Below are 72,089 nucleotides of genomic sequence, written 5' to 3' on the forward strand. Positions count from 1 at the left end.
CAAAATTGATTTTCAAATTTGTTTCAATTAACTAACAAACTTTTTGTTTGTTTTTTATCTTTTTCAAAACTACCTAACTAACTCTCTCTCTCTAATTTTCGAAAATATCTTCCCTCTTTTTCAAAATTTCTTTTTAATTAACTAATTATTTTAATTTTTTATTTTAATTCTCGAAAATTACTAACCTTTTTCAAAAACTATTTTCAAAAATCACTAACTCTTTTTCAAAAATTATTTTCAAAAATTCTCTCTCTCTCTTATCTCCTTCTATTTATTTATTCATCTATTAACACTTCATCTCACCCAAATTCGAACCCCCTCTTCCATCTGTGTTCGAATTTTTTCTTCTTCTTTTCTTCTACTCACACATGGACCTCTATACTGTGGTAAAAAGGACCCCTATTATTATTATTTTTCTGTCCCTCTTTTTCATATGAGCAGGAGCAAGGACAAGAACATTCTTGTTGAAGCAGATCCAGAACCTGAAAGGACTCTGAAGAGGAAACTAAGAGAAGCTAAATTACAACAATCCAGCAAGCACCTTTCAGAAATTTTTGAACAAGAAGAGGAGATGGCAGCCGAAAATAATAATAATGCAAGGAGGATGCTTGGTGACTTTACTGCACCTAATTCCAATTTACATGGAAGAAGCATCTCCATTCCTGCCATTGGAGCAAACAATTTTGAGCTGAAACCTCAATTAGTTTCTCTGATGCAGCAGAACTGCAAGTTTCATGGACTTCCATTTGAAAATCCTTTTCAGTTCTTAACTGAATTCTTGCAGATATGTGATACTGTTAAGACTAATGGAGTAGATCCTGAAGTCTACAGGCTCATGCTTTTCCCTTTTGCTGTGAGAGACAGAGCTAGAATATGGTTGGACTCTCAACCCAAAGATAGCCTAAACTCTTGGTTGGACTCTCAACCCAAAGATTGATGGCGGCATTCATGAGAGTCCGGAAAGTCTAAACCTTGTCTGTGGTGTTTCCGAGTAGGACTCTGGGATTGAATGACTGTGACGAACTTCAAACTCGCGAGTGCTGGGTGTAGTGACAGACGCAAAAGGAGGGTGAATCCTATTCCAGTATGTTTGAAAACCTCAGATGATTAGCCGTGCTGTGACAAAGCATTTGGACCATTTTCACAAGAGGATGGGATGCAGCCATTGACAAGGGTGATGCCTCCAGACGATTAGCCATGCATTGACAGCGCATCGGACCATTTTCTAGAGAGGATAAAAAGTAGCCATTGACAACGGTGATGTCCTTACATAGAGCCAACCATGGAAAGGAGTAAGACTGATTGGATGAAGACAGCAGGAAAGCAGAGGTTCAGAGGAATGAATGCATCTCTATACGCTTATCTGAAATTCTAACCAATGAATTACATAAGTATTTCTATCCTTATTTTCTATTTATTATTAATATTCGAAAACACCATAACTATTTGATATCCGCCTGACTGAGATTTACAAGGTGACCATAGCTTGCTTCATACCAACAATCTCCGTGGGATCGACCCTTACTCACGTAAGGTTTATTACTTGGATGACCCAGTGCACTTGCTGGTTAGTTGTATCGAAGTTGTGAATGAAAAACGATTTATTAAGACGTGCGTACAGAGTTTCTGGCGCCATTGCCTGAGATCACAATTTCGTGCACCACTATCCATTCCAGGATCCGTTTTAGTACTCTATTTGAGACTTCAGCCTGCCCATTTGTCTGTGGATGATATGGAGTTGCCACTTTATAGTTAATTCCATATCAGACCAGAGCAGAGTCAAGCTGTTTATTGCAGAAATGAATGCCTCCATCACTGATCAGTATCCTAGGGACACCGAACCTGCTGAAGATATGCTTCTGGAGGAACTTCATTACTGTCTTAGTATCATTAGTGGGTGTTGCAATTGCCTCTACCCATTTAGATACATAGTCTACTACTACCAGAATATAAGTGTTTGAGTATGATGGTGGAAAAGGCCCCATGAAGTCAATACCCATACGTCAAACAACTCAATCTCTAAGATTCCTTGCTGAGGCATGGCATAACCGTGAGGCAGATTACCAGCTCTCTGGCAACTGTCACAGTTACGTACAAACTCTCGGGAGTCTCTATAAAGGGTAGGTCAGTAGAAGCCGCATTGGAGAACCTTTGTGGCTGTTCGATCACCTCCGAAATGTCCTCCATATTGTGATCCATGGCAATGCCATAGGATCTTCTGTACCTCTTCTCTAGGCACACATCTATGAATTACTCCATCTGCACACCTCTTAAAGAGATATGGTTCATCCCACAAGTAGTACTTTGCATCAAAAATCAATTTTTTCATTTACTGCTTGTTGTACTCTTTGGGTATAAATCTCATAGCTTTATAGTTTGCTATGTCTACAAACCACGATACTTTCTGAATGGCAAAGAGTTGCTCATCCGAAAAGGTTTCAGAGATCTCAGTAGGAGGAAGGGATGCTCCTGCTACTGGTTCTATCTGGGACAGGTGATCAGCTACTTGGTTCTCTGTCCCTTTTTCTGTCTCTTATTTCTATATCAAACTCTTGCAGAAACAACACCCATCTTATAAGTCTGGGTTTTAGAACAAGTGCTAGATGGTCAAGATAGGAGCTGAATGAGTCTCCAAATACCGAGAAGTCATCCATGAAGACTTCCAGAAATTTCTCTACCATATCAGAGAAAATAGAGAGCATGCACCTCTGAAAGGTTGCAAGTGCATTGCACAGACCAAATGGCATCCTTCTGTAGGCAAATACTCCAGATGGACATGTGAATGCTGTTTTCTCTTGGTCCTGAGGATCTACTACAATTTGGTTGTAACCTAAATAGCCATCCAAAAAGCAGTAGTATTCATGGCCTGCTAGTCTTTCTAGCATCTAGTCTATGAATGGTAAAGGAAAATGATCCTTTTTGGTGGCTGTATTGAGCCTTCTGTAGTCAATACACATACGCCACCCTGTAATTGTTCTTGTAGGATCCAGTTCATTATTTTCATTATGAACCACTGTCATGCCTCCCTTCTTGGGGACAACTTGGACAAGGCTCACCCAGGGGCTGTCAAAAATAGGATAAATAATCCCAGCCTCTAGCAACTTAGTGACCTCTTTCTGCACCACCTCCTTCATGGCTGGATATAGCCGCCTCTGTGGTTGAACCACTGGCTTAGCATCATCCTCCAATAGGATCTTGTGTATGCATCTGGCTGGACTAATGCCCTTAAGATCACTTACAGACCACCCAAGAGCTATCATGTGTCTTCTTAGCACCTGAATTAGTGCTTCCTCTTCCTGTGGCTTTAAAGCAGAGCTTATGATCACGAGAAAAGTGTCATCTTCTCCCAGAAATGCATATTTCAGGGATGGTGGTAGTGGTTTGAGCTCGGGTTTAGGAGGCTTCTCCTCTTCCTGAGGAGTTTTTAGAGGTTCTTCTATTTTCTCTGGTTCCTCCAGATCAGGCTGAACATCTTTAAAAATGTCCTCTAGCTATGATTCGAGACTCTCAGTCATTGACGAACGAAATTCTCGCGTGATCTAGAATTTTTGCAAATAAATTCCCGTAAGTATAGCTTCTAGACCGACACGAAATCCTTTCGTACAAATACTTTGGTTGTCACAAGTAACAAAACCCAATAAAATTTATAACCGAAGTATTTAAACCTCAGGTCATCTTCTCAAGGAATTGAAGGGAGGTATGATTTATTATTGGTTATGGAAAAAGGTATTTTTGGGTTTTTAAAAGGGTAGAATAAGTAATTTAAATAACAAGAAAAATAAATTAATAATAATAAATCTATTGGCAAGGTATGAGAAGTTGAAGTCCTATCCTAGTTATCCTTATCAGGTGTGATGAGAATTGGATTTTACTCCCACTTTAATTAACCTTTGCTAAACAAAGGAAAGTCAAGTGGACTAATTAATTTGATCCTCAAGTCCTAGTCAATTCCTATGAAAGGACTAGAGTTATTGGAGTACAAATTAACCAGCAAGGAATTCCAATTTCAATCAACAGCTGAGTTTGACAACTCATGTGTTATTAATTACTTAGCCAAAGCCAAAAAGGGAAAATATCTTAAATTAAATTAAAAGCATTCATAAATAAAAATAAAGCAAAATTAAATCTGAAATACCTCAAATTGTATTAAATAGAAAATCAATATAAACATAAAGAGTTCATAAACTAAATTGAGAAAATAGATAAAAGGAACATTGAACCTAAAAATTGAGAAGAAGAAATCCTAAATCCTTTAAGAGGAATCCTAATCCTAAATCCTAAGAGAGAGGAGAGAGCCTCTCTCTCTTCAGAAAACTACATCTAAACCTAAAATTATGAATAATAAAAAATGTGTTGAGTCTCTGCATGTTCCCTGACTTTAATCTGTGTTTCTGGGCCGAAAACTGGGTCAAAATGCGGCCCGAAATTGCCCCCAGCGTTTTCTGAATTTTCTACAGATCGCGCATGTCACGCGTACGCGTCGGTCACGTGTATGCGTCACTGGCCGAATTCCCTTTCCACGCGTACGCGTCAAGCGCGCTCGCGTCGTTGTGCTGATCTGCTTCCAAGCGTACGCGTCACTATGATTTTCCCCGTTTTACGCGAACGCGTGAGCCATGCGTGCGCGTCACTTCTCGCTGGTTGTCTCCTTTATTTCTTGTGCTCCTTCCATTTTTGCAAGTTTCCTCTCCATTCTCTAAGCCATTCCTGCCTTATAAAGCCTGAAACACTTAACGCACAGATCACGGCATCGAATGGTATAAAGGAGAAATTAAAATACACAATTTAAAGCTTTGGGAAGCAAGTTTTCAATCATAGAATAAATCCAGGAAGGAATTGTAAAACCATGCAAATCATATGAATATGTGGATAAAAAGCTGATAAAAACCACTCAAATTAGCACAAGATAAACCATAAAATAGTGGTTTATCAACCTCCCCACACTTAAACATTAGCATGTCCTCATGCTAAGCTCAAGGAGACAAAGAGAATTATTAAGGGACAGTAAGACTCATGAAATGCAACCTAAATATAAATGCAACTATATGCTAAAGTGATTCTACCTACTTGGTTTAAAGCAAACAAGTTCTCCAAGACAAATGCAAACCAATTTCCACTAATTCAAATCGTAAAATAAAAAGCAAGTAAACTTGTAAGAAGAGAGCTCATGAAAGCCGGGAACATAGAATCAAGCATTGAACCCTCACTGGTAATGTATATCACTCTAGTTCTCAAATGTCTAGGGTCAATCACTCTACTCTTCCCTATTCATGCTTTCTAGACTTTGTTCTTCATCTAACCAATCAACAAATATCTAGTATATCAATGCAAACATCATGAGGTCTTTTCAAGGTTGTACTGGGGCTAAGGTAAGGGTGAGGATATATGTATGGCCAAGTGAGCTATAATATGAATCTTTGACTAACCTAAGCTTTCACCATACATACACACACTCTATGTAACTCTAAATTCATGCCTAGCTACCCATAATTCCCACTTTTGTATCACATACTCATGTATCAATCTTTTCTTTAATTTTATCACATGTGCATTGATCTTTTTATTAACTTAACCTTGCATTGGGGTAATTTTGTCCCCTTATTTATTTACTTATTTATTGAATATTTTTGGATTTTTTTTCTCTCTTTTTTTTAAATATAAAAGTAAACATAACATATCAATGCACATGGATTTTTAATTTTTCTAGTCTCACATGAGTAGGTACCTAAATTCCCAATATTTTATCAAAGTAAAAACATAGCACATTCCCTTATTAACCCATGTTTCTATAGTTTCCCCACACTTAGTTGATACACAATCTCTATCTTAAGCTAACCAAAGATTCAATTGGGGTATTTAATTATTTTTCTACTTAAGGCTAGTGATGTGATAAAATATAGAATAAATGGGATTAAAAAGGCTCAAAGTGGTTAACAAAGGTAAATGGAAGGGTAGGTTTATTTGGGATAAGTGAGCTAAACAAGTAATGGCCTCAATTATATGCAAGCATGTAAATACACTAAATAATGGACATATAGAATGGAACAAAATAAAGATTACAATCATAGAGAAGTGAACACACAAGAATAAAACTTTATGGTTAAATAATGTAACCATATAAATAAGCTTAAAATCTCACAGGTTGTGTGTTCTTTAACTCAAAAACCATGTTCCAATTACAACTTCAAACAAATTTAACACAAAAGTTTTGATTTAAATTAGTGAAAATTTTCAAAAATAGAGTCCAAAAAAGAAATTTATTACTTTAACCAAGTAGTAACTAAATGCATAAAATCAAACAAACATGTAATTAAACATGCAAATGCAACAATGAACTAACAAATAAAGTAATATATTGGTGTTGAGAAGAAAATAACTAACCCATGGAGATCGGTATCGACCTCCCCACACTTAAAGATTGCACCGTCCTCGGTGCATGCTGAGATGTACAGGTGGACGGGTTGCTCTAACTGACGCTTTTCTCTAGAGATTGTGCAGATGGACTTGTCTGTTGCCCCATGTAAAGGCTTTCTGTTTCCCTTCCTCGGTAGCCATCCTGAAAGAAGAGGAAAAAGAAGAAAAGTAACCCAAAAACAAAGATAGGAAACAATTTAAAATATGGTTGGGTTAATGCCAAATAATAAGGGTTTCAATTACATGGTAGCTACAACATACAAGTGAGAAAACAATAGAAGCATGTGGCATATCAATAGTGCAAAAATTGCAACAAAGGGAAAAAGAGTGTAGGTAATGCAAGATAGTATAAGCTCAAGTCAATGCAAAAGTAATACAAGTATCATAAAAGATGAGCATTGACTTAAATATTACCCAACAGTGGAAAATAAGTCACTAAGCACCAAAATAATACCAGAAAAGATATAACAGCTGAATATGAACAAGTAACACCAATGTAAAAAGAATAACTTTAGAAAAGAAAATAAAAATATGCACAAAATTAAAATATAATGAATGAAAGTATGCAATTAATTAAATAAAATAGAATGGAAGTTAAGAGGGATGAGAGGTTAAAAAAGATTTGCTTAAAAAGGAAGTAAGAAAGGAGGAAGAAAGAATAAGAAAAGATAGAAGAAAGAAGAAAGGATGATAATAGAAAGATAAATAGGATTGGAGAAGAAAAGATAGGAATTTTGGTGCTGATCTGGATAAACTGTGTGTCGCATGCGACGCGGACGCGTGGATCACGCGATCGCGTGGTGTGTGATTTATGTCAAGTGACGCAAACGCGTGGGTCACGCGGTCGCGTGACTTGATTTGTGCGAATGGCGCGAGGGCAGCTACGCGTTCGCGCAACTCTCTGTCACAAACCCATTTTGCCAAAAATTTGGGGTGACGCAATTGCGTGGGTGACGCGATCGCGTGGATGGCTATATTTTTAAGACAACGCGGCCACGTGGGGCACGCGGTCGCATGATGGGGCTGGTGCTTCCAGCATCATTCCAGCCCAGCTCCATCATAACTTACTACCATACACCCATTTACGTCGATTTCACAGGGCCACGCGTTCGCGTGGGTGATGCGGACGCGTGGGGAGGCTATTTCGCAAACGACGCGAACGCGTTAGCGACATGGTCGCGTGGTCATATTTGTGCCTAAGGCATGCCTCCAGCCACGCTTTCGCATGACTTTCTATGTACTTTTCTTTTCTTCACAACGCACCCATGACACGGACGCGTCGCGTGCATTTTTTTTATGTAATATACAGATGCAAATGCAGAATGTAGGTGAATATACAGAAATTATGAATGAACACTAGTAAAATTAAAATAAAATAAACTAGGAATAAAAGGAAGGATTATACCATGATGGGTTGTCTCCCACCTAGCACTTTTAGTTAAAGTCCTTAAGTTGGACATTTGGGGAGTCCTTTGTTATGGTGGCTTGTGTTTGAACTCATCCAGGAATCTCCACCAATATTTGTAATTCCAATGGCCTCCGGGATCCCAAACTAGGCGCAGAAAGCCTTCAAGCAAGTAGAAGCAAGTGACAAGGCCCCAAGAGTGTTGATTGGTAAAATGAATTCCGAGGTCCTAAACCTTGCTTTTGCAGCCGTCTTCTTGTTGACCATCTTTGTTCCAACCGGGTGGTAAGCAATCTGAATTCTCTATGGAGTAGCAAACTTTTCTTTTAGATCTAACCAAATTATCACCAGTTGAGCCCTTACATCTAGCCCTTGAAATATCAACTTTGATGAGCCTTGATTTGCAACTCCAACCACTAAATAGTCTCCTCTTACGCTTTATGCCACAAAGCTTCCTGAGTTGGCCGTCCGTTTCAAGAATACCGTACTCAAGTGAGATAGAAAGACGAACAGAGATATGTTTTATCCACTCAGGTGAAGGAGTAGACGACAACCTACGTAGAGAAGTCTCCAACGTTCTTGACAAAGCGTACTCAACTCCCGTCCGCCCTTTTCTAAGGATTTTCGCTTCCACATTATTCTCAGACTCAATTAAAGAAGAGTCTTCATATTCAAGGTGTAACGACCCAATTTCTGGTACGTCATGATCATACTAGAAACTGAGCGCTACCAACTTGTCTTCCTAATTATTATCTATTATTTATTATATGAGCCTGATTCGTTGTTAAAAGCGTAAGGTACCTTTTTTTTTAAACGTTTGGATTAATAAACAGAATCATTCATAAGCAATTCACAAATAATAATAGATAAAACGGTTATAAACAACCACACATAAATACATCTCAAGAAGTTGATAACATTCCGTGATCCAGCTTTATTAGAGTATAGACTGTTAGTTAGAACACCCCTAGATATAGCTAAATAATAGCTATGTACATATATATACATACAATATCCCAGGTCCTGACCTGTTCAAGAAGTTCCTAAGCTGGCATCCAGGCTAGCCTAGACTCTATACTCACCTAGTCCCTCTAAACTACTAAAGCGAGGGAAGGTATGTTCTAAGTCTTCAAAACTCAAGTCAGGTGGAACGTCATCAAAAGGTGGAACATCATCTTCTACTCCTCTGCACGATCAAACATTGCCATATGACATCACTCTAGTACCTCATCAAGTAGCCACATAACAAGAGTCTCGTACATAGGATTTAGGTTAAAGTTTGCGTACAAACGGGGTGCAGACGTTGGCTGGTCTCACCGTATATACATATGAACAGAGAACGGGAATCACCTTAGACTCAGAAGACTACCTAGAGCGGAATCCTCTTTATGAATGGTCATCAGTGAACTACGGAAGGGTACCCAAGCTTCCATCTGAAGGGGGAAGGGAGAGAGAAGGGGTAAGAACTTGGGAGTTCTTAGTAGGGTCAGGGTTATTAGTTAAGTTCATTAATTCCGTGTTGTTTAGTAGACAAATAGCAGAATACAAGAAGTAGTAAATAGAAGATACATATAAATAGAAAAAATAAAGAAAATAGAAAACAGAACACAAACAGAAATATACAAGAAAATACAACACAGACACAGAAAATAGAATACAAACAAGGAAAGCATACATTCATACAACAATCATAACAGGGGAAAATGCACAGCCAAGTATGATGCATGTCTAGCCCTAGCGCAGGTAATGAGCTCATTTGTCGGTTACATACCCGCTCCCGACGTTATCCAGCAACCTCTGTCTGGGTAAGGCTTTCCTGTTGGCAACACCCACTGCAAGCAACCTTTGTCTTGCAGGGTATCCACTGCAAGCAACCTTTGTCTTGCAGGGCAGAACTTATTAGCCGATAAATGCCCAACACACTCACTGTAAGCAACCTCTGTCTTACAAGAGCAACAACACACTTACTGTAAGCAACCTCTGTCTTACAGGAACAACAACACACTCACTGTAAGCAACCTCTATCTTACAGGAGCACAATGATCTCGATACCTCTGTAAGCAACCTCTGTCTTATAGCAAAGCATTATAGCAAGGTATCCCAGGAAAGCGTTCTCAGTGGCCGTACCCCCGTCTATCTGACTGCCTCTCTATAGCAGATTCTTACATAATCATTCTCATTATCATCATTCATTAACATTCTCATTATTCATCATCACTTTCATATTCTTATGCAGTACTTCTTTATTTCTCTGTTCAATCATGCTATACAAACTCTACAGCTTTTACTTTTACAACATCTTAATTTAAACCATTTCTCTTTATTACATTACTCATTTCTCTTTGTCTTTTTTACTTTGCTCTGATTACTCTTTTCTCTATATCCCTTTATTCTTCTCTGGTTACTCTATTCTCTGTGTTTCTTTACTCTGCTTTGATTTCTCTGTTTAACGCATGTATTTAAAGCTTATGTAAATTTCGGTATGAATAGTTAGTCTGTCCCAAGTATAGGTTCATTAAGTCTATACTGAAACAGTTTAACTTTTCGTATAATACCTACCCTAGTCGCAACTCAAGGACTAACTATGTTGCCCTAGTTCGTTCACTAATCTCTATCTGTTTCTGTCATTAAAACTTTACAGACTTTTCTTTGGTTTTTATCTTTTCTTTAGCATTTATCTTTCTTTTATCTTTACCTCACTAATATGTTCTTACCAGTCCTTAAATGTTTTATGAAGGTAATTATGAGATTCTGCGCTTAAAGTTGTCTTTCTAAAGCTTTTACAGAAAACTGCCTTTTCCGCATTATTTTATTATTTTTATTAAAATATTATTTTTAATTAAATATTATTATTTAATATTTTATTATTATTTATTATTTTATCATTAATTTTCGAAAATTACCCCACTTTAACTTTTAACCTTTAAAATTCACTTTTTACCACCCGTAACTTTTAATATTTCTACTTTAACCACCCTAAGTTTCAGAAATTACAAAATAACCCCCCAAACACCAAATTAATTACTTCCTTGCCCTTTTATGAATAAAAAAGGTGTTCTTCATTGTTCTTCACCACATTCAAAGTGTTCTTCGTGTTCTTCGTAAATTCTTCAGATTCTTTCTCTGTTTTTACCCGTTTTTCAGTCTTTTCAGCAACCGATTTTTACCATAATTCAAAATAAATTAGCAGCCAATAAAACCCCATCTTTTCTACATGATTTTAAAACAAATTGAACCCCAATTTAAGGATTAGGGTTCGTTTTTCCAGCTGCACTCAAGGACATGTTTCATAGCTTGAATATCATCAAATTTCATCAAAATTTCACCAAATTTTCACCAAGAATCAATCATATATGCAACCAATTTTTATCACAGCCAAATCATACAACATTCACACAACTCAAACACAAATAATCAAGATTAATTTCGTGACACCCTACCTGGTTTTGCTGCTCCTAATTCAGTTAGACTTTTAGGTGGTCCTTTAGCACTTTTTCCTCCTAAATCACATCAAGAACAACTTTAAATCCAAAAACCCTCAACTAACCAAATCTCCCTCATCACGTTAGAAAGTGATTTCTAACCTTAGACTTGCTAGAAAGTCACATTTCTTGGCCCTCAAGTCAAGTTAAGCATGATTCCTAAGGAAGAACATCAAGAAAATACATATTTAAGCATGTTTCCTTGAAACTAAATTAAAAGGGAGATGGTGCAGCCATCTCACCTTGATTCCAGCCTTGATAAGTCATATGATCATGTAGAGAAAGAAGAGAGGATCATTTTGGTCGGATTGGAATTTTGATTTGGGTTTTAGTTCAGTAGAAATCAAGCTTTGAAGATTTGGAACTAAGAACTTTTCTCTCTTTTTCTCTCTTGGAAATTTCGGCCACAAAATGAAAATGAACCAGCCTTGGGGGTTTTGGGAGTGTAGGCTGAGTTGTGATTGGTTGGCTTGAAGGTGGATTAAAATAATATTAAAATATCTTAGGTGTATAACTACTAAAACTAGGTGTATCGGAACACACGTAAAAACACCTCTAAAATTCTTTTCTGAGCAACTAGCATAAAAGACACTAGTAACATATTTAATATGAGAATAAAACATGTATAATGAGGCCTTAGCATTGCTAAAGTCATCAGAGAGTGCCAGTGCTAAGCTACACCAGTAAACCGTGAACCCGGTTAAACCGATTTCCTGTTTTTAACTAAAACATACCAGGTAACCTTATAATATCATTCAATAAGCTTATAATACTAATATAATGATAATATTATCCTATTATCTCTCTTCTCTCATGAATCGAGTCCGGTTCCTCAAACTGAGACTATTTACGAAAAATAGAATCAAAACTCTTAACCGATACGGTTCAAAAACTAGGTTCTTCGTGACTGCGTTATCGAACTTGCCTCAGAAAAGGTTCTAACTTAAAGATGATATAATGACAATAAGGATTGAGATACTTGATGTTATAGCAGAGGTTCTCGCCTTACTGATCTTCCAGAGAAATCTGTATTTTCAGAAAAGATCTCACGTACTCGAAAATCGGGGTTGTTACATTCTACCCTCCTTAAAGAAAATTTTGCCCTCAAAATTTCAGCCACGTGCAGAATCCATCTTCAAATGATCTACTTTCTTCAAGCCATCCTGACGAAGAGCTAGGTCCGTTCCTTACAGCATCCAAATCTAACATAGTCATTGCCATGTATATCATAACAGCTATTAGGATAGCTGGTCTCACATCGATTCGTCGATCGGATCTCGATTAAACCATGCCTATTCACAGTCATTGAGGTCTTATCTGCACCAAACAATCAACATTAAGGTGATCAGTCTTAATATCTCAAGTTTAGTACGAACATTCCCAAAATGAGCACTCATAGAAATTCATGCCAAATGTATCTTAAAGATACCCTAACAGCATGAGACACACAAGCAGAGTATGCAATGAAGCATAGTCAGTCCACTCCCCAGGCTCTACTGGGAAAGAACTACTCTGATACCAAATTGTAACGACCCAATTTCTGGTACGTCATGATCATACTAGAAACTGAGCGCTACCAACTTATCTTCCTAATTATTATCTATTATTTATTATATGAGCCTGATTCGTTGTTAAAAGTGTAATTAGTTTGCGAGGTACCTTTTTTTTAAACGTTTGGATTAATAAACAGAATCATTCATAAGCAATTCACAAATAATAATAGATAAAACGGTTATAAACAACCACACATAAATACATCTCAAGAAGTTGGTAACATTTCGTGATCCAGCTTTATTAGAGTATAGACTGTTAGTTAGAACACCCTTAGATATAGCTAAATAATAGCTATGTACAAATATATACATACAATATCCCAGGTCCTGACCTGTTCAAGAAGTCCCTAAGCTGGCACCCAGGCTAGCCTAGACTATATACTCACCTAGTCCCTCTAAACTACTAAAGCGAGGGAAGGTATGTTCTAAGTCTTCAAAACTCAAGTCAGGTGGAACGTCATCAAAAGGTGGAATATCATCTTCTACTCCTCTGTACGATCAGACATTGCCATATGACATCACTCCAGTACCTCATCAAGTAGCCACATAACAAGAGTCTCGTACATAGGATTTAGGTTAAAGTTCGCGTACAAACGGGGTGCAGACGTTGGCTGGTCTCACCGTATATACATATGAACAGAGAACGGGATTCATCTAGACTCAGAAGACTACCTAGAGCGAAATCCTCTTTATGAACGGTCATCAGCGAACTACGGAAGGCTACCCAAGCTTCCATCTGAAGGGGGAAGGGAGAGAGAAGGGGTAAGAACTTGGGAGTTCTTAGTAGGGTCGGGGTTATTAGTTAAGTTCATTAATTCCGTGTTGTTTAGTAGACAAATAGCAGAATACAAGAAGCAGTAAATAGAAGATACATATAAATAGAGGAAATAAAGAAAATAGAAAACAGAACATAAACAGAAAAATACAAGAAAATACAACACAGACACAGAGAATAGAATACAAACAAGGAAAGCATACATTCATACAACAATCATAACAGGGGAAAATGCACAGCCAAGTATGATGCATGTCTAGCCCTAGCACAGGTAATGAGATTATTTGTCGGTTACATACCCGCTCCCGATGTTACCCAGCAACCTCTGTCTGGGTAAGGCTTTCCTGTTGGCAACACCCACTGCAAGCAACCTTTGTCTTGCAGGGTATCCACTGCAAGCAACCTTTGTCTTGCAGGGCGGAACTTATTAGCCGATAAACGCCCAACATACTCACTGTGAGCAACCTCTGTCTTACAAGAACAACAACACACTTACTGTAAGCAACCTCTGTCTTACAGGAACAACAACACACTCACTGTAAGCAACCTCTATCTTACAGGAGCACACTGATCTCGATACCTCTGTAAGCAACCTCTGTCTTATAGCAAAGCATTATAGCAAGGTATCACAGGAAAGCGTTCTCAGTGGTCGTACCACCGTCTATCTGACTGCCTCTCTACAGCAGATTCTTACATAATCATTCTCATTATCATCATTCATTAACATTCTCATTATTCATCATCACTTTCATATTCGTATGCAGTACTTCTTTCTTTCTCTGTTCAATCATGCTATACAAACTCTACAGCTTTTACTTTTACAACATCTTAATTTAAACCATTTCTCTTTATTAGATTACTCTTTTCTCTTTGTCTTTTTTACTTTGCTCTGATTACTCTTTTCTCTGTATCCCTTTATTCTTCTCTGGTTACTCTGTTCTCTGTGTTTCTTTACTCAGCTTTGATTTCTCTGTTTAATGCATGTATTTAAAGCCTATGTAAATTTCGGCATGAATAGTTAGTCTGTCCCAAGTATAGGTTCATTAAGTCTATACTGAAACAGTTTAACTTTTCATATAATACCTAACCCTAGTCGCAACTCAAGGACTAACTATGTTGCCCTAGTTCGTTCACTAATCTTTGTCTGTTTCTGTCATTAAAACTTTACAAACTTTTCTTTGGTTTTTATCTTTTCTTTAGCTTTTATCTTTCTTTTATCTTTCCCTCACTAATATGTTCTTACCACTTCCTAAATGTTTTATGAAGGTAATTATGAGATTCTGCGCTTAAAGTTGTCTTTCTAAAGCTTTTACAGAAAACTGCCTTTTTCTTATTATTTTATTATTTTTATTAAAATATTATTTTTAATCAAATATTATTTTTTTATATTTTATTATTATTTATTATTTTATCATTAATTTTCGAAAATTACCCCACTTTAACTTTTAACCTTTAAAATTCACTTTTTACCACCCGTAACTTTTAATATTTCTACTTTAACCACCCTAACTTTCAGAAATTATAAAATAACCCCCCAAACACCAAATTAATTACTTCCTTGCCCTTTTATGAATCAAAATGGTGTTCTTCATTTTTCTTCACCACATTCAAAGTGTTCTTCGTGTTCTTCGTAAATTCTTCAGATTCTTTCTCTGTTTTTACCCGTTTTTCAGTCTTTTCAGCAACCAATTTTTACCATAATTCAAAATAAATTAGCAGCCATTAAAACCCCATCTTTTCTACATGATTTTAAAACAAATTGAACCCCAATTTAAGGATTAGGGTTCGTTTTTCTAGCTGCACTCAAGGACATGTTTCATAGCTTGAATATCATCAAATTTCATCAAAATTTCACCAAATTTTCACCAAGAATCAGTCATATATGCAACCAATTTTTATCACAGCCAAATCATACAACATTCACAGAACTCGAACACAAATAATCAAGATTAATTTCGTGACACCCTACCTGGTTTTGCTGCTCCTAATTCAGTTAGACTTTCAGGTGGTCCTATAGCACTTTTTCCTCCTAAATCACATCAAGAACAACTTTAAATTCAAATCCCTCAACTAACCAAATCTCCCTCAGCACGTTAGGAAGTGATTTCTAACCTTAGACTTGCTGGAAAGTCTCGTTTCTTGGCCCTCAAGTCAAGTTAAGCATGATTCTTAAGGAAGAACATCAAGAAAACACATATTTAAGCATGTTTCCTTGAAACTGAATTAAAAGGGAGATGGTGCAGCCAACTCGCCTTGATTCCAGCCTTGATAAGTCATATGATCATATAGAGAAAGAAGAGAGGATCATTTTGGTCAGATTGGAATTTTGATTTGGGTTTTAGTTCAGCAGAAGTCAAGCTTTGAAGATTTGTAACTAAGAACTTTTCTCTCTTTTTCTCTCTTGGAAATTTCGGCCTCAAAATGAAAATGAACTAGCCTTGGGGGTTTTGGGGGTGTAGGCTGAGTTGTGATTGGTTGGCTTGAAGGTGGATTAAAATAATATTAAAATATCTCAGGTGTATAACTACTAAAACTAGGTGTATCGGAACACACGTAAAAACACCTCTAAAAATTATTTTCTGAGCAACTAGCATAAAAGACACTAGTAAAATTTTTAATATGAGAATAAAACATGTATAATGAGGCCTTAGCATTGCTAAAGTCATCAGAGAGTGCCGGTGCTAAGCTGCACCAGTAAACTGTGAACTCGGTTAAACCGATTTCCTGTTTTTAACTAAAACAGACCAGGTAACCTTATAATATCATTCAAGAAGCTTCTAATACTAATATAATGATAATATTATCCTATTATCTCTCTCCTCTCATGAATCGAGTCCGGTTCGTCAAACTGAGACTATTTACAAAAAACAGAATCAAAACTCTTAACCGATACGGTTCAAAAACTAGGTTCTTCGTGACTGCATTATCGAGCTTGCCTCAGAAAAGGTTCTAACTTAAAGATGACATAATGACAATAAGGATTGAGATACTTTATGTTATAGCAGAGGTTCTCGCCTTACTGATCTTCCGGAGAAATCTGTATTTTTAGAAAAGATCTCACATACTCGAAAATCGGGGTTGTTACACAAGGAGTTCATTTGCGGATGTAGATTTATCACTAGGAGGACTTGATGCATGATCCTTATCACCAAGGGAACTTACTTCTTGATCTATCCCATACAAGTTTTCATAAGGAATATGCCTTGGAGGTTGTGCACTGGCCTTCTTGACATCAATTTCAATCTTATTGGAAGAGTACTCTACAATTCTAGATTCCCATGGCGGTTCAGCATCTCCTAAATCTTCAACCACTTCTTCCTCTGCAACTGTTATGGCTTCCTCCGCATGTTCCAATTCAAAGCCATGTTCCTCGTTGTCCACCAGAGTTTCTAGTGTCTCTTTCATGCTACGCTTTTCTTTTGATTCTCCACATGTAGCCATGGGAGTACTTTGAGTGCTCAGATGTTGGGAAGCTAATCGATTTATTACCTCTGTAAAGGCAGTCATAAATTCTAGTACACCCTGTTTCATCTCTCTTTGCCCTTGAAGAAGAACACCAAGAGTGTCATGCATTGAAGGTTGAGGTGGATATGAGGGCTCATTACTTGGGAGGAAAGGTTCATGATAAGAGGGTGGTTCATTACTCTCCATCTTTTCCACTTGTTGCACAGCACACTTTAATTCCTTGTTCTCAAGTTGAGATTCTTTAGCCATGAAAGCTTCGGGTGCCATTCGGTTTACCGCTCGGTCCAATTGACGCAGGGTTGCTTGAAATTGATCCATTGTTTCCTTGAGACGATCCCTTTACTCTTGTTCTGCTCGGATATCATAAGTAGGATCATAAGGCTCTTGGATTGATGGATATGGATGTGGTGTATATGGAGGTGGTGGTCCTTGGGAGTAACTGGGTTGGAATTGGGGTGGATCTATGTATGGCTCATATGGCTCATAGGGTGGTTGATATGGTGAATAAGGGTTAGAATCATGTGATGGTGTTTGGTAGTAGGGGGCTTGTGAGTATGGTGGTTTAGAGTTGTGTTGAGGAGGTGGTTCATAAGCATATGGTGGGACTTGTTGGTAAGGGGGTCCACCATATTCATCTTCTTGGTACGCTCCATGGAATGGCTCTTGACCATAGTAATTTGGTGGAGGTTGGTTGTCACGAAGAGGTCCACCATAACTATTGTCTCGACATGCATTATTGAATTGTCGTCGTCCATGGTATCTTGGAAAGTGTTGTTGCCGAAAGGGTTGATCAGATCCTCGTGGCTCCTTCCATCTGTGATTATTTCGACCTTGATGCATGTTCCTGTTATAGCTTCCATTCCTTTCAATAACATTAGAACCAAACTCAAAGTGACGGGGGTGAGAACTCATAGTAGCTAATAAAAATTAAAAACAAAAAAATAACAGCAAATAAACAAGCAAAATAAAATATTTACAATAACCAATAATAAGGTACACGTTTGCAATTTCCCGACAACGGCGCCATTTTGACGAACGAAATTCTCGCGCGATCTAGAATTTTCGCAAACAAATTCCCGTTGTAAGTATAACTTCTAGACCGACAAGAAATCCTTTTGTACAAAAACTTTAGTTGTCACAAGTAACAAAACCCAATAAAATTTATAACCGAAGTATTTAAACCTCGGGTCGTCTTCTCAAGGAATTGCAGGGAGGTATGATTTATTATTGATTATGGAAAAAGGTATTTTTGGGTTTTTGAAAGGGTTGAATAAGTAATTTAAATAACAAGAATAATAAATTAATAATAAAATCTCTTGGCAAGGTATGAGAAATTGAAGTCCTATCCTTGTTATCTTTATCAGGTGTGATGAGAATTGGATTCTGCTTGATAAACCACTATTTTATGGTTTATCTTGTACTCAATTGAGTGGTTTTTATTAACTCTTTACCCACTTATTCATACTATTTGCATGGTTTTATATTTCCTTCCTAATTATGTGTTTTGATTGAAAACATGCTTCTTTGATCTTATATTTGCTTATTATTTATCCTCTCTTATTACCATTAGATGCCTTGATATGTGTGTTAAGTGTTTTTAGAGATTACAGGGCAGGAATGGTTTGGAGGATGGAAAGGAAGCATGCAAAAGTGGAAGGAATACAAGAAGTTGGAGAAATTGCTAAGCTGTCCAGCCTGACCTCTTTGCACTCAAACGGCTATAACTTTAGCTATAGAGGTCCAAACAATGCGGTTCCAGTTGCGTTGGAAAGCTAACGTCCGGAGCTTCGATTTGATATATAATATGCTATAGTTCCCCTAAAGCTAGATGATGCGACCGCGTGATCCATGCGGCCGCGTCGCAGTGACGGAAATCAGCGTGTTTGAATTCTTCTCCAGCGATTTCTGGGCTGTTTTCGACCCAGTTCACGGCCCAGAAAACACAGATTAGAGGCTATAAAGTGGGGGAATGCATCCATTCAAGGGAGGCTCTCATAATTCATAATTTTAGGAGTAGATGTAGTTTTTAGAGAGAGAGGTTCTCTCCTCTCTCTTAGGATTAGGATTTAGGATTTCTCTTAGTTTTAGGAGTGACTCTCAATCCCAGGTTTAATATTCCTTTTACTTTATATTCCTCTTTTTACTTTCAGATGCTTCAATGCTTGTATTAGATATGTTGCCCAATTGGCTTATGAACTTTTCATGTTAAGATCTGCATATTTTATTTAATATTATTTGAGGTATTTCAGATTTAAGATTGCTTTGCTTTATTTATATTAATGCTTTTAATTTAATTTAGATATTTTTCTCCCTTTTGGCTTTGGTCAAGTGATTAGTAGTACTTGAGTTATCAAACTCAGCAAGTGGTTGAAATTGACAGTTTTTGCTTTAGCTAGGATTGCTCTAACACTAGTCTCTCCACAGTAGTTGACTAGGACTTGAGAATCAAGCTAATCAGTCCACTTAACCTTCCTTTGTTTAATAAAGGCTGACCAAGTGGGATTAAAACCCAATTCTCTTCACACTGATAAGGATAACTAGGATAGGAATTCTAATTCTTATACCTTGCAAAGAGATTTTATTATTATTATTTTATTTTACTTGTCATATAACATATTCCCTCCTTACTTCCAAAACCCCAATTTACAAACTCATAACCAATAATAAGAACATACCTCCCTGCAATTCTTTGAGAAGACGACCCGAGGTTTGAATACTCGGTTATCAATTTCAAAGGGGTTTGTTACTTGTGACAACCACAACTTTTGTAAGAAAGGTTGATTGCTTGGTTTAGTAACTATACTTACGACGAGAGTTTCTATAACCTCTAAACCATCAATCTTAAGTTCTTCAAAATGGCGCCATTGCCGGAGAGTTACAATAGAGTGCTAATTTTATTGATTAGAATTTATTTATTTGCATTTTATTTTATTTTGTTACTATGAGCTGCATGTTTCTTCCGTCAAATGATGCATTCACTTCCTGATCCACGCTTGCTAATATTCGATCCTGAAATTGAAAGGACAATTTCACGAATAAGGCGAGAACAGTGTCGGTTAGTCCGCTCTGAGGGCGGATCTGAAAGTGAATCTGAGGAAGAAACCAGCCCCCGTTCTACTGATTCGGTTGTTTTACGTGCAGAAAATATGGCAGCTAGGAGAGTTACCATCCAGGAGGAAGGAGCCCCTGATTTTACAATGAAACCGTTTCAAGCGCATCATCCAGCGATAGCTACTGATTTTGAAATAAAGACCGCGCTGCTAAATTTGATGCCCAAGTTTCATGGCCTACCTGCTCAAGAGCCTATCAAGCACTTGAGAGATTTCCAGGCAGCCTGTTCTACTGTCAGGCGTGATGGCACTGATGAAACTTCAATTCTGCTGAAAGCTTTTCCATTTTCTCTTGAGGGAAAAGCAAGAGAGTGGTACTACACTCAACCTCTAGCAAATGTATCCAACTGGGATACACTCAGAAAGGAGTTTCTGGAGAAATTCTTTCCATCTGAAGTTACTGATAAACGGAGGAAGGATATCTCCACAATTGTTCAGGATGACAATGAGACTCTCTTTGAATACTGGGAGCGCTTCAATAATCTTCTGGAAGCATGCCCCCATCACATGATTGACAAAATCGTGCTACTCAGCTATATTACACAGGGTATGAGGCCCCAAGATAAGAACACACTGGAAAGTGCCAGCAATGGGTCTATGAAGAAGTACAAGACCACTGATGAAGCTTGGCAATTGATCAGTGGTTTAGCAGAATCCACTAGGAACCACAGACAGAAGCAAGGCCGTTCAAAAGCTGTTGCAGAAGTATCTTCTAGAAGAGAGACTGCTGCTCTGACTCAAAGCATCTGTGAAATGACTAACTTGCTGAAGCAAATGCAGTTGAATCAACAAGCTCAGCAAGCTCAACCTCCTCCACCACAGCAAAACCAACAACTAGTCCCACAAAGAATTTGCGGAATCTGTGCTGATGATAGCCATTACACTGATGAATGCCTGCAGCTCCAACAAGAAGACAACATGGTGGCATCCACTCACAACTTCTATGACCGCCCCAACCAAGGGTACAATCAAAGTGGAAATAATAACCAAGGATGGCAGGACAATTCAAACCAGAATTGGAGGGACAACAATAACAGAGGAGACAGAGATAATCAGGGAAATCAGAAGTGGAACAATAACAACAACAGGCAGCAAAATCAACCTTACAGAGCACCTCACCTGAGGCAGAACCAAGGACCACAGAACAATCAGCAGCAGACCTCTCAATTTACTCATTCTTCGTTATCTTCTAATGAAGATCTACTACAATCTTTTGAGAAAAGACAACAGACCATGGAAAACAACATCATGAATAGTATTAATGCCAGTCTGAATGGTCTCACCTCTACTCTGCAAGCTTTTATGACACAGTTTGGATCAGCACAAAATTCCAGTAACCAACCTTCAAGCACCACTGGAATCCCCTCTCAACCATTACCCAATCCAAAGGGAGGCATTAATGCCATCACCCTGAGGTCCGGAACCACACTGCAGGAGAGGAATCAGGAGGAACCAAGCTCACCAGAATACGCCTCAGCTAAAGAGGTGGTAGAAATCGAAGATGTTGAAGAGGAAGAGGATATACAGAACACAGCTGAAGAAGAAACAGCTCAACCACAGGAGGAAGCACCAAAAGGCGCAGGCACCATAGAAAACACTACTCCTATTCTATTTCCACAACTTGCAAGAAAGCCCAGGAAGCAGCTGGAACCCGATCCTAAAATGGTAGAGATATTCAAAAAGGTTGAGGTAACTGTTCCCCTTTTTGATGTTATTCAGCAGGTACCTAAATATGCAAAGTTTCTAAAAGACTTATGTATCCATAAAGACAAAATTAATGAATTAGAAACTATTCCTTTAGGTAGTTCTATATCTGCTTTAATGGGAGGATTACCTGAAAAATGTAGTGATCCAGGTCCTTGCATGGTTAGTTGTACTATTGGTGGTGTAGTAATTTATGATTGCATGTGTGATTTAGGAGCATGTGTCAGTATAATGCCTTTGTCTATATATGATGTTTTGAGGCTCCCTCCCTTAAAAAGGTCGGCAGCTCGTTTTGTGTTAGCAGATAAAAGCATTATTACAGTGGCTGGAGTTGCTGAAGATGTTTTGGTGAACATTAAAGGGTTCACATTTCCCACTGATTTTTATATTTTGGAGATGCCCCACAATGATTCAGATAAGCCATCATCAATCCTACTTGGAAGACCATTCCTGAAGACATCAAAATTCAAATTGGATGCTTTTTCAGGAACATACTCCTTTGAAATAGATGGCCGCATAGTAATCTTCAATCTGAATGGAGTCATTGACAACCCCCCAGAAGATCGTTCTATCTTCCAGTGTGATGTCATAGACGAAAGTGTGGCTGAAGTTCAAAAGGAAGAGTTTGAAGAGAGGCACACTGGACAAGGTCCAAGTGTAGGGACCCTCTTAACTGACAATGGGGGCACTTCGCCATTTTCACAAGTCCCAGATAATCCAGAGCCCGCCCATGATCAAAAGTTAGAATTGAAACCTCTCCCTCCACATCTCAAATATGCTTATCTTGAGGATGAGCAAAAGCTTCCGGTTATTATTGCAAGGGAACTGACTTCACAACAAGAAGAACAATTACTTGATGTATTGAGGAAGCATAAGAAGGCAATTGGGTGGAGTTTAGCAGACATAGTGGGAATCAACCCTCAAGTATGCGAGCACAGAATATTTTTAGAAGAGGGAGCAAGACCTGTCTATCAACCACAAAGAAGATTGAATCCCACCATCTTGGAAGTTGTCAAAAAGGAAGTGACCAGACTATTGGAAGCAGGTATCATATATCCCATTTCAGACAGTGAATGGGTAAGCCCAGTACAAGTGGTGCCCAAGAAATCTGGAGTCACTACAGTGAAGAGTGAGCATGGAGAGCTCATAGCAACTAAAGTTTAGAATGCTTGGAGAGTCTGCATTGATTACAGGCGTCTCAACCAAGCTACCCGTAAGGATCACAACCCACTTCCATTCATTGATCAAATGCTGGATCGCCTATCAGGTAAATCACATTATTGCTTTTTAGATGGTTATACAGGTTATCTCTATATTCATATAGCTCCTGAGGATCAGTAAAAGACTACTTTTACATGTCCTTTTGGGACTTATGCTTATAAGAGAATGCCCTTTGGCTTGTGCAATGCACCAGCTACCTTCCAAAGGTGCATGATGAGTCTTTTCTCTGATCTTATTGAGGATTGTATGGAAGTTTTTATGGAGGATTTTAGCGTTTATGGTGATTCTTTTAACATTTGCTTAGAGGGATTATCTAGAGTATTAGATAGATGTGTTAATACAAACCTTGTATTGAATTTCGAAAAATGCCACTTTATGGTAAAACAAGGGATTGTATTAGGACATGTGGTATCTAATAATGGCATTTCTGTAGACCCAGCAAAGGTGAATGTTATTTCTAGTTTACCTTACCCTCTTCTGTGAGGGAAGTCCGTTCGTTCCTTGGCCACGCAGGTTTCTACATGAGATTTATTAAGGACTTTAGCAAGGTGGCACTTCCCTTATCCAGATTACTACAGAAGGATATTGTGTTCGAGTTCAGTGAGGATTGCAAACAAGCGTTTGATAAGCTGAAGACTGCTCTAACTCAAGCCCCAATTGTAAGAGGACCAGACTCGAGCCAGCCGTTTGAAATCATGTGCGATGCTTCCAACCATGCAGTAGGAGCAGCGCTGGCTCAGCGTGAAGGTAAGGATCCTTTTGTTATTGCCTATGCGTCTAAGACTTTAGACACTGCCCAGTCCAATTATACTACTACTGAGAAAGAGCTTCTTGCTATTGTTTTTGCTCTGGATAAATTCCGAGCTTATTTACTTGGTACTAGAGTAGTAGTGTATTCGGACCATGCAGCTCTAAAGTATCTATTAGCTAAAAAGGAATCCAAACCAAGACTTATACGTTGGATACTGCTATTACAAGAATTTGATTTACAAATAAAGGATAGGAGTGGTAATAAGAATTTAGTAGCAGACCACTTAAGTCGCCTTGAACATATTAAGGATGATTCTACTCCTATAGATGATAATTTTCCTTTTGACAACCTGCAAGCAGTATCCGAGGTAGTCCCTTGGTATGCACCTGTCGCTAATTATTTAGTTAGCCGCACATTTCCTCCACATTTTTCTAAACATCAAAGATACAAGCTGAAAAGCGAGTCTAAATATTATATATGGGATGACCCATATTTATGGAGATGTGGCGCTGACCAGATAATTAGACGTTGTGTGTCTCAATCAGAATTCCAGTCCATTTTAGAGGCCTGTCACTCATCTGAGAGTGGAGGATATTTTGGCCCTTAAAGAACAGCTAGAAAGATCTTAGACTGAGGATTCTGGTGGCCTACTCTTTTTAGAGACGCTGCTGAGTTTTGTAAATCTTGCCCCCCATGCCAGAAATTTGGTAATATATCCAGGAGGGATGAGATGCCTCAACAATATATGCTCTTCTGTGAAATTTTTTATGTTTGGGGCATTGACTTCATGGGTCCATTTCCAAATTCTAATGGATATTTTTATATATTGTTAGCTGTGGATTATGTTTCCAAATGGGTGGAAGCAATTCCTACCCGCACTGATGATGCTAACACTGTTGTTTCCTTTGTGAGAAACCATATTATATGTCGCTTTAGATCACCACGAGCGATCGTGAGCGATCAAGGCACCCATTTTTGTAACAGGAGACTAACAGGATTGATGAAGAAGCATGGGATAATCCATAAAGTTGCAACAGCTTACCATCCTTAAACTAATGGGCAAGCCGAGGTGTCAAACAGAGAAATTAAGCGCATCTTGCAAAAGATAGTCAAGCCTCATAGAAAAGACTGGAGCACCAGGCTACAAGATGCACTGTGGGCATACAGAACAGCATACAAGACACCCATTGGGATGAGCCCCTTCCGCTTAGTTTATGGAAAAGCTTGTCATCTCCCAGTTGAAATAGAACACAGAGCCTTCTGGGCAGTTAAGGAGTGCAACATGGGAATTGAGAATGCTGGAGTTGAAAGAAAGTTGCAACTGCAGGAACTGGAGAACCTTCGCCTAGAAGCTTATGAGAATTCCAGAATTTACAAGGAAAAGATGAAAGCTGTGCATGATTAAAACATCAAGAAGAAAGGGTTCCAACCTGGAGATTTTGTCTTCCTTTACAAATCTCGACTAAGGCTAATGCCCGGTAAGTTGAGATCAAAATGGGAAGGTCCATACAGAGTATAGAAGGCTGAACCGTACGGAGTTTATCACCTAAGCCATCATTCAAGCTCTGAACTTATTAAGGTTAATGGACAACGCCTGAAGCTATACCATGGTGAGAAGGTGCAGAAAAATAAGGAGCTTGAGATCTTCCGCTTGGAAGATTCCCACATCGCAGCAGATTGAGCTAGTGGAGCGTCCAACTTACGGACGTTAAAGCAAAGTGCTTGGTGGGAGACAACCCACCGCGGTATGATCGTTCTTTTCTTCACTTTTAGTTTTTCTTCTGTAATAACTCTTCTCTTTATTAGTGCTTTTGTGCTCTTTCATTTACATGTCTTTATATTTCCAAAAAAAAAAAATTTCAGATTTTTATTTTTAAAATTTTTATCTTATCTTATCTTATTTCAAAAATCAAATTTCAAAATTCAAATTTAAAAATTTTCAAAATTTAAATAACCTTTTAATTTAAATTTATTTTTATTTTTATTTTTAATTTTTATTTACTACTATGAACTCTCACCCCTTTGGCTATGAGTCTGGTTACAATAATGTTGCAGGAAGAAGAAATTACAATGAGAACAGGCATCAAGGTTGGAACAATCAAAGATGGGAGGAGCCACAAGGATTTGATCAACCCTCATGGCAACAACCACCTCCAGTGGACTATCAACAACCAGCATCAGATGCCTATGAACCCTTTCCTCAACATGACTTTAGACCACCATACTCACAAGCCCCTTTCCACCATTCACCTCCATATGACCCTAACCCACATCCACCATACCAACCACCTTATGAACCAAATGAACCATACATAGATCCACCCCAAACCTCCATGGAGAAAGTACTTGCCGATCTAAACTCTACTATACAAGCTCTCTTAACCCAAATCAGACCACCAAATACCTTCAACAATCAACCCTTAAGCTCTAGTGCACTTTCTTGTCAACCACAGAATAATCTCTCCATCCCATCACCACCATCCATGGAAGAGCACCCACATCCATCAATCCAAGAGCAAGATGATCCCAATTATGCTATTGATATGGAACAGGAAAGAAGGAATCATCTTCGCGAATCCATACTTCATAAAGAGCTAGAGGAGGCCCTACGGGTAAGGGTAGGAGAGACCCTTGAAGATGAAAGAATAGTTGAAAGGAGTTGTCATAGAAAGAAAAACATCGAGGATGAGTACGATTTTATACTTAAACAACTGGACAAAGCAGCAATTATTAAAAAGGAAGAAGTGGTTGCAGACTTAAGAGATGCTGTACTTCCATTGGAAAGTCCAGTCACAGAGCCTCCTTCCACGGTGTTTGATGTTGATGTTGAGAAGAGCATACAACCTCCAAGGTAGATCATGGTTGAAGATTTTGTAGAGGTTGATCAAGAGGTAGAAGATGTCAAAGAAGAGCACAAGGGAGTGGAGCTTGAAATTACCTTGCCAAAGTTGTTGGAAACCCCTCCCCCTAGGTTGCCATCATCCTTCACAACATTCAAGTGGGTAAAATTCATAGCCCATAGCTTTCTAATCCCACTTGAATATGGGCTACTGGAGACGGATGGTCGACTTAGAGCTCTTTGTGACATTAAGAGTAAGAGCAAGATGGCCAGTAATAAGAATTGTCAAGCAAGGTTCCACATGGTTGTGTGCTCAAAGTTTAAATGCAAAGGTTGGTGTAAAGCTCAACTGAATGGGTCTAGGAAGTTGTTTGGCCGCTTACGTGAGAATTCAGACAGCTTGCCACCCGGAGGGAACAATATTGCTCAACCAAAAGACGGGTGCAAAGGCAAGGTCTGGGACCCCGGAATTCATCCCTGAAATCAACACTCTTGGGGCCTTGTCACTTGCTTTAACTTGCTTGAAGGCTTTCTGTGCCTAGTTTGGGATCCCGGAGGCCATTGGAATCACAAACATTGGTGGAGATTCCTGGATCAGTACAAGCACAAGCCACCATAACACAGGAAGCTCATCCAATGTCCAACTTAAGGACTTTAACTAAAAGTGCTAGGTGGGAGACAACCCACCATGGTATGATTGTTCCTTTTTTCATTTTTTATTTAGTTTTATTTTTTTTTCTAGTTTTAATTTATTTTATTATATTGAACCTGGAGTTTTGCATCACCTTCATATTGACACTACATTCTTCATTTTTTAGATTAAAAAAAAATGCCACGCGACGCGACCGCATCAGCGACGCGTCCGCGTCGCAATGAGAGGGGAGAAAATAAAAAACGAACAGAGAGTCACGCTGGAGCGTGGCTGGAGGCGTGCCAATGGCATAATTCTACCCACGCGGACGCATGCCCCACGCGTCCGCGTCACCTGGGAATAATGGCCTCCCACGCAACCGCGTCACCCACGCGGCCGCGTGACCTGAAAATCGACGTCAACCGGGTGCATGGCCGAAAGTTGTGCTGGAGTTGGGCTGGACTCGTGCTGGAAGCCCAAGCCCTCCCACGCAAATGCGTGCCCAACGCGTTCGCGTCATTTTCAAAAGATGGCCACCCCCGCGACCGCGTCAACCACGCGAACGCGTCACCCAGAATTTTGGCAAAAAGAGTTTCGAATAGAGTGTTGCGCGACCGCGAGGCTGCACTCGCGCCACCAGCACAAATCGAGTTACGCGATCGCGTGCCCCACGCGTCCGCGTCGCCTAACCTTATTTGCGCACCACGCGACCGCGTCACCCACGCGACCGCGTCGCCAGCATCGCACAACCTATCCAGATTAGTGCCAATTTTCTTATCTTTTCTTCTCCGAATCCTTATTCTCTTATCTTTTCTTATTTCTTTCTTCTTCCTTTCTTATTTTCTCTCACTCCCATTCTAGTTTATTTAATTTATTTGCATACTTTCATTCATTGCATATTTTTATTTTTCTAAAATTATTATTGGTGTTCAAATATTCTTATTCAACTGTTACATCTTTTCTGGTATTTTCTTGATGCTTAGTGACTTGTTTAATTCTGATTGAGTAATATTATTTAAATCAATGCCAATATTTTATATTTGTATTACTTTTGCATTGACATGAATTTATATTATCTCTCATCCCCCACTCTTTTCCCCATTGTTGCAAATTTTGCACCATTGGTATGCCATGGCTTCTATTGTTTTCTCACTTACATGTTGAAGCTTCCATGTAAATAAGACCCTTATCATTTGGCATTAACCCACCCATACTTCTTTTATTTTCTTATCTCTATTTCTGGGTTACTCTTCTTCCCTTTTTCTTTTAGGATGGCCACCCAGAAGGGAACCGAAAGACGTTTACATGGGGAGACAGACAAGTCCATCTACACAATCCTTAGAGAAAAGTAACAGTTGAAATAACCTGTCCACCTGCAAATCTCAGTATGCACCGAGGACGGTGCAATCTTTAAGTGTGGGGAGGTCGATACCAATCTCCATGGGTTAGTACTTTCCTATCTCAAACACCAATATTTTATTTTCTTTGTTAATTGTTACATTTGCATATTTAATTACATGTTTATTTGATTTTATGCATTTAGTTACTACTTGGTTGAAGTAATATTTTCTTTTTCAAGAAATTTTTATAATATTTCACTAATTTAAATTGAAAAATTTTTTTGTGTTAAACTTGTTTGGAAGTTGTATTTGGAACATGTTTTTTTGAGCTAAAGAACACACAACCTGTGAGATTTGAGCTTATTTATATGGTTACATTATTTATCCATAAATATTTTATTCCTGTGTGTTCCCTTCTCTATGATTGTAATATTTACTTTGTTCCATTCTATATGTCCAATATTTAGTGTATTTACATGCTTGCATATGATTGAGGCCATTGTTTGATTTTAGCTCACTTATCCCAAAATTAGCCTACCTTTTACATCACCCTTGTTAGCCCCCTTGAAGTTTTAAATCCCTTCTGTTTTATAACCACATTACTAGCCTTAAGTAGAAAAACAAAATAAGAATCCCAAGTTGAATCCTTGGTTAGCTTAAGATAGATATTGTGTAAAATTTAAGTGTGGGAAATTTTATGGGAACATGGGATGATATGAAAAAGTAGGGAATTAAATTGAATAAGTTATTTGAAAATTTGGGAAGTATGCTCATGTGAAATCAAAATAATTAAATTACCATGTGTATTGAAGAAAAATATATTAAGGAATTAAATAAGGGGATACAAAAAAAAAAGAAGAAAAGAAAAATGAAAAAAAAATACCCCAAATGCAAAATAAAAAAAATCAATGCACATGGGACAAAATTCAAAAATAAGTTTGATACATGAGCATGTAATACAAAAGTGGGAAAATTTTGGGTAGCTAGGTAAAGTATTTTTAAATTATATAAAGTATGTATATGTTAGGTGAGATCTTAGACTAATCAAGGATTCACTTTGTTAGCTCACTTAGCCTTATATATATACCCTCACCCTTACCTTAGCCCCATTACAACATTGAAAAGACCTCATGATGTTTGCATTGGTACATTAAATTTTTGTTGATTGGTTAGATGAAGAACAAGATTTAGAAAGCATGACTAGAGAAGAGTAGAGTGAATAACCCTATACACTTGAGAGATTAGAGTGATATACACTTTCAGTGAGGGTTCAACGCTTAAATTCCATGTTCCTTGCTTTCATGAGCTGTCTTCTTACAAGTTCACTTGCTTTTTATTGTCTGATTTGAATTAGTGGAAATTGGTTTGTATTTGTCTTGGAGAACTTATTTACTCTTAACCAAGTAAGTAAAAGTATTTAGCATGTAGTTGCATTTATAGGTTGCATTTCATACCATTCCTCTTCACCTTTATAGCTTCTCTTGAGCTTAGCATGAGGACATGCTAGTGTTTAAGTGTGGGGAGGTTGATAAACCACTATTTTATAGTTTATCTTGTACTTAATTGAGTGGTTTTTATTAACTCTTTACCCACTTATTCATACTATTTGCATGGTTTTATATTTTCTTCCTAATTATGTGTTTTGATTGAAAACATGATTCTTTGATCTTATATTTGCTTATTATTTATCCTCTCTTATTACCATTAGATGCCTTGATATGTGTGTTAAGTGTTTTTAGAGATTACAGGGCAGGAATGGTTTGGAGGATGGAAAGGAAGCATGCAAAAGTGGAAGGAATACAAGAAGTTGGAGAAATTGCTAAGCTGTCCAGCCTGACCTCTTTGCACTCAAACGGCTATAACTTTAGCTACAGAGGTCCAAACAATGCGGTTCCAAATGCGTTGGAAAGCTAACATCCGGGGCTTCGATTTGATATATAATATGTTATAGTTCCCCTAAAGCTAGATGATGCGACCGTGTGATCCATGCGGCCGCGTCGCAGTGACGGAAATCAGTGTGTTTGAATTCTTCTCCAGCGATTTCTGGGTTGTTTTCGACCCAGTTCACGGCCCAGAAAACACAGATTAGAGGCTATAAAGTGGGGGAATGCATCCATTCAAGGGAGGCTCTCATAATTCATAATTTTAGGAGTAGATGTAGTTTTTAGAGAGAGAGGTTCTCTCCTCTCTCTTAGGATTAGGATTTAGGATTTCTCTTAGTTTTAGGAGTGACTCTCAATCCCAGGTTTAATATTCCTTTTACTTTATATTCCTCTTTTTACTTTCAGATGCTTCAATGCTTGTATTAGATATGTTGCCCAATTGGCTTATGAACTTTTCATGTTAAGATCTGCATATTTTATTTAATATTATTTGAGGTATTTCAGATTTAAGATTGCTTTGCTTTATTTATATTAATGCTTTTAATTTAATTTAGATATTTTTCTCCCTTTTGGCTTTGGTCAAGTGATTAGTAGTACTTGAGTTATCAAACTCAGCAAGTGGTTGAAATTGACAGTTTTTGCTTTAGCTAGGATTGCTCTAACACTAGTCTCTCCACAGGAGTTGACTAGGACTTGAGAATCAAGCTAATCAGTCCACTTAACCTTCCTTTGTTCAATAAAGGCTGACCAAGTGGGATTAAAACCCAATTCTCTTCACACTTGATAAGGATAACTAGGATAGGAATTCCAATTCTTATACCTTGCCAAGAGATTTTATTATTATTATTTTATTTTACTTGTCATATAACATATTCCCTCCTTACTTCCAAAACCCCAATTTACAAACTCATAACCAATAATAAGAACATACCTCCCTGCAATTCTTTGAGAAGATGACCCGAGGTTTGAATACTCGGTTATCAATTTCAAAGGGGTTTGTTACTTGTGACAACCACAACTTTTGTAAGAAAGGTTGATTGCTTGGTTTAGTAACTATACTTACGACGAGAGTTTCTATAACCTCTAAACCATCAATCTTCAGTTCTTCACTGCTCCCACTTTAATTAACCCTTGCTAAACAAAGGAAAGTCAAGTGGACTAATTAATTTGATCCTCAAGTCCTAATCAATTCCTATGGAAGGACTAGAGTTATTGGAGTACAAATTAACCAGCAAAGAATTCCAATTTCAATCAACAGCTGAGTTTGACAACTCAAGTGTTATTAATTACTTATCCAAAGTCAAAAGGGGAAAATATCTTAAATTAATCTGTTTCTGGGCCGAAAGCTGGGTCAAAACGCGGCTCGAAATCGCCCCCAACGTTTTTTGAATTTTCTGCAGATCGCACGTGTCACGCGTACGCGTCGGTCACGCGTACGTGTCACTGGCTGAATTCCCTTTCCACGCGTGCGCATCAGGCGTGCGCTCGCGTTGTTGTGCTGATCTGCTTCCACGCGTACGCGTCAAGCATGCGTACGCGTCGCTGTGATTTCCCCGTTTTACGCGAACGCGTGAGCCATGCGTGTGCGTCACTTCTCGCTGGTTGTCTCCTTTATTTCTTGTGCTCCTTCCATTTTTGCAAGTTTCCTCTCCATTCTCTAAGTCATTCCTGCCTTATAAAGCCTGAAACACTTAACGCACAGATCACGGCATCGAATGGTATAAAAGAGAAATTAAAATACACAATTTAAAGCTTTGGGAAGCAAGTTTTCAATCATAGAATAAATCCAAGAAAGAATTGTAAAACCATGCAAATCATATGAATAAGTGGGTGAAAAGCTGATAAAAACCACTCAAATTAGCACAAGATAAACCATAAAATAGTGGTTTATCAACCTCCCCACACTTAAACATTAGCATGTCCTCATGCTAAGCTCAAGGAAACAAAGAGAATTATTAAGGGACAGTAAGACTCATGAAATGCAACCTAAATATAAATGCAACTATATGCTAAAGTGATTCTACCTACTTGGTTTAAAGCAAACAAGTTCTCGAAGACAAATGCAAACCAATTTCCACTAATTCAAATCGTACAATAAAAAGCAAGTAAACTTGTAAGAAGAGAGCTCATGAAAGTCGGGAACATAGAATCAAGCATTGAACCTTCACTGGTAATGTATATCACTCTAGTTCTCAAGTGTCTAGGGTCAATCACTCTACTCTTCCCTATTCATGCTTTCTAGACTTTGTTCTTCATCTAACCAATCAACAAATATCTAGTATATCAATGCAAACATCATGAGGTCTTTTCAAGGTTGTAACGGGGCTAAGGTAAGGGTGAGGATATATGTATGGCCAAGTGAGCTATAATATGAATCTTTGACTAACCTAAGCTTTCACCATACATACACACACTCTATGTAACTCTAAATTCATGCCTAGCTACCCATTATTCCCACTTTTGTATCACATACTCATGTATCAATCTTTTCTTTAATTTTATCACATGTGCATTGATCTTTTTATTAATTTAACCTTGCATTGGGGTAATTTTGTCCCCTTATTTATTTACTTATTTATTGAATAACTCCGCACAACTATATTTACTTATTTACTTATTTATTGAATAACTCTGCACAACTATAATTTTGTCCCCTTATTTACTTATTTATTCACAACTCCGCACAACTAACCAACAAGTGCACTGGGTCGTCTAAGTAATACCTTACGTGAGTAAGGGTCGATCCAACGGAGATTGTCGGCTTGAAGCAAGCTATGGTTATCTTGTAAATCTTAGTCAGGAGATTAATGATAAAAATTATTTTGTTTATGAAAGGTAAATAACATGAAATAAATGATACTTGTGATTCAGTGATGAGGAACAGGTTGAGGTTCCAGAGATGCTCTGTCGTTTGAATCTCTGCTTTCCTACTATCTTCTTCTCCAAACACGAATGGCTTCCTTCAATGGCAAACTGTATGATCCTCTTGGATGAAAAATACCAGGTACGATCTCTGAACGGCTAATCAACTGTCAGATTTCTCGTCTTGGATGAAAAATACCAGGTACAGCTATCGCACGACTAATCATCTGTCAGTTCTCACTAGTGGCGGAATAGGATCTCTCTATCCTTTTGCACACTGTCACTGCGCCCAACATTCGTGAGTTTGAAGCTCGTCATAGTCATTTTTTTTGAGATCCTACTCGGAATGCCACAGACAAGGTTTAGACTTTCTGGATCCCAGGAATGCTGCCAATTGGTTCTAGTCTCTACCACGAAGGTTCTGATCTCACGGACTCGGTCCGTGGATCAGAAACCCAAGAGATACGCACTCAAGCTGTCGCCCAATGACTATGTTGAGCTTAGGTAGAATGGGAGTGGTTATCAGGCACGCGTTCATAAATGTGAGAATGATGATGAGTGTCACGGATCATCATCTTCTCCAAGTTGAAGTACGAGTGAGTATCTTAGAACAGAATCAAGCGTGATTGAATAAAAAATAATAGTAATTGCATTAATCCATTGAGACACAACAGAGCTCCTCACCCCCACCTATGGGGTTTAGAGGCTCATGCTGTAGAAGATACAATATCAAATGTAAAATGTCATGAGTTGAAAAATGAATCTCTAAAAGTAGTTTTTATACTATACTAGTAACTTAGGTTTACAGAAAATGAGTAACTAAGTGCAGATAGTGCAGAAATCCACTTCCAAGGCCCACTTGGTGTGTGCTTAGGCTGAGCATTAAAGTTTTCACGTGCTTAGGCCATTCCTGGAGTTAAACACCAGCTTGGGTGCCAGTTTGGGTGTTTAACTCCAGTTTTGGTACCAGTTCTAGCGTTTTACACCAGAAAAGGGTCTCTGGCTGGCGTTTAACGCCAGTTTGGGCCATCAAATATCGAGTAAAGTATGGACTATTATATATTGCTGGAAAGCCCAAGATGTCAATTTTCCAACGCAATTGAGAGCGTGCCAATTGGGCTTCCCTAGCTCCAGAAAATCCACTTCGAGTGAAGGAGGTTCAGAATCCAACAGCATCTGCAATCCTTTCTCAGCCTCTGAATCAAATTTTTGCTCAGGTCCCTCAGTTTCAGCCAGAAAATACCCGAAATTACAGAAAAATACACAAACTCATAGTAAAGTCCAGAAATTTGATTTTTGCATAAAAACAAGTAAAAATATAATGAAAAGTAACTAAATCATACTAAAAACTATGTAAAATCAATGCCAAAAAGGGTATAAATTATCCGCTTATCAAGGTGCCCAGAGTTCTTAAGCTTACTCTTTTTGCTTTGGACCACGATTTTAACCGCTCAGTCTCAAGCTTTTCACTTGACACCTTCACGCCACAAGCACATGGTTAGGGATAGCTTGATTTAGCCGCTTAGGTCAGGATTTTATTCCTTTGGTCCCTCCTATCCATTAATGCTCAAAGCTTTGCATCCTTTTTACCCTTGCCTTTTAGTTTAAAGGGTTACTGGCTTTTTCTGCTTGCTTTTTCTTTTTCTTTATTTTTAGCTATTTTTTTCGCAAGCTTTGTTTTTCACTGCTTTTTCTTGCTTCAAGAATCAATTTTATAATTTTTTAGATTATCAATAACATTTCTCTTTTTTCATTATTCTTTCAAGAGGCAACAATTTTAACATTCATAAACTTCATTATAAAAAATATGCACTGTTCAAGCATTCATTTAGAAAACAAAAAGTATTGCCACCACATCAAAATAATTAAACTATTTTCAAGATAGAATTCAAAATTCATTTACTTCTTTTTCTTTTTTAGAAAACATTTTTCATTTCAGAAAGGTGAAAGATTCATGGAACATTCATAGCTTTAAGACATAGACACTAAACACTAATGATCATATAATGAAGATACAAACATAGTCAAAACATAAAGTATAAAAACGAAAAACAGAAAAGAAAATTAAAGAACAGGTCTACCTTAGTGACGGCGGCTAGTTCTTCCTCTTGAAGATCCTATTGAGTGCTTGAGCTCCTCAATATCTCTTCCTTGCCTTTGTTGCTCTTCCTTCATGGCTCTTTTTGAAGTCCATGAGTGGGATCTCTTGTTTGCTCCATCTTCTTTCTAGTGATGAGCTTTTGAGATGAATCTCTTCATCTCCATGACTCGGAGTTGGAAGCAACTGCCTTCCCTTTTCTCTTCCTAGAGGTTTCTCTGGCCTTAGGTGTCATTAGTGGTTATGGAAAGCAAAAAGCTGAGCTTTTCCACACCAAACTTAAAAGCTTTGCTCGTCCTTGAGCAAAATAAGATAGAAGGGAGTAGAAGAAGAATGATGCAATTAATTATGAAAACTTATTACTGTATACAAGAAAAATTAAAAAAAGTTGAAAAAGAATTTGAAAAGATATGTAAGTTTTGAAAATGTTTTGGAAGAAATTGAAAACAATTGAAAAAGAATTAAAAAGAATTGGAAAGATTATTAATTTTAGAAAATAGAAATTGAAAGATGAATGTTTAACATATGTTTGATGCAAAAAATTATGAATTAAAACTTGAAAAATTGAAAAAAATCGAATTGGAAACAATTACCTCCCTTGTGTTATCCTGGCGTTAAATGCCCAGAATGCTATCCATTCTGGCGTTTAACGCTCACTTGACTGCCTCTTTGGGCGTTTAACGCCCAGCCAGATACCCTGGCTGGCGTTAAACGCCAGAAATCCTTCTTTACTGGGCATTTTTCCGAACGCCTAGAATGCTGCCTGCATGGATGTTAAACGCCAATAAGCCTGTCCTCTAGGGTGTGCTATTTTTGCTGCTGTTTTTGATTCCGCTTTAATTCTGCAGCTATTTTTGTGACTCCCCATGATCATCAACCTAAAAAAAACATAAATTAACAATGAAAAATGAAATGAAAAAGTAATTAACATAGATAAATAAGATTGTGTTACCTCCCAGTAAGCGCTTCTTTACAGTCTTTAGCTGGACTTTCAATGAGCTTTTAATTTAGTCTCAGTTTTGAGCACACTTGCTCAACATTGCATTCAAGAAAATGTTTGACGCTCTGTCCATTAACAATGAATTTTGAAATTTGAAATTTGAAATTTGAAATTTGAATTTTAAATTTTGAATTTTGGATTTTGAAAAAATCAACAATATAAGATATAGATTTGAAAAAAAGTTTTAAATTTTGAAAAGGTTTGATTTTTGAAATTTTAAATTTAAATTTTGAATTTTGGAATTTAATTGAAATTTGAAATTTGAATTTGAAATAAGATAAGATAAGATTTTGAAAAATATATGATTTTTGAAAAAGATATGAATTTTGAAATTTAAAACTAAGATAAGATAAGATGAAAATTTTAAAATAAAAATCTGAATTTTTTTATGTAAATTTTGAAAATTCAATTAAAATAAAGAGAAAAGATATTTTTTTGAATTTAATGAGGAAAGAGAAAAAAAATAAAATGACACCAAACTTAGAATTTTTAGATCAAAACAAAGAAAACAAACAAGAAAACTTTGAATGTAAAGATGAACACCAAGAACACTTTGGAAATCTTTAAGAAAATAAAAACACAAAGGACACCAAACTTAAAATTTTTATACTTTGGACACTAATAATTCGAAAATGCACAAGAAAAATAAGGAAAGACACAAAAAGAGAAAAACTAAAGATCAAACAAGGAAAATTATCAAGAACAATTTGAAGAACAAGAAAGAACTAAGAACATGTAATTCGAAAAATTGAAAAAAAAACATGCAATTGACACCAAACTTAAAACATGAAACTAAACTCAAACAGAAGACTCAATTATTAGTTTATTGCTTTTTATCTATTTATTAAAATATTTTTTTCGACAGAAATCTAAAAAAAAAAGAAAACAAGAAATTTAAAATTTTAACAAAAACAATAATAAAAGACTCAAAATTAGTGACTCTAAACCAAAAAGATAAATTTTCCAAATATAAGCAACAAGATGAACCATCAGTTGTCCAAACTCAAACAATCCCTGGCAACGGCGCCAAAAACTTGGTGCACGAAATTGCAATCACACCTTTGCAACTCCACCCAACTAACCAGCAAGTGCATTGGGTCATCCAAGTAATACCTTACGTGAGTAAGGGTCGATCCCACTGAGATTGTCGGCTTGAAGCAAGCTATGGTTATCTTGTAAATCTTAGTCAGGAGATTAGTGATCAAAATGATTTTTGTTTATGAAAAGTAAATAACATGAATTAAGTGTTACTTGTGATTCAGTAATGAGAAACAGGTTGAGCTTCCGGAGATGCTGTGTCGTCTGAATTTCTGCTTTCCTACTGTCTTCTTCTCCAAACACGCATGTCTTCCTTCAATGGCAAGCTGTATGTTGGTGGATCACCATTGTGAATGGCTACCATCCGTCCTCTCAGATGAAAAATACCAGGCACGGTTTCTGTACGGCTAATCAAATGTCGGATCTCTCGTCTCGGATGAAAAATACAAGGTACAGCTACCGTACGGCTAATCATCTGTCGATTCTCACTTGTGTCGAAATAGGATCTCTCTATCCTTTTGCACACTGTCACTGCACCCAACATTCGTGAGTTTGAAGCTCGTCACAGTCATCCCGTTCCAGATCCTGCTCAGAATACCACAGACAAGGTTTAGACTTTTCGGATCTCAAGAATGCTGCCAATTGGTTCTAGCCTCTACCACGAAGGTTCTCACGGACTCGGTCCGTGGATTAGAGACCCAAGAGATACGCACCAAGCTGTCGCCTAATGACTACGTTGAGCGCAAGTAGAACGGGAGTGGTTGTCAAGCACGTGTTCATAAATTTGAGAATGATAATGAGTGTTACAGATCATTATATTCTCTATATTGAAGTACGAGTGAGTATCTTAGAATAGAATTAAGCGTGATTGAATAAAAAACAATAGTAATTGCATTAATCCATTGAGACACAGCAGAGCTCCTCACCCCCACCTATGGGGTTTAGAGGCTCATGCTGTAGATGATACAATATGAGATGTAAAATGTCATGAGTTTCAAAATGAATCTCTAAAAGTAGTTTTTATACTAAACTAGTAACTTAGGTTTAGAGAAAATGAGTAACTAGGTGTAGATAGTGCAAAATTCCACTTCCGGGGCTCACTTGGTGAGTGTTTGGACTGAGCTTTGAAGCTTTCACGTGCATAGGCCATTTTTGGAGTTAAACGCCAGCTTGGGTGCCAGTTTGGGCATTTAACTCCAGTTTTGGTGCCAGTTCTGGTGTTTTACGCCAGAAAAGGGTCTCTGGCTGGCATTTAACGCCAGTTTGGGCCATCAAATCTCAGGAAAAGTATAGACTCTTTTATATTGCTGGAAAGCCCTGGATGTCTACTTTCCAACGCAATTGAGAGCGCGCTAATTGGGTATCTGTAGCTCCAGAAAATTCACCTCGAGTGCAAGAGGGTCAGAATCCAACAGCATATGCAGTTCTTTCTCAGCCTCTGAATCAAATTTTTGCTCAGGTCACTCAATTTCAGCCAGAAAATACCTGAAATTACAGAAAAACATAAAAACTCATAGTAAAGTCCAGAAATATGATTTTTGTATAAAAACTAATAAAAATATAATGAAAAGTAACTAAATCATACTAAAAACTATGTAAAATTAATGCCAAAAAGGGTATAAATTATCCGCTCATCAAGGTGCCCAGAGTTCTTAAGCATACTCTTTTTGCTATGGACCACGACTTTAACTGCTCAGTCTCAAGCTTTTCACTTGACACCTTCACGCCACAAGCACATGGTTAGGGACAACTTGATGTAGCCGCTTAGGCTAGGATTTTATTCCTTTGGGCCCTCCTATCCATTAATGCTCAAAGCCTTGGATTCTTTTTACCCTTGCCTTTTAGTTTAAAGGGTTACTGGCTTTTTCTGTTTGCTTTTTCTTTTTCTTTCTTTTTCTTTATTTTTCGCTATTTTTTTTCGCAAGCTTTGTTTTTCACTGCTTTTTCTTGCTTCAAGAATCAATTTTATGATTTTTTTTAGATTATCAATAGCATTTCTCTTTTTTCATTATTCTTTCAAGAGCCAACAATTTTAACATTCATAAACTTCACTATCAAAAATATGCACTGTTCAAGTATTCATTCAGAAAACAAAAAGTATTGCCACCACATCAAAATAATTAAACTATTTTCAAGATAGAATTCGAAATTCATGTACTTCTTTTTCTTTTTCAGAAAACATTTTTCATTTAAGAAACGTGAAAGATTCATGGAACATTCATAGCTTTAAGACATAGACACTAAACACTAATGATCATGTAATGAAGACACAAACATAGTCAAAACATAAAGCATAAAAACGAAAATAAAAAAAATAAGAACAAGGAAATTAAAGAACGGGTCCACCTTAGTGACAGTGGCTAGTTCTTCCTCTTGAAGATCCTATTGAGTGCTTGAGCTCCTCAATATCTCTTCCTTGCCCTTGTTGCTCTTCCTTCATGGCTCTTTTTGAAGTCCATGAGTGGGCTCTCTTGTTTGCTCCATCTTCTTTCTAGTGATGGGCTTTTGAGATGAATCTCTCCATCTTTATGACTCAGAGTTGGAAGCAACTGCCTTCCCTTTCCTCTTCCTAGAGCTTTCTCCAGCCTTAGGTGTCATTAGTTGTTATGGAAAGCAAAAAGATGAGCTTTTCCACACCAAACTTAAAAGCTTTGCTCGTCCTCGAGCAAAATAAGATAGAAGGAAGTAGAAGAAGAATGATGCAATTAATTATGAAGACTTATTACTGTATACAAGAAAAATTAAAAAGAGTTGAAAAAGAATTTGAAAAGATATGTAAGTTTTGAAAATGTTTTGGAAGAAATTGAAAAGAATTGAAAAAGAATTAAAAAGAATTGGAAAGATTATTAATTTTTGAAAATAGAAATTGAAAGGTGAATGTTTAAAATATGTTTGATGCAAAAAATTATGAATTAAAACATGAAAAATTGAAAAAAATCAAATTGGAAACAAAATTACCTCCCTTGTGTTATCCTGGCATTAAACGCCCAGAATGCTATCCATTCTAGCATTTAATGCCCACTTGACTGCCTCTTTGGGGGTTTAACGCCCAGCCAGATACCCTGGTAGGCATTAAACGCCAGAAATCTTTCTTTACTGGGCATTTTTCTGAACGTCCAGAATGCTGCCTGCATGGGCGTTAAACGCCCATTCTGCTATCCTTACTGCGTTTAAACGCCAGTAAGCCTGTCCTCCAGGGTGTGCTATTTTTGCTGCTGTTTTTGATTCTGCTTTAATTCTGCAGCTATTTTTGTGACTCCCCATGATCATCAACTTAAAGAAAATATAAACTAACAATGAAAAATGAAATGAAAAAGTAATTAACATAGATAAATAAGATTGGGTTGCCTCCCAATAAGCGCTTCTTTACTGTCTTTAGCTGGACTTTCACTGAGCTTTTAATTTAGTCTCAGTTTTGAGCACAGTTGCTCAACATTGCCTTCAAGATAATGTTTGACTCTCTGTCCATTAACAATGAATTTTGAAATTTGAAATTTGAAATTCGAAATTTGAATTTTAAATTTTGAATTTTGAATTTTGAAAAAGTCAATAATATAAGATAAAGATTTGAAAAAAAGTTTTAAATTTTGAAAAGGTTTGATTTTTGAAATTTTAAATTTAAATTTTGAAATTTGAATTTTGAATTTTGGAATTTAATTGAAATTTGAAATTTGAATTTGAAATAAGATAAGATAAGATTTTGAAAAAGATATGATTTTTGAAAAAGATTTGAATTTTGAAATTTAAAACTAAGATAAGATAAGGTAAAAATTTTAAAATAAAAATCTGAATTTTTTTATGTAAATTTCGAAAATTCAATTAAAATAAAGAGAAAAGATATTTTTTTGAATTTAATGAGGAAAGAGAAAAAAAAATAAAATGACACCAAACTTAGAATTTTTAGATCAAAACATAGAAACCAAACAAGAAAACTTTGAATGTCAAGATGAACACCAAGAACACTTTGGAAATCTTTAAGAAAATAAAAACACAAAGGACACCAAACTTAAAAATTTTTATACTTTGGACACTAATAATTCGAAAATGCACAAGAAAAATAAGGAAAGACACAAAACGAGAAAAACTAAAGATCAAACAAGGAAAATTATCAAGAACAATTTGAAGATCAAGAAAGAACTAAGAACATGTAATTTGAAAAATTGAAAGAAAAATAAAAACATGCAATTGACACCAAACTTAAAACATAAAACTAAACTCAAACAGAAGACTCAATTATTAGTTTATTGGTTTTTATCTATTTATTAAAATATTTTTTTCGAAAGAAATCTAAAAAAAGAAAACAAGAAATTTAAAATTTTAACAAAAACAATAATAAAAGACTCAAAATTAGTGACTCTAAACCAAAAAGATAAATTTTCCTAATCTAAGCAACAAGATGAACCGTCAGTTGTCCAAACTCGAACAATCCCCAGCAACGGCGCCAAAAACTTGGTGCACGGAATTGCAGTCACACCTTTGCAACTCCGCACAACTAACCAGCAAGTGCACTAGGTCGTCCAAGTAAAACCTTACGTGAGTAAGGGTCGATCCCACAGAGATTGTCGGCTTGAAGCAAGCTATGGTTATCTTGTAAATCTTAGTCAGGAGATTAGTGATCAAAATGATTTTTGTTTATGAAATGTAAATAACATGAATTGAGTGTTACTTGTGATTCAGTAATGAGGAACAAGTTGAGCTTCTGGAGATGCTCTGTCGTCTAAATTTCTGCTTTCCTGCTGTCTTCTTCTCCAAACACGCATGGCTTCCTTCAATGGCAAGCTGTATGTTGCTGGATTACCGTTGTCAATGGCTACCATCCGTCCTCTCAGATGAAAAATACCAGGCACGGTTTCTGTACGGCTAATCAAATATCGGATCTCTCGTCTCGGATGAAAAATACTAGGTACAGCTACCGCATGGCTAATCATCTGTCGGTTCTCACTTGTGTCGAAATAGGATCTCTCTATCCTTTTGCACACTGTCACTGCGCCCAACATTCATGAGTTTGAAGCCCGTCACAGTCATCCCATTCCAGATCCTACTTGAAATACCACAGACAAGGTTTAGACTTTCCGGATCTCAGGAATGCTGCCAACTGGTTCTAGCCTCTACCACGAAGGTTCTAATCTCACGGACTCAGTCCGTGGATTAGAGACCCAAGAGATACGCACTCAAGCTGTCGCCCAATGACTACGTTGAGCTCAGGTAGAACGGGAGTGGTTGTCAAGCACGTGTTTATAAATTTGAGAATGATGATGAGTGTCACGGATCATCATATTCTCTATATTGAAGTACGAGTGAGTATCTTAGAACAGAATCAAGCGTGATTGAATAAAAAACAATAGTAATTGCATTAATCCATTGAGACACAGCAGAGCTCCTCACCCCCCACCTACGGGGTTTAAAGGCTCATGCTGTAGAAGATACAATATGAGATGTAAAAAGTCATGAGTTTCAAAACGAATCTCTAAAAGTAGTTTTTATACTAAACTAGTAACTTAGGTTTAGAGAAAATGAGTAGCTAGGTGTAGATAGTGCAAAATTCCACTTCCGGAGCTCACTTGGTAAGTGTTTAGACTGAGCTTTGAAGCTTTCATGTGCATAGGCCATTCTTGGATTTAAACGCCAGCTTGGGTGCCAGTTTGGGCATTTAACTCCAGTTCTGGCATTTTACGCCAAAAAAGGGTCTCTAGCTGGCGTTTAACGCTAGTTTGGGCCCTCAAATCTCGGGCAAAGTATGAAATATTATATATTGCTGGAAATCCCAAGATGTCTACTTTCCAACGCAATTGAGAGAGTGCCAATTGGGCTTCTCTAGCTCCAGAAAATCCACTTCGAGTGCAAGAGGGTCAGAATCTAACAGCATCTGCAGTCCTTTTTCAGCCTCTGAATCAAATTTTTGCTCAGGTCCCTCAATTTCAGCCAGAAAATACCTGAAATTACAGAAAAACACCCAAACTCATAGTAAAATCTAGAAATGTGATTTTTGCATAAAAGCTGATAAAAATATAATAAAAAATAACTAAAACATACTAAAAACTACCTAAAAACAATGCCAAAAAGCGTATAAATTATCCGCTCATTACTCACACAAGCACCAAGATCACACATGCAGTCAACAAATTGTACCCCATCTATGGTACAAGTGACTAGGCAAGGACCGGGGTCACCAAACTTCTCCGGTATATCACCCATTAAAGCGAAAATTGAGCTTCCCAATGGAATAGTCTCTAAATCATGAATTTTCTCCTTGTTCATGCATAGGTCCTTTAGAAACTTGGCATATTTGGGTACTTGGTGGATAGCATCAAAGAGAGGGATGGTTATCTCAACTTTCTTGAATATTTCCACCATTTTAGGGTCTAGCTCCACTTGTTTCTTGGGCTTCCTTGCCAATGTGGGAAATAGAATTGGGGTATCTTCTTGCAAGACATTTCCATCCTTAGGAATTCCACCCCTTGGTTGTGCAATCACTTCTTCAACTTCCTCTTGTACCTCATCCTCCTCTTCGACTTCTTCTACTTCAACCACATCTTAATCTTGAATGACATCTATTCGGCTTGGCTTATTGGAACTCCTCTTTTGCAATTTGGTGCCGGACCTCAAGGTGATGGCATTAATGCCACCCTTGAGGTTGGATAAGGGTTGAGAAGGTAGTGCACTAGAGCTTGAGGGTTGGGTGGTAGAGGTGGAGGGCAGTTCCATACGGGAAAAAAGGGCTTGGATGGTAGAGGTAAGATCGGTAAAGCTTGAGACAAGTGTGGTTTGAAGCTCCTTTTGTCCTTAAAGAATGGAGCGGAGTGTCTAATCTTGGTTGGAGGAAGAAGAGGGATAAGTGATTTGGGGGGCTTGTAGTTGGTTGAGTTGAGGTGCTTGTCTTTGATGAGGTGCTTGGTAGATTTGGTATGGTTTACCTTGGTTTTGGTGTTGATATGGAGGGTTTTGTTGGTATCGGTTTTGTTGGTGGTTGTTATTCCACCTTTGGTTCCCGCCATTGTCCCTTCCTCCTTGATTATAGTTGTCCCTCCATCCTTGGTTGGAATTATCTTGCCAACCTTGATTATAATTACCCCGTTGATTATAGTTGCCTCCTTGTTGGTGATACCCTTGGTTTGGATGATTGTAGTAGGCATTAGTAGCCGCAAGGTATTATCCTCTTGGAGGTTTGGACATTCATCAGTGTAATGGGAGTAACAAGAGCAAATTCCGCACACTCTTTGGGAGATCAACTGTTGACTTTGTTGTTGTTGAGGAGGTGGAGGTTGTTGTTGATTGAGTTGGAGTTGCTTGAGAATATTTGTCATCTCTCCCAAGGTCTTGGTAAGGGCGGCGGTCTCACCACTAGAAGGAACTTCATTAATAGCTCTTGGATGATTGTTTCTTTGTCTAGCATTAATAAACCATTATTTTATGGTTTATATTGTGTTTAATTATGTGGATTTGTCAAACCTTTACCCACTTATTCATATGATTAGCATGTATTTATAATTCCTTCCTAAAAATTACTCCATGATTGTAAACTTGCTTTCTAGAGACTTTTAATTATGTATTTTAATTCTCCTTTATTCTATTCGATGTCGTGACCCGTTTGTTAAGTGTTTCAGGCTTTATAGGGTATGAATGACTTGGAGATTGGAAAGGAAGCTTGCAAAAATGGAAGGAACACAAGAAATTGAGGAGATGACCAGCGAGAAGTGACGCAGACGCATGGCTCACACGACCGCGTGAAATAGAGGAAATTACAGTGACGTGCTCACGTGCCTGACGTGAACGCATGAATTGAAAGCTGCACAAGTGACGCGAACGCGTGGACGACGTGCACGCGTGGCAACGCAAAACGCTGGATGACGCAAACGCCTGGATGACGCGATCGTGTGACGTGCGCGATCTGCAGAATATACAGAATTTGCTGGGGGTGATTTTGGGCCCTGTTTTGACCCAGTTTTCGGCCCAGAAAAGCATATTAGAGCCAGGGAACATGCAGAGACCAAGAACAACATTCATTCCGCATAATTTTAGTTTTTAGATCTGATTTTACTCCTCCTCTAGATTTTCTCTCTACACATTCATAGTTCTTAGGATTTTGATTTTATTGCTTTCTGGATTGGGATATTGAGAAGAGTTATTACCTCCGTCAAGACTTCATCATTCTAGTTTGTTTCCTTACCTGTCACTTACTCTTCCATGTCCTTAATTTATTAAGAGTTACTATTGGATTATTTTTAGAATTTATTAATACAAGAATTATTTTTATTTTTAATTGGTTTCTTTGATTATTATTATTCATCATGTCTCTCTTTATTTCTCTTCCTTATTTTGTGAAATTTACATTCATAATGAGCGAGTAGTTCCATAACTTGATTGGGAGATGATTGAAAGGAGAACCTTGAGTTGGAATACTCAAGAGAAAAATTGTAATTGGGTTTATTATTGGATCGCCCTCTAGTAACTGACACTAGTCCTTCCCAAGGGAAAGGATTAGGACTTGTGAATAGAAATTGCCTTCCAACTTGCTTGACTTTCTTCTACCTAGTAAAGGATAACTAAGCAGAACAACCTTCAATTATCATTTTGATCTTGGGAGAACTCCATCAAGGATAGAGCTTCCAACTAATCTACTCCCAATCAAGGTTTTTATTTAAATTGCATAAATTCTCTGAATTAATTTCCTGTTTACCAACTCAAACCATTTTAGAAAACATTTGATTAATAAAATAGCACACCTTTCTGCAACTCGTTGGGAGACGACCTGGGATTCATACTCCCAGTATTTTAATTCTAATTTTTGTGACAACCCCTTCTAAATTGATAAGCGGATTTTCGGTTGGTTAAGAACTGTACTTGCAACGTATCTCTTATAATAATTTCTTAACTCGCCAATTTCTACCACGTCAATTTTTGGCGCCGTTGCCGGGGAGTTGCAATAGAGTGCTAAGTTATTGATTGGAATTTATTTATTTGCATTTTATTTTATTTTGCTACTATGAGCTGCAAGTTTCTTTCGTTAAATGACGCGTTCACTTCCTGATCCAAGTTTGCCAGTATTTGATCTTGAGATCGAAAGAACTATTTCACGTATAAGGCAAACTCGGCGTCGGTTAGTCCTCCCCGAGGGCGAATCTGAAACGTCACGTAGGGAAGAAACAAGCCCCCATTCTTCTGATTCGGTTGATTTACATGCAGGTGACATGGCAGCACCCAGGAGAGTCACTATCCAGGAGGCTGGAGCCCCTGATTTCACACTGCAACCGTTTCAAGCGCATCACCCAGCAGTGGCTACAGATTTTGAAATAAAGACTGCACTATTCAACTTGATGCCTAAGTTTCATGGCTTACCTGCTCAAGAGCCTATCAAGCACCTTAGGGATTTCCAAGCAGCCTGTTCTACTATCAGGCGAGATGGTGCAGATGAAACTTCTATTCTGTTGAAAGCCTTTCCATTCTCTCTTGAGGGAAAGGCGAGAGAGTGGTACTACACTCAACCCGCAGCAACAGTTTCTGATTGGGACACGCTTAGAAGAGAATTTTTGGAAAAATTCTTTCTAGCTGAAGTTACTGATAAATTGAGGAAAGACATTTCCATGATTGTTCAGGACGAGTCCGAGATTCTCTACGAGTACTGGGAGCGCTTCAACAACCTTCTGGAAGTACGCCCCCACCATATGATTGACAAGATAGTGTTGCTCGGCTATGTCACACAGGGCATGAGGCCCCAAGATAAGACCACATTGGAAAGTGCTAGCAATGGGTCTATGAAAAAGTATAAGACCACTGATGAGGCATGGCAATTGATCAGCGACTTGGCTGAATCTACTAGGAATCATAGGCAAAAACAAGGCTAGTCAAAAGCTATTGCAGAGGTATCTTCTAGCAAGGAGACTACTGCTCTGACTCAGAGTATATGTGAAATGACCAACTTACTGAAGCAGATGTAGTTGAATCAACAATAAGTGCAACAAAGCCAACAGTTAGTCCCACAGAGAGTGTGCGGGATCTGTGATGATTATAGCCACTATACTGATGAATGTCTGCAGCTCCAGTAGGAAGACAACACTGTGGCAGCCACTCATAACTTTTATGACCGTCCCAATCAAGGATACAATCAAGGTGGCAGCTACAACCATAGATGGCAAGAAAATTCCAACCAAGGTTGGAGAGATAATTCTAACCAGGGCTAGAGGGACAACAATAACAGAGGAGGCAGAGACAATCAGGGAAATCAGAGGTGGAATAATAACAACAACAGGCAGCAGAACCAGAACCAGCCTTACAGAGCACCTCACCTGAGGCAATCTCAAGGACCACAGCACAACCAACAGCAGACCTCTCAGATCACTTATCCCTCTTCATCTTCTAATGATGAGTTACTACAATCTAGTGATCGGAGACAGCAGGCCATGGAAAACAACCTTACTTCTATTCTAAATGGTCTGAATTCTACCTTGTAAGCTCTTATCTCACAGATTGGATCACTAAATAACTCCAACAACCAGCCTTTGGGCTCCAGTGAAATCCCCTCTCAACCATTTCCCAATCCAAAGGGTGGCATCAATGCCATCACCCTAAGGTCCAGAACTACACTGCAAGAGAGGAATCAGGAGGAGCCAATCCTATCAGAACACGCCTCAGCTGAAGAGGTGGTGGAAGTAGAGGATGCTGAAGAAGAAGAGGACATACAAGACATGATTGAAGAAGAAGAAGCCCAACCACAGAAGGAAGCACCAAAGGATGCAGACGCTGCAGAAAACGTCCTTCCTATTCCATTTCCACAAATTGCAAGGAAGCCCAGAAAGCAGATGGAACTTGATCCCAAAATAGTAGAGATATTAAAAAAGGTTGAGGTAACTGTTCCCCTTTTTGATGTTATTCAACAAATACCTAAATATGCAAAGTTTCTAAAAGATTTATGCATACATAAAGACAAAATTAATGAATTAGAAACTATTCCTTTAGGTAGTTCTATATCTGCCTTAATGGGAGGTATACCTGAAAAGTGTAGTGATCCAGGTCCATGTATGGTTAATTTTACTATTGGTGGTGTGATATTTTCTGACTGCATGTGTGATTTAGGAGCGTGCGTCAGTATAATGCCTTTGTCTATATATGATACTTTGAGGCTCCCTCCCTTAAAAAGGTCGATAGCTCATTTTGTGTTAGTAGATAAAAGCATTATTACAGTGGTTGGAGTTCCTGAAGATGTATTAATGAGCATTAAGGGACTCACATTTCCCATTGACTTCTATATCCTGGAAATGCCCTCTAATGACTCAGGAAGGCCATCATCAATCCTGCTTGGAAGACCATTCCTGAAGACTTCAAAGTTCAAGCTGGATGCATTCTCAGGACCTTATTCCTTTGAGATAGATGGCAGAGTAGTAAAGTTCAGCTTAAATGAAGCAACGAGACATCCTCCGGAAGATCATTCTATCTTCCAGTGCGATATTATTGATGAAACTGTAGCTGAAGTTCACTAGGAGGAATTAGAAGAGAAGTACATAGGACAAGGTCCAAGTATGGGGACATTTTCAGAGGACAATGAGAGTACTTAACCATTATCACCAGCTCCAGACAATCCAGAGCCTGACCACGAGCAGAAATTAGAATTAAAGCCCCTCCCTCCACACCTCAAGTATGCTTACCTTGAGGAAAAGCAGAAGTTTCCAGTTATCATTGCAAGGGAACTTACTTCCTAACAAGAAGAACAGCTACTCGGTGTGCTGAAGAAACACAAGAAAGCAATTGGATGGAGTTTGGCAGATATAGTAGGCATCAACCCTCAAGTTTGTGAGCACAGAATATTTTTAAAACAGGGAGCAAGACCTGTTCGTCAATCCCAGAGAAGACTGAATCCCACTATCTTAGAGGTTGTCAAAAAGGAAGTGACCAGACTACTTGAGGTAGATATTATCTACCCCATCTCAGACAGTGAATGGGTTAGCCTAGTACAAGTGGTGCCCAAGAAGTCTGGAGTCACTACAGTGAAGAATGAGCATGGAGAGCTCATGACAACCAGAGTACAAAACGCCTGGAGGGTCTGCATTGATTACAGACGTCTCAACCAAGCCACTCGTAAGGATCACTACCCCTTCCATTCATTGATCAAATACTAGATCGCCTGTCAGGTAAATCACATTATTACTTTTTAGATGGTTATGCAGGCTATTTCCAGATCCATATAGCTCCTGAAGATCAGGAAAAGACTACTTTTACATGTCTTTTTGGGACTTATGCTTATAAGAGAATGCCCTTTGGCTTGTGTAATGCACCAGCTACTTTCCAAAGGTGCATGATAAGTCTTTTCTCTGACCTTATTGAGGACTATATGGAGGTTTTTATGGATAATTTTAGCGTTTATGGTGATTCCTTTAGCCTTTGCTTAGATAGTTTATCTAGAGTATTAGATAGATGTGTCAGTACAAACCTTGTATTGAACTTTGAAAAATGTCATTTTATGGTAAAACAAGGGATTGTATTAGGACATGTTGTGTCTAATACGGGCATTTCTGTAGATCCAGCAAAGGTGGATGTTATTTCTAGTTTACCTTACCCCTCCTTTGTGAGGGAAGTCCGTTCATTCCTTAGCCATGCAGGTTTTTACCGGAGATTCATTAAGGACTTTAGTAAGGTAGCACTACCCTTATCCAAACTACTGTAGAAAGATATTGAGTTCGAGTTCAGTGAGGATTGCAAACAAGCGTTTGATAAGCTGAAGACCGCCCTGATTCAAGCTCCAATTGTGAGAGGACCAGACTGGAGCCAGCCATTTGAAATCATGTGCGATGCTTCCAACCATGCAGTAGGAGCAGCGCTGGCTCAGCGTGAAGGTAAGGACCCTTTTGTAATTGCTTATGTGTCTAAGACTTTAGACGCTGCTCAGTCTAATTACACTACTATTGAGAAAGAGCTTCTTGCTATTATTTTTGCTCTGGATAAATTCTGAGCCTATTTACTTGGTACTAAAGTAGTAGTGTACTCAGACCACGCAGCTCTAAAGTATTTATTAGCTAAAAAGGAGTCCAAACCAAGGCTTATACGTTGGATACTGCTACTACAAGAATTTGATTTAGAAATTAAAGATAGGAGTGGTAACCAAAATCTAGTGGCAGACCACTTGAGTCGCCTTGAGCACATTAAGGATACCTCCACTCCTATAAATGATAATTTCCCATTTGATAACCTGCAAGCAGTATCTGAAGTAGTCCGTTGGTATGTACCTATAGCTAACTATCTAGTTAGCCGCACTTTTCCTCCAAACTTTACTAAGCATCAAAGAGACAAGCTGAAAAGCGAGTCTAAATATTATACATGGGATGACCCATATTTATGGAGATATGGCACTGACTAGGTAATTAGACGGTGTGTGCCTCAATCAGAATTTCAGTCCATTTTAGAGGCCTGCCACTCATCTGAGAGTGGAGGACATTTTGGCCCTCAAAGAACAGCTAGGAAAATTTTAGACTGTGGATTCTGGTGGCCTACTCTTTTTAAAGATGCTGTTGAATTTTGTAAATCTTGTTTCCCATGCCAAAGTTTTGGTAATATATCCAAGAGGGATGAGATGCCTCAACAGATTATGCTTTTTTGTGAAATTTTTGATGTTTGGGGCATTGACTTCATGGGTCCATTTCCAAATTCTAATGGTTATTTTTATATATTGTTAGTTGTAGATTACGTTTCTAAATGGGTGGAAGCAATTCCTACCCGCACTGATGATGCTAACACTGTTGTTTCCTTTGTTAGAAACCATATTATTTGTCGCTTTGGATCACCACGAGCAATCGTGAGCGATCAAGGCACCCATTTTTGTAACAGGAGTACTAAAAAAGCATGGGATAATTCATAAAGTAGCAATAGCCTACCACCCTCAGACTAATGGGCAAGCCGAGGTGTCAAACAGAGAGATAAAGCGTATATTGCAGAAGATAGTCAAACCTCATAGAAGAGACTGGAGCACCAGGCTACAAGATGCACTCTGGGCATACAGAATAGCATATAAGACACCCATTGGGATGAGTCCCTTCTGCTTAGTTTATGGAAAAGCCTGTCACCTTCCAGTTGAAGTAGATCACAAAGCCTTTTGGGCAGTAAAGGAGTACAACATGAGATTTGAGAAAGCCAGAGCTGAAAGAAAGTTGCAACTGCAAGAATTGGAAAGCCTTCGCCTGGAACCTTATGAGAACTCAAGGTTGTACAAGGAAAAGATGAAGGCTGTACATGATAAGCACATCAAGAGGAGAAAGTTCCAACCTGGGGACTTAGTCCTCCTTTACAACTCTAGACTGAGGCTCATGCCAGGCAAGTTGAGATAAAAATAGGAAGGTCCATATAGAGTAGAGAAGGCTGAGCCATACGGAGTTTTTCACCTGAGTCATCCTTCAAGATCTGAATTCATCAAAGTTAATGGACATCGCTTAAAGTTATATCATGGTGAGAAGGTGACGAAAAATAAGGAGCTAGAGATCTTCCTCTTGGGGGATCCACCCACAGCAGAAGACTGAGCTAGTGGAGTGATGAACGAAAATCATTGTTGGTCTTGATTTTCTTCCTAAAGAAAGGAATTACTTCGTTGTAAGCATAGCTCCAAACCAACAAACAACTCTCACATCAAATTAAAATATGGTTTTGTCACAAGTAACAAACCCCAATAAGAATTAACCGAAGTATTTAGACTCTGGGTCGTCTCACAAGGAATTGCAATAAAATGCTCAATTATTGGCTATGAAGGGGTAAGGGGGATTTTGATTGATAAGAGGCCGAGAAATTAAATGTGCAAGAAAAGTAAAGAGAGCAATTAAAGGAAGCAATTAATAAAGAGAGACATTCATGGCAAGGTTTGAGATCATAGGCTTCTTATCCTAGTCATACAATGATTAATTCATCTTATTTAGTCAACTCCAACAAATAGGGAGAAAGTCAAACAAGATTAATCAATCATACCACAATAATAAACAAGAATTTATCTTATTACATCATCTCCAACATTGAAAGAAGATATAGGTTATCTTCCATGAGAGAAAGTCTAACAAGACTAGCTAATCTCAATCCAAAAGTCCTAATCAACTTACTAATTAAATTAGCAAAAGATTAGCGTCAATGGAAACAATATTAGCTAACAACTCTAGATCACCAACATGAGTTGGGTTTTTATGACTCAAGATTGCCTAATTACTCTTCCCAAGCCAAGAATGCTCAAAATCTACTCTAAAGCCCAACCAAGCATTTTGTCAAACACTTGGTGGGTACAAATGGAAAGTATGGTAAAATTGCAAGAATAATAAATCTACCAACTACCAATTGCAAGAAATCAACAATGACAACTAAGATAAACATAAAAGAACATGGAAACATAAATTTGTATTGAAAGAAAATAAGAATCAACAAGGATTCATAAACATAAAAGAGGACAAAATAAAGGAAATGACAAGTAAAACTAGAAGAGTAGAGATGTATCAACAAGAAATTAAAAGGAGAAACTAAATCAAAACAAGAATTAAAAGTTAGATTTAAGAAAATTAAATCTAAACTACCCTAAATTCTAGAGAGAATAGAGAGCTTCTCTCTCTAGAATTCTACCCTAAAATATGATGAAAACCAAACTATGACTACTTGCTTCATTCCCCCCTCAATCCTTGGGTTTAATAGCATCAGAAATGAGTTGGATTGGGCCCAAAATGAGCTGCAAAATCGCTGGTGGCGATTTCATTAAAGTGGACCCATGGGCAGAATCGGCATGCACGTGTACATGGAAAATTTTATATCATTTTGAAGCTCCAGATGTTAGCTTTCCAACGCAACTGGAACCGCCTCATTTGGACCTCTGTAGCTTAAGTTATGGTCGATTGAGTGTCAGGAGGTCAGGCTTGACAGCTTTACAGTTCCTTCATTTGTTCATAAGTTCTCCCACTTTGCATGCTTTTCTCCTCACTTCTTCCATCCAATACTTGCCTTATGAACCTGAAATCACTCAACAAACACATCAAGGCATCGAATGGAATTAAAGTGAGTTAAATTTAGCTATTTTAAGGCCTAAAAAGCATGTTTTCACCTTTAAGCACAAATCAAGGGAGAATTACAAAACCATGCTATTTCATTGAATAAATGTGAGAAAAGTTGATAAAACCACCCAAAATAAGCACAAGATAAACCACAAAATTGGGGTTTATCAAATCTCCCCACACTTAAACCAAGCATGTCCTCATGCTAAGAATAAAGAAGGACAAGAAAAGGGTATGAACATTTATTCAATACAAATAAACTATATAAACCTATCTATATGCATGCAACTAGGTGCAAGATGATTCTACCTACTTGGTTAAAAGTATGTCAATCTCCAAGAACATATATAAGCAAGTAGGGCAAAGGTCCTATGACGACTCACAAACTCTACCGATTAAAATATCAAAATAAAGTACAAATAGACTTGCAAGAAGAAAAGCTCATGAAAGCCGGGAACAAGGAATTGAGCATCGAACCCTCATCGGAAGTGTATCCGCTCTAGTTGCTCAAGTGTATAGGGTCGATTCACTCAATTCTCCTCTAATCATGCTTTCTAAGATTTGTTTTTCTTCTAACAATCAACAATTATTCAATGCATGCATACATTCATCATGAGGACTTATTCATAGGTTGTAATGGGGCTAGGGTAAAGGTAAGGATGCGTATGGTCAAGTGAGCTTGAAATTTGTATCTTTGATTAGCCTAAGCTCTCGCCTAACACATGTAACAACCTATACAATTCTAATACACTACCTAGCTACCTATGATTCTCACTTTTTCACATACTCATGCATTCTCTTTAATTAACATTCCATATGCATTGATTTTTATTGAACTTTACTTTGGGGAATTTTTGTCCCCTTTTTATTTCTTATATATATATATTATTTTTTTTCTCTTTTTATACATTTTTTTCATATATATATATATATATATTTTTTTTTTCTCAAACTAAAATATATACAAAGATGTCAATGCATATGTGATGCCAGGGCATTTTGGCCAGTTTCACTGACCTTTTCTTTACTGTTTTAGGGTAGTTTCATGCATTTTCTTAGGAAATAAGCAAGTTTTGGGTAAAAATGCACTTACATCTTGATTCAAGCAAGCATGGTGCACTTTACATGATTTCATGAGAATTTTGCATAAATTAAATGACAAATTGGATGACGCATGTCTCATGATGAGGATTAGAACTTTGATGCACTTTATTGTTTGATTTTAGGACAAAGGAAGCAAGAAAGAACCACGTTAGCAGCCACGTTAGTCTAACTAATGTGGAATGGGAGCTAGCTTGCAACGTTAATGAGAAAAGCAATCGCCAATAACGTCCTCGAAGCCATCATAGCCCACGTTAAGAGTCATGTTAACTAAGTTAACGTGAACTCTAACATGGAAGAAGAAAGTGGAGCCAACGTTAGTGACACTCACCTTTGTCACTAACGTTGGACCAAGCTCATATTGGCCACGTTAAGGGCCACGTTAACTTAGTTAACGTGGACTCTAACGTTGGGAAGCAAAAGAATGGCCAACGTTAGTAACACTCACCTTTGTCACTAACGTTGGAATGAGCCACTTTGAGCCACATTAACTCCCACGTTAACTTAGTTAACGTGGAAGCTAACGTGGAGAAAGCAAATAATCGCCAACGTTAGTGACACTCACCTTTGTCACTAACGTTGGAATGAGCCACAATGAGCCACTATGAGCCACGTTAACTCCCACGTTAACTTAGTTAACGCGGAAGTTAACGTGGAGGAAAGGATGATGAGCCAACGTTAGTGACACTCACCTTTGTCACTAACGTTGGAGATGGCTATCATCACCACGTTAGAAGCCACGTTAACTTAGTTAACGTGGATTCTAACATGGGAAGTAGGGGCATCTTGGAACGTTAGTGACAAAGGTAAGTGTCACTAACGTTCTCGAAGGATTGGCAAGCCTACGTTAAGAGCCACGTTAACTAAGTTAACGTGGACTCTAACGTAGAGGAAGGGAGAACTCTCAACGTTATTGGAAAAGGTGAGTCCCAATAACGTGTGCGAAGGACCAAGAGGCAACGTTAGTAGTCACGTTGGTGCCACTAACGTTGAAGTTAACGTGGATCATCTCTGGGTTAGGAACGTTAGTGAAAAAGGTGATTGTCACTAACGTTCTCGAACCCACACTCTCACTTAACGTTAACGCTACTAACGTCCTGAGCTAAATACCCTGCCTACTTTACACTTTCTCTCTGCAAGTAAAGCTAAGCCCACTGAAGAGGATAACTGCTTCAAACTCAAGATCCAAAGGCCCATATCCAAGACTTGAAGAACCGACTAGAAGATCAGAAGAGTAGTATATATAGGGGTAGTTTTGAATTAGAGAAGGAGCTTTTTTTTGGGGAGTAGGAAATTTGAGAACTACTCTTTGTATTTTACTTTCTCTGCTTTTCTAGTTTATTTTTCAGAATGTATCTTCCATCTTTGTTTTCCCTTTCCAGAGCTATGAACAACTAAACCCCCTTCATTGGGTTAGGGAGCTCTGTTGTAATTTGATGGATCAATATTAGTTTTTATTATTCTTCTTCTATCTTTTCTCTTGATTTTACTAGAAAGCTTTCAATCTTCATCCAATTGGGTAGATATCTTGGAAATGAAGCTATTCATACTTGGATCTCTTCTGAACCTTGGAAGAGGAATGAAGAGATCATGCTAGAAATGCTTTCTCATGTTGGACCAAATTGGGGTTGGAAGGATATGGTGACTATAATTCTACCAACACTTGATTTGGGAATGCATGTGGTATAATCAGTGACCATACTTCATCTCTTCTCATGAGCAATTAACTAAGGAATTGGCTATTAATCAAGATTTGAGAGATTGAATTACAAGGAATTGTAATTTGATCACTTAAGATTGCCAAGGAGATCAATGAACGCATTGATTGAGGAAGAGATGAAAATGTACTTGATCCGGAGAATGCAACATCTCCTAAACCCAATAAATTCCCCATTCTGATCTTACCCATTCTTTTTAATTTTTGCAATTTACTTTTATGTGCATCTTCCCCATTCCCATTTAAGATTCTGCAATTTACTTTATGTCATTTATTTTCAGCTCTTTACTTTCAGCATTTACATTTTCTGCTATTTACTTTCTCGCCATTTAATTTCCTGCAACTCTCAAACCAAAATTCTGCTTCGCTCAACTAGAACATTCCTCTAATTAAAGTTGCTTGACCAATCAATCCCTCTGGGGTTCGACCTCACTCTATTGTGAGTTTTTACTTGACGACAATTCGGTATACTTGCCGAAGGAAAATTGTTGAGAGACAAATTTCCGTGCATCAAGTTTATGGCGCCGTTGCCGGGGATTGATTTTGTATCAACAATGATTAAATTGGAGGATAACTAGATTGAGCATTTTTCTTTTGTTTGATTTAAGTTCATTTGAGTATTTTACTTTCTGTTCAGTTATTTTCTTCCCCTTCCCCTACCCATTTTCTTAGTTGTTTACAATTCAGTCCACTAACCCACTAACTGTTTGATATTGCATCACTCACACTAACAGTATTTCTGTAGAAATTACTTTCTGCATCTATTTCCTTGCTTGTGCCTTGTTGGTTGTATGACAGGAAGAAGAAGCGGGACTTCAACTTCTTTTGATTCTGAACCTGAGAGGACCTTTCTTAGATTAAGGAGGGAAGCAAGAGGAAAGAGAGTAGTTGGTGCTGAGGAAGAGGAGGAGTACTTTGAACGAGATATGGATGAGAATATGGAGAACCATCATGAAGAAGAGGCTCACAACCATGGCCGAGAAGGTCCAGCACATCAGGCTGGGCAAGAGAGAAGGGTTCTGGGTTCGTACATCAATCCAAACTTAGGAAATTACGGGAGTAGCATCCAAAGGCCAACCAAACATGCCAACAACTTTGAACTAAAGGCACATCTCATCACCCTTGTTCAGAACAATTGTTCATTTGGAGGGAGTGTCCAAGAAGACCCTAATCAACATCTAACCACCTTCCTGAGGATATGTGATACTGTGAAGTCTAATGGTGTTCATCCTGACACCTATAGATTACTTCTGTTCCCTTTCTCACTCAAGGACAAGGCATCTAAATGGCTAGAATCCTTCCCAAAGGAGAGTTTAGCAACCTGGAAAGATGTGGTGAACAAATTCTTGGCAAGATTCTATCCTCCTCAATAGATCAACAGGCTGAGAGCCGAGGTACAAACCTTCAAGCAGCAAGACGGTGAGACTCTATATGAAGCATGGGAGAGGTTTAAGGACCTGACAAGAAGGTGTCCACCCGATATGTTCAATGAATGGGTGCAGCTACACATTTTCTATGAAGGCCTTTCTTATGAATCAAAGAAGACAGTAGACCACTCATCCGGGGGATCTCTGAATAAGAAGAAGACCATTGAAGAAGCCATAGATGTCATTGAGACTGTAGCTGAGAATGACTACTTCTATGCTTCTGAAAGAGGCAACACTAGAGGAGCGATGGAGCTAAACAATGTGGATGCACTGCTGGCCCAAAACAAGCTTATTACTAAGCAGCTGGCTGACCTCACCAAGAAAATGGAGAGGAACCAAGTAGCAGCCATCACCACCTCATCAGCAACCCAAGAGGGAGTGAATGTAGAGGCAAAGGATGAGCAAGAACAAGCCAACTACATTGGAAACTCACCCAGGCAGACCCATGATCCATGCTCCAAGACCTACAACCCTGGTTGGAGGAATCACCCAAACTTTGGGTGGGGAAATCAATAGGATCAAGGCCAAGATCAGAGACGTCACAACCCCAACAACCATGCGGCTCACCAACATTCCACACAAAGATCATATCAACATCACCCTAACAACACCTCTCCACATCCATACCAAAACCAAAACAACCCTTCTCATCACTCCAATCCCAACCCACCATCATCTGATGACAGACTCTCAAGGATTGAGAAACTACTTGAAGGCATATGCAAGGAGATTCAAGACAGTAAGGCATTCCGAGAAGAAGTGCGGTCCAATATGCAGAATCAAGATGCTGCCATCAAGAAACTTGAGACACAAATTGGCTACCTATTCAAGCAAATTCCCAGCCACAACCCTCGCAGCGATACTGACTCAAACCAAAGGGAGGAGTGTCAGGCTATCACCCTCAGAAGTGGAAAGGAATTGAAGGAGACTCCTAAGCAACCACAAGAGAAAGATTCAGTTGGAAAGAAGGAGGAACAAGATGAAGTTCAAGTCCCCACCTCCAACTCACATCAAAAGGAAGGAGAGCTGAAGCCATATGTTCCCAAAGTCCCATATCCTCAACAACTGAAGAAGAAGGGGGATGACAGCCAGTTCTCCAGATTTTTAGAAATCTTCAAGAAATTACAGATTAACATACCCTTTGCTGAAGCAATAGAGCAAATGCCGCTCTATGCCAAGTTCTTGAAGGAATTGATGACTAAGAAGAGAAGTTGGAAGAGCAACGAAACTGTGATACTAACCGAAGAATGTAGTGCTATCATTCAGCATAAACTACCCCAGAAATTGAAGGATCCTGGGAGCTTCCAGATCCCTTGTATTATAGGGGAGATCACAATGGAGAAAGCTCTATGTGACCTAGGAGCCAGCATAAATCTGATGTCAGTAGCTATGATGAGAAAAATGAAGATCGAGGAGGCTAAGCCAACAAAAATGGCCCTACAACTGGCAGACCGATCGTTCAAGTTCCCTCATGGTGTAGTAGAAGATTTGCTGGTGAAGGTGGGGGATTTCATCTTCCCAGCAGACTTTGTGGTGTTGGACATGCAGGAGGAAGCCAAGGCCTTCATCATCTTGGGAAGACTGTTCTTAGCTACTGCTGGAGCTGTCATTGATGTCCAAAAAGGTAACCTCACCCTGAGATTACACAATGAAAAGATGACATTCAATGTGTTCAAGGCCATGAGTTACCCACCAGAATAATTGGGAGAATGTATGAGGTTGGACTCACTGGAAGATGCAGAGCAGGAGAGCTTTGAAGAAGAAGAACCTGAAAGGTTGATAGAGGAGGAATCAACGTCTAGTGAAGAGGCCGCAATAGCAGAAATTCATATACAAGGTGCACCAAAGGAAGAGAATGAAAAGTTAGAAGCACCAAAACTTAAACTCAAGGCACTGCCACCCACTCTCAAATATGCATACTTAGGCGAGAATGAAAGCTACCCAGTAATCATAAACTCATCCCTCAGCCAAGATCAAGAGAATGAACTGCTCCAAGTGTTACGAAAGCATAAAGATGCCATTGGATGGACCCTCGCTGACCTGAAAGGGATTAGTTCGGCCATATGCATGCATAAAATACTGTTGGAAGATGATGCCAAACCATCCATTCAATCCCAAAGGAGGCTAAACCCAATTATAAAGTTGTGGCAGGGAGGGGTAATCTACCCAATCTCAGACAGCCCCTGGGTCAGCCCCATGCATGTTGTTCCGAAAAAAGGAGGAATCACTGTAGTTCCCAATGAGAGCAATGAACTAATCCCCACCAGGACCGTCACAAGATGGAGGATGTGCATAGACTACAGAAAACTAAATGAAGCTACACAAAAAGATCATTTCCCCCTTCCATTCGTAGATCAGATGTTGGAAAGACTCGCAGGACACTCATATTATTGTTTTCTCGACGGTTATTCAGGATATAACCAAATAGTGGTTGATCCCAGAGACCAAGAGAAAACCTCATTTACTTGCCCATATGGAGTGTTTGCTTACAGGCGCATGCCATTTGGGCTATGTAATGCGCCTGCAACTTTCCAACGCTGCATGCTATCTATATTCTCGAATATGATAGAGAAATTCATTGAAGTCTTTATGGATGATTTTTCGGTATTCAGAGATTCCTCTCTTAGTTGCTTAAATCACCTAGCCTTGGTATTGAAAAGGTGCCAAGAGACCAATCTAGTCCTGAACTTAGAGAAATGTCACTTTATGGTAACTAAAGGAATAGTCCTTGGCCATAAGGTTTCTAACCAAGGCATTGAGGTTGACAGAGCTAAGGTGGAACTTATTGAAAAACTTTCCCCACCCAGTGATGCCAAGGCAATTAGGAGTTTTTTAGGGCATGCTGGCTTTTACAGGAGGTTTATTAAAGATTTTTCAAAGATAGTCAAGCCCTTAAGCAATCTCCTTGTATCTGATACACCGTTTGTCTTCGATGAAAAATGCATGCTAGCATTCGAAAATTTGAAACAGAGGCTGTCCTCTGCCCCTATCATTTCCCCACCTGATTGGAACCTACCTTTTGAACTAATGTGTGATGCATCTGATTTTGCAGTTGGGGCCGTGCTAGGGCAGAGGAAAGATAACTTAGTCCATGTGATCTACTATGCTAGCAAAGTCCTTAATGACACTCAAAGAAACTATACCACTACTGAAAAGGAGTTGCTAGCAATAGTTTTTGCATTTGACAAGTTTAGATCATACCTCATTGGTGCTAAAGTGATTGTTTTCACAGATCACACAACACTTAAATATTTGTTTGCCAAGCAAGAATCATAACCAAGACTAATAAGATGGATCTTATTATTGTAGGAATTCAATATTGAAATTAGAGACAAGAAAGGAGTGGAGAACAAGGTAGCAGATTACCTATCCAGAATCCCTCATGATAAAGGTGGAGCACATGATACAAGTGTAAATGAGCTCTTTCCTGATGAGCAGTTGATGACAGTTCACAAAGCACCATGGTTTGCATACATCGCCAACTTCAGGGCAACTGGGGCTTTACCTCCAGAGATCAACAAACATCAAAAAAGAAAGCTCATAAATGATGCAAAATATTTTGTCTGGGATGATCCATATCTCTTCAAGAAGTGTTCAGATGGAATCCTGAGAAGATGTGTTTCAGAAGAAGAAAGACGAGAGGTCCTGTTGTATTGCCACGGCTCATGCTATGGAGGCCATTTTGGAGGGGACAGAACTGCAGCCAAAGTGTTACAAAGCGGATTCTTTTGGCCCACCTTTTTCAAGGATGCCAAAGAACTAGTAAAGAACTGCAATGAATGCCAAAGAGCTGGAAACTTGCCCAGAAGAAATGAGATGCCATAGAATTTCATCTTAGAACTGGAACTGTTTGATGTATGGGGAATCGATTACATGGGACCATTCCCAACCTCATATTCAAACAAGTACATTTTGGTGGCAGTGGACTACGTTTCCAAGTGGGTGGAGGCTATTGCAACCCCAACAAATGATAACAAGGTGGTCATGAACTTCCTTAGGAAGAATATTTTTAGCCGGTTTGGAGTCCCACGAGCACTCATCAGTGATGGAGGGAGCCACTTTTGTAACAGACCACTAGAAGCTCTTCTCCTACAATACAGGGTGAAACATAAGGTTGCAACGCCTTACCATCCCCAAACAAGTGGGAAAATTGAGATATCTAATAGAGAGCTCAAAAGGATTTTGGAAAAGACTGTAGGAGCATCAAGAAAGGATTGGTCGAAGAAGCTGGATGACGCTCTTTGAGCATACAGAACAGCATTCAAAATACCACTCAGGATGTCCCCATATCAACTGGTGTATGGGAAAGCTTGTCACCAACCACTGGAGCTGGAACACAAAGCTCTCTGGGCTCTCAAGATACTAAATTTTGACAGCATTGCTGCTGGTGCAAAGAGAATTCTGCAGTTGCAAGAGATGGAGGAATTTAGATCTGAAGCTTATGAAAATGCCAAGATTTATAAAGAAAAGGCGAAAAGAAGGCATGACCTCCATCTGGCACCCAGGAGTTTCGCAAACGGGCAGCAAGTACTCCTCTACAAATCCAAATTGAGACTGTTCCCAGGAAAACTCAAATCAAGGTGGTCAGGACCCTTTCTTGTCACAAAAGTCTCCCCATATGGACACATAGAAATCATGGATGAAAGTTTTGAGAGGACTTTCACTATGAATGGACAAAGGCTCAAACACTATATGGGCAACATGGGGAAAAACCCCAAAGTGAAGTATCATCTCAAGTAATGGAGGGATCGTCGAGCTAGCGACGCTAAAAGAGCGCTTTGTTGGGAGGCAACCCAACCTAAGGTCGTTTCTTTTTCATCGTCATTTGAATAAAGACCACAAGTTGTTTCCCCTGTATTACAAGGAGCTAAGTTTGGTGTTTCACACCAAAATAATCCAAGAGTGAAAGTGTAATTCTAAGTTTGGTGTTCCACCGAAAATATTAGTTAGAATCACATTACACTCCAATGGCAAAATGCTAGCTCCAACTAATCAGGGGAACCACTTAGCAGTAGTTTAGTCTTTAGTTAATAGTTGCTTAGTTAATAACAACGTATGAGGCTCTCTGCAAGTATACAATCTGTTGTACTAGGCAAGTAACTATGTTTCGTGTTCACACACCAAATTAAGTTCAGAAATTCACAAGCATACATGCAAGCTAACTATTTCTCAAGTGCTTTGGGAACAAGCAACTTCCAATAACTTTGCAAGAGCCTTCTGAGGAAATGGTGCACCATCATCCAAGGAAATGAAGGAGCAAAAAACTATGGATGATGACAACAAGGGGACAGCTAGAAACCATCACCCGAAGGTCGTATTGTTACTTAATTCCATATACTTGAAATGCTAAAAAAATTGGAAGTCCCAAGGTACCCTTGATTAATAGTTACTCATTAGTTTAAATCATTAGAATTTAATGTTTGTTTTTATTGCTTTTGTCATATGTGTGTTGTCCACGATACCTACTGCATCTTCACCTTGCTTATTTGTATGCTTGTCCCCTTTTTAATCAAATAAAAAGAGAATGTGTGTTATCAAAGACCAGAGTGGAATCCATATTGTGAAGTAAGTTCCTAATCTTGTGGTGTGGTAATAGATTAGCTAAGTTGGTTCACCAATAAGGTGGGAAGGCAACTATCTGTCCTGAATTATATGCTTGAAACACACCCCATAAGACTAGCTAAATAATAAGATCCGAATAAGAAAAAAAAATAAAAAAATGAAAGTTAAAGAATAAAAGAAAAAGAGTAAGAAATAAGGCTAGGCACCAAGGGCTTGAATCTTGAGGCAAGTGTCTGTGGCGTTCCTGTGTAAGGGATTTACTTGGATGAATAAGCTCTTAGGGGTGCCTTATCACTTGGTAACTTGGGTTAACTAACTCGGGATTATCAGCTGAAAGTCCACTAACAAGAGTAACCTTTGCTATAGAACGCTTAGTAACCCAAAGAAGTGCTGGACACCAATGTCTCAAGAAAAGAAAATAACAAACCAAGTGCTTGTGGTGTGTATGTATGGAGGAAAGATACTTGAGGGAGTAAGTCCTTAGGGGTGTCTTAACACCTAGCACCTTGAACCAATTGGTTCAGGAGTGCTGGCTGAAAGCTTATCTTAAAGAGCCGCCCCCTCACAGAGCACCTAGTCTAAGAACACAAATAAGCCCTGACATGACAAAAAGGATCAATGAATAAAAGTTTCATAAGGTGCAGTCAAGTGGGTATTCCAGGACATGATAAAGGTCTAAAAGCCAGTGAAGGAATGAACCTAAGTTGCTATGCATGAAACCACCATAAAACCAAGGACATGACTTCCACAATAATGACTCATTTCTCTTGGCATTTCATTCATCATTCTCTTGTTCCAGTACTTGCTTAGGGACAAGCAAGCTTTAAGTTTGGTGTTGTGATGCCAGGGCATTTTGGCCAGTTTCACTGACCTTTTCTTTATTGTTTTAGGGTAGTTTCATGCATTTTCTTAGGAAATAAGCAAGTTTTGGGTAAAAATTCACTTACATCTTGATTCAAGCAAGCATGGTGCACTTTACATGATTTCATGAGAATTTTGCATGAATTAAATGACAAATTGGATGATGCATGTCTCATGATGAGGATTAGAACTTTGATGCACTTTATTGTTTGATTTCAGGACAAAGGAAGCAAGAAAGAACCACGTTAGCAGCCACGTTAGTCTAACTAACGTGACCCTAACGTGGAATGGGAGCTAGCTTGCAACGTTAATGAGAAAAGTAATCGCCAATAATGTCCTCGAAGCCATCATAGCCCACGTTAAGAGTCACGTTAACTATGTTAACGTGTAACGTGGAAGAAGAAAGTGGAGCCAACGTTAGTGACACTCACCTTTTCACTAACGTTGGACCAAGCTCATATTGGCCACGTTAAGGGCCACGTTAACTTAGTTAACGTGGACTCTAACGTTGGAAAGCAAAAGAATGGCCAACGTTAGTAACACTCACTTTTGTCACTAACGTTGGAATGAGCCACTTTGAGTCACGTTAACTCCCACGTTAACTTAGTTAACGTGGAAGCTAACGTGGAGAAAGAACGTGGAAGCTAACGTGGAGGAAAGGATGATGAGCCAACGTTAGTGACACTCACCTTTGTCACTAACGTTGGAGATGGCTATCATCACCACGTTAGAAGCCACGTTAACTTAGTTAACGTGGATTCTAACGTGGGAAGTAGGGGCATCTTGGAACGTTAATGACAAAGGTAAGTGTCATTAACGTTCTCGAAGGATTGGCAAGCCTACGTTAAGAGCCACGTTAACTAAGTTAACGTGAACTCTAACGTAGGGGAAGGGAGGACTCTCAACGTTATTGGAAAAGGTGAGTCCCAATAACGTGTGCGAAGGACCAAGAGGCAACGTTAGTAGTCACGTTGGTGCCACTAACGTTGAAGTTAACGTGGATCATCCCTGGGTTAGGAACGTTAGTGAAAAAGGTGATTGTCACTAACGTTCTCGAACCCACACTCTCACTTAACGTTAACGCCACTAACGTCCTGAGCTAAATACCCTGCCTACTTCACACTTTCTCTCTCCAAGTAAAGCTAAGCCCACTGAAGAGGATAACTGCTTCAAACTCAAGATCCAAAGTGTAACAACCCTAGTTTTTGAAAATCAAATAATTAGTTATTTGTGATTTATTTTATTTGTTGATAATTTTATTTTAAGAAAATTATTTTACTAAAGGTAATTAAATAGAGTTTCATGATAATTGAAGTTTAAATTAATTAGAATTTTTATATAATCTTTATTAGATATTTGGTATGATTGAAATTATAATTTTGATAATTGAAAAATAAGAAGAATTGTATAATTTAATTTAAATAAATTCTATTTTGAATGAATTATGTTATTAATTTGAACTCCTAGAAATTATTTTATTAGAAATGATTAGATTGATTTTTATAAATACTTTAAGTTTAAGTTAATTAACGTTCAAGTACAATTTTTATTATAATTAGCTATTTTGTAAATTGAAACTAAAGTTTCGGAGATAGAAAAATAATGAAAAGTTATCATTTAATTTGAATAACTAATATTGAGCTAAACCATATTTTATAAAAAGGTGATTAATATATTTATTTTATATTTTAAATTAGAAATAATTGATTGAACTTAGCAATATGATGATAAATAATGTTCCTAAATATTTTTTTAATAGAGTACATTTGATTTTAAAATTATCCTACCCTCCAATTTTATCAAAATATATATTCATATCTATCCTTATTTCTTTATAAAATCCTAATTTCTAACCCTAATTCCCAAATCAAACTCAGAAACCCTAATTTCCCAAATTGGAAACCCTAAGTTCCTAATCAGAAACCCTAACCTACCCATTTTCTTCTCCCTTCAGCCGCCCAAACCCCCCTTCTTCCTAAACCTACGTAGAAACAGAAACAGAGAGGAAATAGAGAGGGAAGAGCTGCTGCCCTACTGCCGCCGCAAGGAGCCCGTGCCACCATCATCGTCATCCTCGTGAACTGCAGCGTCACCGTTCAACCTCGTCCCGCCACGTCTCCATTGTCGCCATTGCTGCGAGCTCGCCACTGTCGAGAAGCTGCCGTCGCGTCTTGTCCCGCCGTCACTACCGTTGCCCTGGAGCTCGCCCGCCGTCGTCGTTGAGGGGCCAGCAGAGAGAGAGAACGAACGCGGGTCAGGGTCGCCACCAAGGAGAGGAGTTGTGCTCCACGCCGCTGTCGCCACCAGTCCACAACCAACACTACGAGGGTTCCATCGCCATCATTCCAGTGTCGCCGTTCGTGCCCTTCGTAGCCGTCGCCGTCGCCGAGCCGTTGCATCGCCGGACATCATCATTGGAGGACCAAATGGAGAAGCCAGCCAGTTATGCTTCTGCCTCTGGTTTCTGGAATCCGAGAAGACGCAACCGCCGCTGCTAGAACTGTTATTATTGGCCTGGCCCTGTTCTGGCCCTACTCTGAATTGTTACTGCTGCTATTTGGCTGATGCTGAAGCTTTCCACCATCACTGGAGCTGCTCAAAACCACCATGGTTGCTACCCAGGAAACAAAATGAGTGCTGGAAATTGTTACTGAAGTTGCCCAAGAACACTGTGTTTGCTGCCAAGGGGACAAAACGGATGTCAGAACCTAACAGAGTGCCGCTGTTGTCGATTAGAGATGCCAAAACTACCGCTGCTGCTGTGGATTTGAAATATTGGGTGTGTCGCATTTAAATTCTGCAAATTTCGACACTCTGAGGTAGGGGATTTATTTCAAAATTAACAGTTTTAACTTATAAATGCCAATGAGGTTTAGTGAGTAATTGCAAATAATTCATAATTACGATTAATTGATAGAAATAAGCTTGATTGATTTGAGATTGTGAAATTTGGATTAAGTTTGGTATTGAGATGATTTTCTAGTATTTCAACTAATTTATTGATTTTAGAGTGTGGCTGTGAATATCATTGGGTGTTCTTGTTGTGAGTGATAGATTAATTCTGGTTGAGGCTATGATTGATATTGGTTTTCTGATTTTGATGTAATTGTTGAAAATTCTGATTTTAGGTGTGTGGTTATATTCTAATTATTGAGGATAAGTGCTTACTGTTGATTTTAGTTATCTGATATATATGAATGGCTGTGAATTTGACTTGTGACTGGCTGAAATTCATTTTAGTGGTTATTGAAGGATTAGAACTTAAAGGAATAAACTGTCTTGAGAACCCGATTTTCTGAAATAATATAGTAAATTTTAAGAGTATATAAATAATTTTGTAATGGTTAGACTAATTTTCTGTGTCATGATTTATTGATTCTGACTTGGCTGTGATTGTGGCCGGTTTCATGGTTGTAAGTGATCAATTGATGATATTGATTTTGATTTGAGGCTGTAACTGTTACCGATTTTCTGATTGTTTGGAATTACTGAGAATCCTGTTATTTGATTATGTTGAGCTGGTTGCCATAGGCTGGTTTGCTTGATGGTTGCAAATTGACTGAAATTCTGATCTTTGACGGATTTATATTGAATTGAATGATGTGCTGGTTATTTGATATATTGTAACGGTAGTGGATTTGGTTGGTGACTGATTGAAGAATGGTTTTGGAAAATTAGTTATGAGTTTTTAAAGTTAGACTGGTTTACTTTTAAAATAAATGATGACTGGGTAAAATTCTGATTTTAATGGATGAAAGGATGTTAGTTCTTAAACTGAATTATGATAAGATAATTATTGAGAATCTTTTATGATAGTTGTTGATAAACGGATGGAGAATTGATTGAGTTTAATTTAAAAGGATTCTATGACTTATGAAAATAGTTATAAATTGATGAGATGGAAGTGGGATAGATGGATTATGTGGAAATTGCGGACTATGATTTAATTGTTGATTATTGCGAATTATGAATTTCTGATTGATTGAGAATCTCCTGTTGTGATAATTGATGAGAAAGTTTGATGAGATGTTGAAAAGAGGGAACCCGTAAGGGTGGCTGAGTCCGAGTTTTAGGGGAGGTGCTGCCGAAATTTTATAAAAATCTGAGGTTTCATTTGAAAAGTTATTTTAGAAGCTTTGAATTTGGAAAATTATATTACTTGAGTTTTATTTAGTTAAGAAAAGAATTATTCTATTTTGAATTCTTTCAGTTTATGAAATTGTTGGCAAGGACGTGGGTTTTGTCCTGCTTGCGTATTTATGGTTATAAAAGAGAATAAAAAGTAGAGGACCTGTTGAAAGGTCATTTGTTGCTTGAGGCAATCCAAGAGATGTGTTTATTCATTTGTTGCGTTAAGGCAACTCCAGATATACTTGTATGATCATCTGCTGCAGTGAGGCAGTCAGATAGATAATGGTGTGATCACTGAGAACGCTTTCCTACGGTACAGATCCATATTTTATTTCTGTAAGGCAGAGGGGTTATTTCCTGCTACAGAAGTACCGTGACCACCTGTTCCATTTCTGTAGTGGCAGAGGGGTTATTTCCTGTATACAGAAGGTGTGTCGGCGTACATCCCTGCAGTGGCAGATGTGTTATTTCCTGTGTGCAGTGGACCCTGTGGTGGCAGAGGGGTTATTTCCTGTACATAGGGGTATAGCCAATAGGAAAGCCTTATCCAGACAGAGGTTGCTGGATAACGTCGGGAGCGGGTTAGTAACCGACAGATGAGCTCATTACCTGTACTAGGGCTAGACATGCATCATCCTTATTTGCGCATCTGCATTTGATTGTGTTTGCTTGTTTTATTTCTTTGTAATTTGTGTTTCTTATCTTGTTTCTTTGTGATTGTGCTGTTTGTTTTAGTGACTTGCTTGTGTGTTTGATTAGATATTTTTGTTCATGCTGTGAACTTAGTAATGTATTGAGGAATGGTATTTGTGAAATGAGTTTTGGGTATATTATTTATGTTGCTGATTTACTTAGTTACTGTGATGGTTGAGGAATGCTATTTGTAGCTGATGAATTGCTAGTGCGATTGAGACTTTATGTAAGTAATACGAATTAAAGAAAGGGATTTAAACGGTTTCAAGTAAGTCTTGAGAAATTTTTGAAAAGGTTTGATAAAGAAAACTACATTAGAAACTTGAGTTAATTATTTGCATGTTAATCATTACTTTTACGGCATTCCCATTCCCTACTGAGAACGTGTGGTTTGTTCTCACCCCAAAATCTTCCACCCTTTCAGTGACACAGGTTCGAAGACTCAGTTTGAAGCTACGGGCGATTCTAGAATTTATTTATGAGTTAAGTTTATGACTTGAGATTCTTTCATAGAATTCCCTCGCCCTTACTGCTTAAGGTTTTTATTTTATGCAGAGGGATAGGAGTTGTACCTGAATTTTATTTAAATTCTTTTGTATAATATTACTATTATTAATAATTATGTGATTATTATTACTTGGTGATGTTTGCTATATGATTTTAATTAATAAAAACAAAAATTTCTAGTATTTTTACTAAAATTGAATCACGATATCGAACGAAAGGCTTAATAGTAAATAGTTAATAAGGAAAACAGGTCAGTAAAGCCTTACTTTTGGTACGATCATGACGTATTGGAAGTTGGGTCGTTACACAAAGGCCCATATCCAAGACTTGAAGAACCAACTAGAAGATCAGAAGAGTAGTATATATAGGGGTAGTTTTGAATTAGAGAATGAGCTTTTTTTGGGGAGTTGGAAATTTGAGAACTACTCTTTGTATTTTACTTTCTCTGCACTTCTAGTTTATTTTTCAGAATGTATCTTCCATTTTTGTTTTCCCTTTCCAGAGCTATGAACAACTAAACCCCCTTCATTCGGTTAGGGAGCTCTGTTGTAATTTGATGGATCAATATTAGTTTTCATTATTCTTCTTCTATCTTTTCTCTTGATTTTACTAGAAAGCTTTCAATCTTCATCCAATTGGGTAGTTATCTTGGAAAAGAACATATTCATTCTTGGATCTCTTCTAAACCTTGGAAGAGGAATGAAGAGATCATGCTAGAAATGCTTTCTCATGTTGGACCAAATTGGGGTTGGAAGGATATGGTAACTATAATTCTACCAACACTTGATTTGGGAATGCATGTGGTATAATCAGTGACCATACTTCATCTCTTCTCATGAGCAATTGACCAAGGAATTGGCTATTGATCAAGATTTGAGAGATTGAATTACAAGAAATTGTAATTCGATCACTTAAGATTGCCAAGGAGATCAATGAACGCATTGATTGAGGAAGAGATGAAAATGAACTTGATTTGGAGAATGCAACATCTCCTAAACCCAATGAATTCCCCATTCTAATCTTACCAATTCTTTTTAATTTTTGCAATTTACTTTTATGTGCATCTTCCCCATTCCTATTTAAGATTATGCAATTTACTTTCCGTCATTTATTTTCAGCTCTTTACTTTCAGCATTTACATTTTCTGCTATTTACTTTCCCGCCATTTAATTTCCTGCAACTCTCAAACCAAAATTCTGCTTCGCTCAACTAGAACATTCCTCTAATTAAAGTTGCTTGACCAATCAATCCCTGTGGGATTCGACCTCACTCTATTGTGAGTTTTTACTTGACGACAATTCAGTATACTTGCCGAAGGAAAATTGTTGAGAGACAAATTTTCGTGCATCAATATGGTTTTACATATTTAATGCATAAGCATGTACCCAATCCCATGATTTTCAACAAAAACAAAAATTATACTTTTACCTCAACCAATGTCCCAAGTTTCCCATACCCAAATGATACACACCCTCACTAGCCTAAGCTAATCAAAGATCCAAATTAAGGACATTTATTATTTTTCACTTAGGGGTAGTGATATGCTAAAATTAAGAACAAAGGGGATTAAATAGGCTCAAAATTGGCTAACAATAGTTGATGAAAGGTAGGCTATTTGGGTAAGTAAGCTAAATGAAATGATGGCCTCAATCATATAAATGCATGTATACATGGAATAATGGACATAAAGAATCAAACAAATCAAAGATTACAATCATAGAAAAAGAATAATGCACACAAGAATGAAAAATAAGTGGTTATATGATGTAACCACACAATTGGGCTCAAAACTCACATGCTTGTGTTCTTAGCTCAAAAACCATGTTCCAAAATATATTCTTCAAGTAAGTTTGTCACAAAATTTTTTTTTTCAAATTGGTAGGGTGCCCTAAAAACCGTTTTCTTGGAAAAGAAATCATCACCCTAACCAAGTAGTACTAACATAAAAAGAAGTGGTAAAATATGTACAATTTCTAACTAGCATACAACCTATCATGCAATGCAACAACTAACTAACAAGGACAAAAATTAAGAATTGGTGTTGAAAAAGGAAGTTGTTACCCATGGAGGTCGGTCAGACGACCTCCCCACACTTAAAAATTTGCACCGTCCTCGGTGCATGCAAAGAAGAGCAAGGTGGACGGGTTGCTACAATTGATGAGCTCCTTCAAAAAGGTTGTACAGGTGAACTTGTTTATTGCCCCATTTAGAAGCTTTTCCATTCCTTTCCTTCTTGGTGGCCAACCTAAAAGGAAAGAAAGAGAGAGAAAATTAAGCCTACAACAAAGATATGAAAGCAATTAGAACATAGGCGGGGGCTAATGCCAAATAAGAGTAAGGTTCTCACTACATGTTAGCTACGCATGTAAGTGGGAGAGAAATATAGGCATAGGGCATATTAACTAATACTTGATGCAAGAACAGGTTAAAGCATGAAGAGCACTCAAAAGCACCAAGTTCAACTAGAAATAGTGGGTCATGAAAGACATGTAAGCTCAAATCATTGCACAAAGGGTACAACGAT

This window comes from Arachis hypogaea, chromosome 13 (assembly GCF_003086295.3).
Source record: "Arachis hypogaea cultivar Tifrunner chromosome 13, arahy.Tifrunner.gnm2.J5K5, whole genome shotgun sequence".
NCBI lineage: Eukaryota > Viridiplantae > Streptophyta > Magnoliopsida > Fabales > Fabaceae > Arachis > Arachis hypogaea.